At 43.5% G+C, this 67,648-nt stretch overlaps 1 protein-coding gene across 1 annotated transcript; it reads right to left on the bottom strand.

The window, feature by feature from the left end:
- Nucleotides 1-24,278: 24,278 nt before the first annotated feature.
- Nucleotides 24,279-40,809, bottom strand: LOC115151402 (claudin-34). The gene is made up of 2 exons (XM_029695307.1): nt 40,716-40,809; nt 24,279-25,947 (listed from the first exon to the last, which is right to left on the bottom strand). Exon 2 carries the CDS (start codon nt 25,619-25,621, stop codon nt 24,890-24,892), a length of 732 nt encoding a protein of 243 aa, XP_029551167.1. The 5' UTR covers nt 25,622-25,947; nt 40,716-40,809; the 3' UTR covers nt 24,279-24,889.
- Nucleotides 40,810-67,648: the final 26,839 nt, after the last annotated feature.

Raw genomic sequence — 67,648 nt, 5'->3', positions numbered from 1 at the left:
ACCTGCCATGTAGATGGGTTAGGGTTAGTTCCAACCAGCCATGTAGATGGATTAGGGTTAGTTCCAACCTGCCATGTAGATGGGTTAGGGTTAGTACCAACCAGCCATATAGATGGGTTAGTTCCAACCAGCCATGTAGATGGGTTAGGGTTAGTTCCAACCAGCCATGTAGATGGGTTAGGGTTAGTTCCAACCTGCCATGTAGATGGGTTAGTTCCAACCAGCCATGTAGATGGGTTAGGGTTAGTACCAACCAGCCATGTAGATGGGTTAGTTCCAACTAGCCATGTAGATGGGTTAGTTCCAACCAGCCATGTAGATGGGTTAGTTCCAACTAGCCATATAGATGGGTTAGTTCCAAACAGCCATGTAGATGGGTTAGGGTTAGTTCCAACCAGCCATGTAGATGGTTTAGTTCCAACCAGCCATGTAGATGGGTTAGTTCCAACCAGCCATGTAGATGGGTTAGTTCCAACCAGCCATGTAGATGGGTTAGTTCCAAACAGCCATGTAGATGGGTTAGGGTTAGTTCCAACCAGCCATGTAGATGGTTTAGTTCCAACCAGCCATGTAGATGGGTTAGTTCCAACCAGCCATGTAGATGGGTTAGTACCAAACAGCCATGTAGATGGGTTAGTACAAACCAGCCATGTAGATGGGTGAGTTCCAACCAGCCACGTAGATGGGTTAGGGGTAGTTCCAACCAGCCACGTAGATGGGTTAGGGGTAGTTCCAACCAGCCATGTAGATGGGGTTAGTACCAACCAGCCATGTAGATGGGTTAGTTCCAACCAGCCATGTAGATGGGTTAGTACCAACCAGCCATGTAGATGGGTTAGTTCCAACCAGCAATGTAGATGGGTTAGTACCAACCACTCATGTAGATGGGTTAGTTCCAACCAGTCATGTAGATGGGTTAGTTCCAACCAGCCATGTAGATGGGTTAGTTCCAACCAGCCATGTAGATGGGTTAGGATTAGTACCAACCAGCCATGTAGATGGGTTAGTACCAACCAGCCATGTAGATGGTTAGTTCCAACCAGCCATGTAGATGGGTTAGGGTTAGTTCCAACCAGCCCAGCCAGATGGGGTTAGTTCCAACCAGCCATGTAGATGGGTTAGTCCCAACCAGCCATGTAGATGGGTTAGGGTTAGTACCAACCAGCCATGTAGATGGTTAGGGTTAGTTCCAACCAGCCATGTAGATGGGTTAGGGTAGTTCCAACCAGCCATGTGTGGTGGTTAGTTCCAACCAGCTATGTAGATGGGTTAGTACCAACCAGCCCAGATAGGGTTGTACCAACCAGCCATGTAGATGGGTTAGTACCACCAGCCAATGTAGATGGGTTAGGTTTAGTTCCAACCAGACATAGTGGGTTAGTACCAACCAGCCATGTAGATGGGTTAGTACCAACCAGCCATAGAGATGGGTTAGTACCAACCCAGCCATGTAGATGAGTTAGTCCCAACCAGCCATGTAGATGGGTTAGGGTTAGTACCAACCAGCCATGTAGATGGGTTAGGGTAGTTCCAACCAGCCATGTAGATGGGTTAGTTCCAACCAGCCATGTAGATGGGTTAGTTCCAACCAGCCATGTAGATGGGTTAGGGTTAGTTCCAACCAGCCATGTAGATGGGTTAGGGTTAGTTCCAACCAGCCATGTAGATGGATTAGGGTTAGTTCCAACCTGCCATGTAGATGGGTTAGGGTTAGTACCAACCAGCCATGTAGATGGGTTAGTTCCAACCAGCCATGTAGATGGGTTAGTACCAACCAGCCATGTAGATGGGTTAGGGTTAGTACCAACCAGCCATGTAGATGGGTTAGTTCCAACCAGCCATGTAGATGGGTTAGTTCCAACCAGCCATGTAGATGGGTTAGTTCCAACCAGCCATGTAGATGGGTTAGTACCAACCAGCCATGTAGATGGGTTAGTTCCAACCAGCCACTGTAGATGGTAGTACCAACCAGCCATGTAGATGGGTTAGTTCCAACCAGCCATGTAGATGGGTTAGTTCCAACCAGCCGTAGATGGGTTAGTCCAACCAGCCATGTAGGGTTAGCTCCAACCAGCCATGTAGATGGGTTAGTTCCAACCAGCCATGTAGATGGGTTAGTACCAAACCAGCCATGTAGATGGGTTATTGTTAGTTCCAACCAGCCATGTAGATGGGTTAGTCCCAACCAGCCATGTAGATGGGTTAGGGTTAGTTCCAACCAGCCATGTAGATGGGTTAGGGTTAGTACCAACCAGCCATGTAGATGGGTTAGGGTAGTACCAACCAGCCATGTAGATGGGTTAGTACCAACCAGCCATGTAGATGGGTTAGTACCACCAGCCATGTAGATGGGGTAGTACCAACCAGCCATGTAGATGGGTTAGTACCAACATGCCATGTAGATGGGTTAGGGTTAGTTCCAACCAGCCATGTAGATGGGTTAGTACCAACCAGCCATGTAGATGGGTTAGTACCAACCAGCCATGTAGATGGGTTAGTTCCAACCAGCCATGTAGATGGGTTAGTTCCAACACAGCCTTGTAGATGGGTTAGTACCAACCAGCCACGTAGATGGGTTAGTACCAACCAGCCATGTAGATGGGTTAGTTCCAACCAGCCATGTAGATGGATTAGTTCCAACCAGCCATGTAGATGGGTTGGGGTTAGTACCAACCAGCCATGTAGATGGGTTGGGGTTAGTACCAACCAGCCATGTAGATGGGTTAGTACCAACCAGCCATGTAGATGGGTTAGTTCCAACCAGCCATGTAGATGGGTTAGTACCAACCAGCCATGTAGATGGGTTAGTACCAACCAGCCATGTAGATGGGTTAGTACCAACCAGCCACGTAGATGGGTTAGTACCAACCAGCCACGTAGATGGGTTAGTACCAACCAGCCATGTAGATGGGTTAGGATTAGTACCAACCAGCCATGTAGATGGGTTAGTACCAACCAGCCATGTAGATGGGTTAGTTCCAACCAGCCATGTAGATGGGTTAGGGTTAGTACCAACCAGCCATGTAGATGGGTTAGTTCCAACCAGCCATGTAGATGGGTTAGGGTTAGTACCAACCAGCCATGGTAGATGGATTAGTACCAACCAGCCATGTAGATGGGTTAGTTCCAACCAGCCATGTAGATGGGTTAGGGTTAGTTCCAACCAGCCATGTAGATGGGGTTAGTACCAACCAGCCATGTAGATGGGTAGTACCAACCAGCCCTGTAGATGGGTTAGTCCCAACCAGCCATGTAGATGGGTTAGGGTTAGTTCCAACCAGCCATGTAGATGGGTTATTTCCAACCAGCCATGTAGATGGGTTAGGGTTAGTTCCAACCAGCCATGTAGATGGGTTAGTACCAACCAGCCATGTAGATGGGTTAGTACCAACCAGCCATGTAGATGGGTTAGTACCAACCAGCCATGTAGATGGGTTACCCCTGTATGGTTACAACCAGCCTGTAGATGGGTTAGTCCCAACAGCCATGTAGATGGGTTAGTTCCAACCAGCCATGTAGATGGGTTAGTTCCAACCAGCCTGTAGATGGGTTAGTTCCAACCAGCCATGTAGATGGGTTAGTACCAACCAGCCATGTAGATGGGTTAGTACCAAACGCCATGTAGATGGGTTAGGGTTAGTACCAACCAGCCATGTAGATGGGTTAGTACCAACCAGCCATGTAGATGGGTTAGGGTTAGTACCAACCAGCCATGTAGATGGGTTAGTTCCAACCAGCCATGTAGATGGGTTAGTTCCAACCAACCATGTAGATGGTTTAGTTCCAACCAGCCATGTAGATGGGTTACAGTTAGTACCAACCAGCCATGTAGATGGGTTAGGGTTAGTACCAACCAGCCATGTAGATGGGTTAGGGTTAGTACCAACCAGCCATGTAGATGGGTTAGTTCCAACCAGCCATGTAGATGGGTTAGTTCCAACCTGCCATATAGATGGTTTAGTTCCAACCAGCCATGTAGATGGGTTACAGTTAGTACCAACCAGCCATGTAGATGGGTTAGTCCCAACCAGCCATGTAGATGGGTTAGTTCCAACTAGCCATGTAGATGGGTTAGTACCAACCAGCCATGTAGATGGGTTAGTACCAACCAGCCATGTAGATGGGTTAGTTCCAACCAGCCATGTAGATGGGTTTGTTCCAACCAGCCATGTAGATGGGTTAGGGTTAGTTCCAACCAGCCATGTAGATGGGTTAGTACCAACCAGCCATGTAGATGGGTTAGTACCAACCAGCCATGTAGATGGGTTAGTTCCAACCAGCCATGTAGATGGGTTAGGGTTAGTTCCAACCAGCCATGTAGATGGGTTAGTTCCAACCAGCCATGTAGATGGGTTAGGGTTAGTTCCAACCAGCCATGTAAATGGGTTAGTACCAACCAGCCATGTAGATGGGTTAGTACCAACCAGCCATGTAGATGGGTTAGTTCCAACCAGCAATGTAGATGGGTTAGTACCAACCACTCATGTAGATGGGTTAGTTCCAACCAGTCATGTAGATGGGTTAGTTCCAACCAGCCATGTAGATGGGTTAGTTCCAACCAGCCATGTAGATGGGTTAGGATTAGTACCAACCAGCCATGTAGATGGGTTAGTACCAACCAGCCATGTAGATGGGTTAGGGTTAGTTCCAACCAGCCATGTAGATGGGTTAGTTCCAACCAGCCATGTAGATGGGTTAGTCCCAACCAGCCATGTAGATGGGTTAGGGTTAGTACCAACCAGCCATGTAGATGGGTTAGGGTTAGTTCCAACCAGCCATGTAGATGGGTTAGGGTTAGTTCCAACCAGCCATGTAGATGGGTTAGTACCAACCAGCCATGTAGATGGGTTAGTTCCAACCAGCCATGTAGATGGGTTTGTTCCAACCAGCCATGTAGATGGGTTAGGGTTAGTTCCAACCAGCCATGTAGATGGGTTAGTACCAACCAGCCATGTAGATGGGTTAGTACCAACCAGCCATGTAGATGGGTTAGTTCCAACCAGCCATGTAGATGGGTTAGGGTTAGTTCCAACCAGCCATGTAGATGGGTTAGTTCCAACCAGCCATGTAGATGGGTTAGGGTTAGTTCCAACCAGCCATGTAAATGGGTTAGTACCAACCAGCCATGTAGATGGGTTAGTACCAACCAGCCATGTAGATGGGTTAGTTCCAACCAGCAATGTAGATGGGTTAGTACCAACCACTCATGTAGATGGGTTAGTTCCAACCAGTCATGTAGATGGGTTAGTTCCAACCAGCCATGTAGATGGGTTAGTTCCAACCAGCCATGTAGATGGGTTAGGATTAGTACCAACCAGCCATGTAGATGGGTTAGTACCAACCAGCCATGTAGATGGGTTAGTTCCAACCAGCCATGTAGATGGGTTAGGGTTAGTTCCAACCAGCCATGTAGATGGGTTAGTTCCAACCAGCCATGTAGATGGGTTAGTCCCAACCAGCCATGTAGATGGGTTAGGGTTAGTACCAACCAGCCATGTAGATGGGTTAGGGTTAGTTCCAACCAGCCATGTAGATGGGTTAGGGTTAGTTCCAACCAGCCATGTAGATGGGTTAGTTCCAACCAGCTATGTAGATGGGTTAGTACCAACCAGCCATGTAGATGGGTTAGTACCAACCAGCCATGTAGATGGGTTAGTACCAACCAGCCATGTAGATGGGTTAGGTTTAGTTCCAACCAGACATGTAGATGGGTTAGTACCAACCAGCCATGTAGATGGGTTAGTACCAACCAGCCATGTAGATGGGTTAGTACCAACCAGCCATGTAGATGAGTTAGTCCCAACCAGCCATGTAGATGGGTTAGGGTTAGTACCAACCAGCCATGTAGATGGGTTAGGGTTAGTTCCAACCAGCCATGTAGATGGGTTAGTTCCAACCAGCCATGTAGATGGGTTAGTTCCAAACAGCCATGTAGATGGGTTAGGGTTAGTTCCAACCAGCCATGTAGATGGTTTAGTTCCAACCAGCCATGTAGATGGGTTAGTTCCAACCAGCCATGTAGATGGGTTAGGGTTAGTACCAACCAGCCATGTAGATGGGTTAGTTCCAACCAGCCATGTAGATGGGTTAGTACCAACCAGCCATGTAGATGGGTTAGTACCAACCAGCCATGTAGATGGGTTAGTTCCAACCAGCCATGTAGATGGGTTAGTTCCAACCAGCCATGTAGATGGGTTAGTTCCAACCAGCCATGTAGATGGGTTAGTACCAACCAGCCATGTAGATGGGTTAGTACCAACCAGCCATGTAGATGGGTTAGTACCAACCAGCCATGTAGATGGGTTAGTTCCAACCAGCCATGTAGATGGGTTAGTTCCAACCAGCCATGTAGATGGGTTAGTTCCAACCAGCCATGTAGATGGGTTAGCTCCAACCAGCCATGTAGATGGGTTAGTTCCAACCAGCCATGTAGATGGGTTAGTACCAACCAGCCATGTAGATGGGTTATTGTTAGTTCCAACCAGCCATGTAGATGGGTTAGTCCCAACCAGCCATGTAGATGGGTTAGGGTTAGTTCCAACCAGCCATGTAGATGGGTTAGGGTTAGTACCAACCAGCCATGTAGATGGGTTAGGGTTAGTACCAACCAGCCATGTAGATGGGTTAGTACCAACCAGCCATGTAGATGGGTTAGTACCAACCAGCCATGTAGATGGGGTAGTACCAACCAGCCATGTAGATGGGTTAGTACCAACATGCCATGTAGATGTGTTAGGGTTAGTTCCAACCAGCCATGTAGATGGGTTAGTACCAACCAGCCATGTAGATGGGTTAGTACCAACCAGCCATGTAGATGGGTTAGTTCCAACCAGCCATGTAGATGGGTTAGTCCCAACCAGCCTTGTAGATGGGTTAGTACCAACCAGCCACGTAGATGGGTTAGTACCAACCAGCCATGTAGATGGGTTAGTTCCAACCAGCCATGTAGATGGATTAGTTCCAACCAGCCATGTAGATGGGTTGGGGTTAGTACCAACCAGCCATGTAGATGGGTTGGGGTTAGTACCAACCAGCCATGTAGATGGGTTAGTACCAACCAGCCATGTAGATGGGTTAGTTCCAACCAGCCATGTAGATGGGTTAGTACCAACCAGCCATGTAGATGGGTTAGTACCAACCAGCCATGTAGATGGGTTAGTACCAACCAGCCACGTAGATGGGTTAGTACCAACCAGCCACGTAGATGGGTTAGTACCAACCAGCCATGTAGATGGGTTAGGATTAGTACCAACCAGCCATGTAGATGGGTTAGTACCAACCAGCCATGTAGATGGGTTAGTTCCAACCAGCCATGTAGATGGGTTAGGGTTAGTACCAACCAGCCATGTAGATGGGTTAGTTCCAACCAGCCATGTAGATGGGTTAGGGTTAGTACCAACCAGCCATGTAGATGGATTAGTACCAACCAGCCATGTAGATGGGTTAGTTCCAACCAGCCATGTAGATGGGTTAGGGTTAGTTCCAACCAGCCATGTAGATGGGTTAGTACCAACCAGCCATGTAGATGGGTTAGTACCAACCAGCCATGTAGATGGGTTAGTTCCAACCAGCCATGTAGATGGGTTAGGGTTAGTTCCAACCAGCCATGTAGATGGGTTAGTTCCAACCAGCCATGTAGATGGGTTAGGGTTAGTTCCAACCAGCCATGTAAATGGGTTAGTACCAACCAGCCATGTAGATGGGTTAGTACCAACCAGCCATGTAGATGGGTTAGTACCAACCAGCCATGTAGATGGGTTAGTACCAACCAGCCATGTAGATGGGTTAGTACCAAACAGCCATGTAGATGGGTTAGTTCCAACCAGCCATGTAGATGGGTTAGTTCCAACCAGCCATGTAGATGGGTTAGTTCCAACCAGCCATGTAGATGGGTTAGTACCAACCAGCCATGTAGATGGGTTAGTACCAAACAGCCATGTAGATGGGTTAGGGTTAGTACCAACCAGCCATGTAGATGGGTTAGTACCAACCAGCCATGTAGATGGGTTAGGGTTAGTACCAACCAGCCATGTAGATGGGTTAGTTCCAACCAGCCATGTAGATGGGTTAGTTCCAACCAACCATGTAGATGGTTTAGTTCCAACCAGCCATGTAGATGGGTTACAGTTAGTACCAACCAGCCATGTAGATGGGTTAGGGTTAGTACCAACCAGCCATGTAGATGGGTTAGGGTTAGTACCAACCAGCCATGTAGATGGTTAGTTCCAACCAGCCATGTAGATGGGTTAGTTTCCAACCTGCCATATAGATGGTTTAGTTCCAACCAGCCATGTAGATGGGTTACAGTTAGTACCAACCAGCCATGTAGATGGGTTAGTCCCAACCAGCCATGTAGATGGGTTAGTACCAACTAGCCATGTAGATGGGTTAGTACCAACCAGCCATGTAGATGGGTTAGTTCCAACCAGCCATGTAGATGGGTTTGTTCCAACCAGCCATGTAGATGGGTTAGGGTTAGTTCCAACCAGCCATGTAGATGGGTTAGTACCAACCAGCCATGTAGATGGGTTAGTACCAACCAGCCATGTAGATGGGTTAGTTCCAACCAGCCATGTAGATGGGTTAGGGTTAGTTCCAACCAGCCATGTAGATGGGTTAGTTCCAACCAGCCATGTAGATGGGTTAGGGTTAGTTCCAACCAGCCATGTAAATGGGTTAGTACCAACCAGCCATGTAGATGGGTTAGTACCAACCAGCCATGTAGATGGGTTAGTACCAACCAGCCATGTAGATGGGTTAGTACCAACCAGCCATGTAGATGGGTTAGTACCAAACAGCCATGTAGATGGGTTAGTTCCAACCAGCCATGTAGATGGGTTAGTTCCAACCAGCCATGTAGATGGGTTAGTTCCAACCAGCCATGTAGATGGGTTAGTACCAACCATCCATGTAGATGGGTTAGTACCAAACAGCCATGTAGATGGGTTAGGGTTAGTACCAACCAGCCATGTAGATGGGTTAGTACCAACCAGCCATGTAGATGGGTTAGGGTTAGTACCAACCAGCCATGTAGATGGGTTAGTTCCAACCAGCCATGTAGATGGGTTAGTTCCAACCAACCATGTAGATGGTTTAGTTCCAACCAGCCATGTAGATGGGTTACAGTTAGTACCAACCAGCCATGTAGATGGGTTAGGGTTAGTACCAACCAGCCATGTAGATGGGTTAGGGTTAGTACCAACCAGCCATGTAGATGGGTTAGTTCCAACCAGCCATGTAGATGGGTTAGTTCCAACCTGCCATATAGATGGTTTAGTTCCAACCAGCCATGTAGATGGGTTACAGTTAGTACCAACCAGCCATGTAGATGGGTTAGTCCCAACCAGCCATGTAGATGGGTTAGTTCCAACTAGCCATGTAGATGGGTTAGTACCAACCAGCCATGTAGATGGGTTAGTACCAACCAGCCATGTAGATGGGTTAGTTCCAACCAGCCATGTAGATGGGTTAGTTCCAACCAGCCATGTAGATGGGTTAGGGTTAGTTCCAACCAGCCATGTAGATGGGTTAGGGTTAGTCCCAACCAGCCATGTAGATGGGTTAGTTCCAACCAGCCATGTAGATGGGTTAGTACCAACCAGCCATGTAGATGGGTTAGTACCAACCAGCCATGTAGATGGGTTAGTACCAACCAGCTATGTAGATGGGTTAGTACCAACCTGCCATGTAGATGGGTTAGGGTTAATTCCAACCAGCCATGTAGATGGGTTAGTACCAACCAGCCATGTAGATGGGTTAGTTCCAACCAGCCATGTAGATGGGTTAGTTCCAACCAGCCATGTAGATGGGTTAGTTCCAACCAGCCATGTAGATGGGTTAGTACCAACCAGCCATGTAGATGGGTTAGGGTTAGTTCCAACCAGCCATGTAGATGGGTTAGTTCCAACCAGCCATGTAGATGGGTTAGTTCCAACCAGCCATGTAGATGGGTTAGGGTTAGTTCCAACCAGCCATGTAGATGGGTTAGTGCCAACCAGCCATGTAGATGGGTTAGTTCCAACCAGCCATGTAGATGGGTTAGTTCCAACCAGCCATGTAGATGGGTTAGTACCAACCAGCCATGTAGATGGGTTAGTTCCAACCAGCCATGTAGATGGGTTAGTTCCAACCAGCCATGTAGATGGGTTAGTACCAACCAGCCATGTAGATGGGTTAGTACCAACCAGCCATGTAGCTGGGTTAGGATTAGTACCAACCAGCCATGTAGATGGGTTAGTACCAACCAGCCATGTAGATGGGTTAGTTCCAACCAGCCATGTAGATGGGTTAGGATTAGTACCAACCAGCCATGTAGATGGGTTAGTTCCAACCAGCCATGTAGATGGGTTAGGATTAGTACCAACCAGCCATGTAGATGGGTTAGGATTAGTACCAACCAGCCATGTAGATGGGTTAGGGTTAGTTCCAACCAGCCATGTAGATGGGTTAGGATTAGTACCAACCAGCCATGTAGATGGGTTAGTACCAACCAGCCATGTAGATGGGTTAGTTCCAACCAGCCATGTAGATGGGTTAGGGTTAGTTCCAACCAGCCATGTAGATGGGTTAGGATTAGTACCAACCAACCATGGAGATGGGTTAGTACCAAACAGCCATGTAGATGGGTTAGGGTTAGTTCCAACCAGCCATGTAGAAGGGTTAGGATTAGTTCCAACCAGCCATGTAGATGGGTTAGTTCCTACCAGCCATGTAGATGGGTTAGTTCCAACCAGCCATGTAGATGGGTTAGTTCCAACCAGCCATGTAGATGGGTTAGTACCAACCAGCCATGTAGATGGGTTAGGGTTAGTTCCAACCAGCCATGTAGATGGGTTAGTACCAACCAGCCATGTAGATGGGTTAGTTCCAACCAGCCATGTAGATGGGTTAGTACCAACCACTCATGTAGATGTGTTAGTTCCAACTAGCCATGTAGATCTGGTCATTGCCAACATTCTTCAGCATGTACAGAGATATGGGGGTTTGGTACTGTAGTCTATTACACAATGCTATGATACTGTAGTCTATTACACAATGCTATGATACTGTAGTCTATTACACAATGCTATGATATTGTAGTCTATTACACAATGCTATGATACTGTAGTCTATTACACAATGCTATGATACTGTAGTCTATTACACTGTAATCTATTATACAATGCTATGATACTGTAATCTATTACACTGTAGGCTATTACACAATGCTATGATACTGTAGTCTTTTACACAATGCTATGATTCTGTAGTCTACCCTACACAATGCTTTGATACTGTAGTCTATTACACAATGCTATGATACTGTAGTCTACCTTACACAGTGGTATGATGAGGTAGTCTACCCTACACAATGCTATGATACTCTAGTCTACCCTACACAATGCTATGATACTGTAGTCTATTACACAATGCTATGATACTGTAGTCTATTACACAATACTATGACACTGTAGTCTATTACACAGTGGTATGATACTGTAGTGTACCCTACACAATGCTATGATACTGTAGTCTATTACACAATGCTATGATACTGTAGTCTACCCTACACAATGCTATGATACTGTAGTCTACCCTACACAATGCTATGATACTGTAGTCTATTACACAATGCTATGATACTGTAGTCTATTACACAATGCTATGATACTTTAGTCTTTTACACAATGCTATGATTCTGTAGTCTACCCTACACAGTGGTATAATACTGTAGTCTACCCAACACAATGCTATGATACTGTAGTCTACCCTACACAATGCTATGATACTGTAGTCTACCCTACACAGTGGTATAATACTGTAGTCTATCCTTCACAATGCTATGATACTGTAGTCTATTACACAATGCTATGATACTGTAGTCTATTACACAATGCTATGATACTGTAGTCTACCCTACACAGTGGTATGATACTGTAGTCTACCCTACACAATGCTATGATACTGTAGTCTATTACACATTGCTATGATACTGTAGTCTATTACACAATGCTATGATACTGTAGTCTAACCTACACAATGCTATGATACTGTAGTCTATTACACAATGCTATGATACTGTAGTCTACCCTACACAATGCTATGATACTGTAGTCTATTACACAATGGTATGATACTGTAGTCTATTACACAATGCTATGGTACTGTAGTCTACCCTACACAATGCTATGATACTGTAGTCTACCCTACACAATGCTATGATACTTTAGTCTACTAGACAATTATATGATTGTAACATATGATAATCGTCCACATGTGGAGATTATTACTTGAGCACAACACTCCTGAGAAGGCTTGGTTGGGGTTAGGTTAGTTTAGGGTTAGGTTTAGGTTTAGGATTAGGGTTAGGTTAGGTTTAGGTTAGGGTTAGGTTAGGGTTAGTTTAGGGTTAGTTTAGGGTTATTTTAGGGAGTCTGTCTGCATGATTATGGTTATAATGAGCTGTACTGTAGCGTAAAAATATTAAGATGTAGATATACAGTCGTTTGGTTGTCTTTTTGTTCTTATTCCATAATACTCCTGTATCTATAGTATATTCATAAATTAGCATGCGTGTACTGTCACTACAGTATTGGTTAACATTATTTTACTGCAACTTTCACTCGGTAGTTGTACCGTTTTGATATATGTTTAGGAGTAGAGGTTTCTCCTCTGTGTGTTGCGTTACTTTCCCTGTGTGTGGCGACTTCGTTTGAACGTGTTTCCCCCCATGTTGTTGTTGAGTTGGGACTCCTTTAATAAACGATTGTGCCACTGGGACTTCCTTGCTCTCCTGCTCCTGATTCCTGCACCTCCTTCCTACTAGGAGGCACGTAACAATTATTGACTCTGCTGGTTCCTGTCTGACAGAGTGGAGAGTGCTACTACCGGAAAGGACCTGTAGAGATCAAGCTGATTCTAACTGTTATAGGACTATTTCTATTTTGCCCTGTTTATCAAAAGTGTTGGAAAAACTTGTCAATCAACTGACTGGCTTTCTTGATGTCTGTAGTATTCTCTTGGGTATGCAATCTGGTTTCCGCTCAGGTTATGGATGTGGCACTGCAACCTTGAAAGGTCCTCAATGATGTCCCCATTGCCCTTGATTCTAAGCAATATTGTGCTGCTATTTTTATTGACTTGGCCAAAGCATTTGATATGGTAGACCATTTCATTCTTGTGGGCCGGCTAAGGTTTGCTAACTACCTCTCTCAAAGAGTGTAGTGTATAAAGTCAGAAAATCTGCTGTGGGGGTATCGTCGGATGGGGCCACAGTGTCTCCTGACCCCTCCTGTCTCAGCCTCCAGTATTTATGCTGCAGTAGTTTATGTGTCGGGGGGGGGGGGGGCTAGGATCAGTCTGTTATATCTGTATTTCTCCTGTCTATCTGGTGTCCTGTGTGAATTTAAGTATGATCTCTCTAATTCTCTCTCTTTTTCTCTCTCTCTTTTTCTCTTTCTTTCTTTCTTTCTCTCTCTCGGAGGACCTGAGCCCTAGGACCATGCCTCAGGACTACCTGGCCTGATGACTCCTTGCTGTCCCCAGTCCACCTGGCCATGCTGCTGCTCCAGTTTCAACTGTTCTGCCTGTGGCTATGGAACCCTGACCTGTTCACCGGACGTGCTACCTGTCCCAGACCTGCTGGAACCCTGACCTGTTCACTGGACTTGCTACCTGTCCCAGACCTGCTGGAACCCTGACCTGTTCACCGGACGTGCTACCTGTCCCAGACCTGCTAGAACCCTGACCTGTTCACCGGACGTGCTACCTGTCCCAGACCTGCTGGAACCCTGACCTGTTCACCGGACGTGCTACTTGTCCCAGACCTGCTGTTTTCAACTCTCTAGAGACAGCAGGAGTGGTAGAGATACACTGAATGATCGGCTATGAAAGGCCAACTGATATTTACTCCTGAGGTGCTGACCTGTTGCACCCTCTACAACCACTGTGATTATTATTATTTGACCCTGCTGGTCATCTATGAACATTTGAACATCTTGGCCATGTACTGTTATGATCTCCACCCGGCACAGCCAGAAGAGGACTGGCCACCCCTCATAGCCTGGTTCCTCTCTAAGTTTCTTCCTAGGTTTTGGCCTTTCTTCAGAGTTTTTCCTAGCCACCGTGCTTCTACACCTGCATTGCTTGCTGTTTGGGGTTTTAGGCTGGGTTTCTGTACAGCACTTTGTGACATCAACTGATGTAAGAAGGGCTTTATAAATACATTTGATTGATTGATGAAAGAGAGAGACATAGGAAACGGATTGCTGATGCTAGATAGACAAGGAACTGATGATGGAGAGACAGGGAACTGATGATAGAGAAATATAGGGAACTGATGATAGAGAGATATAGGGTACTGATGATAGAGAGATATAGGGTACTGATGATAGAGAGATATAGGGTACTGATGATAGAGAGATATAGGGTACTGATGATAGAAAGATATAGGGAACTGATGATAGAGAGATATAGGGTTCTGATGATAGAGAGACAGGGAACTGATGATATAAAGATATAGGGTACTGATGATAGAGAGACAGGGAACTGATGATAGAGGAATATAGGGAACTGATGATAGAGAGATATAGGGTTCTGATGATAGAGAGATATAGGGAACTGATGATAGAGAGATATAGGGTTCTGATGATAGAGAGATATAGGGAACTGATGATAGAGAGAGAGGGAACTGATGATAGAGAGATATAGGGAACTGATGATAGAGAGATATAGGGTTCTGATGATAGAGAGATATAGGGAACTGATGATAGAAAGATATAGGGAACTGATGATAGAGAGACATAGAGAACTGATCGGTGAGTATGTTAGTCACCACCCAACCCATTGGCATTAGGGAGGGTCTGTGGTGCCTCAGCTAGGGCTCACAGTGCTCCCTGATAGCAGCAGAGAGGTTTTGGAGAACAGGGAGGCATTGCAGTGAAAATTACCTTCCTAATGATTCTGAGATGTTCTCTGTGATTACTGCGTAATAACTGCTGGGAGACTGAGTACTGTGTATCTTCAAAGTCTTAATGACCTGGACTGTAAACAAGTTAAATCACCTCAATTATGAAGATTACAGATAGTGTAGAAAATATTGTTTAGACATATCCAAATATTTTCACTGTTTGGTATTGTTTGTGGAAAATGATTCCATACGTGTAAATGTAACTAGTTTAGCTACTCCATCTCTCAGCATTTGAATTCAGTAATGGTTTTGTCAGACCTGAATGAAAGTCTTTCGGGTGTTTTGAGTTGCCTTTTTCCTGAATTGCCGTTAGCTCAGATCTGAGAAACATTGTTGTACAGCTTGACCTTAAATCTCCTTCCACTGGTCATGGAGCCCTTCTTAAAGGTCCAATGCAGCTGTTTTTATCTCAATATCAAATAATTTCTGGGTAATAATGACGAAATGTAACGTACTTTACTGTGATTGTTTTTAAGTAAAATGGTCAAAAAGAAACAAAAATAGCTTCTTAGCAAAGAGCAATTCACAAGCTTGGACTCTCTGGAGGTCGTCTGATTGGGGAGGGAACAACTGAAAACTAGCTGTTATTGGCAGATAGTTCCAAACCTATCTTTCTTATTGGTCTATTAACAAATTCACCAGGCAGACCAAAACTCAATCCCACCAAAAACTGCCAGAAATGTCAGGCAGACTTTACAAAACAGCTCTTACACTAAAAGGGAATTATCATAATTTTCACAATTTCCCAGTATTACATTTCAACCTGATAGTGTGGAAATATATATAGGTTTTAGGATTTATTTATTTACACCAAAGAAAAGAAGTGAAAGACAAAAGAGTAGAGATAAAAACTGTTAAAACGGTGTGCAGGTGAGGTAGGAATCCCAAAAGGGCTGATATGAAAACCACAGCACTAATATAAGTACAAACAAACAAAGTTAGTTCAACCAGTTAAGCAAAGCATGTTAATTATAATTGTACATGATATACTCAGTAAACAAGAAAAAACATATTTGATTATATGTGTGTGTGTGCATGTGTGTGCGTGTTTGTGAGTACATTTTACATTTACATTTTAGTCATTTAGCAGATGCTCTTATCCAGAGAGACTTACAGTAGTGAATGCATACATTTCATACAATTTCATACATTTTTTTTTTTTCTGTGCTGGCCTCCCGTGGGAATCGAACCCACAACCCTGGTGTTGCAAACACCATGCTCTACCAACTGAGCTACAGGTAAGGCTGAGTACGTGTGTGTGCGTGCGTGTGTGTGCATGTGTGTGTGTGTGTGTGTGTGTGTCCGAGAGTTAGGCTAAATGGAGGGGATTAGTTTGGTTCATCAAGCTGACTCCGAGTCTTTGCTTAAAGTTTAGATGGATTAAGAGATTTTGGCAATGTGAAGATAATAATTCCAGAGTATTGTACCTCTGTATCTGTTGGAGGATTGACTATGTGAGGTGTGGCTTAGGGGAGGGTGAAGGTTACCACAATGTCTTGTGTTATATAGATGGATTTCAGAATCAACCTGGAAGAATCCACTGAAGGGTTTAGGTAAACTGTCTGGGAGGTATGAGTATTGATGAAAGTGCATAATTGGCGTACATTGTTGTAAATAGACAAGATATTGAGTTTCTTAAACAAAGGTATCATCAGAAAGATTAATGGTTTGTTTCATCAAGCTTGCTTCCTAACTGTATACTGTAGCTTCATTTACCCATATCTCATTTACTGTAATATTGTCTGGGCCAATACCTACTCATCATACAAAATACATTAGCAAGACTAGCAACCTCCTCTAATTTCCTGGCTCCATCTGCACCAAAAGATTTCGTCACTTTGCTACAGCCAAATTGAATATGATCTTTCCAGGATAAATTTTCATCAATTAGATTCTAGGCCCTCATCTTCTCTCTATAGACCAAGTCACTCAGCTCTGTCATATCCTCATATGGTCTCTCCTATCACTGCTATGAGGATGGACCTTTCCTCTTCTCTCTATAGACGAAGTCACTCAGCTCTGTCATATCCTCACATGGTCTCTCCTATCATTGCTATGAGGATGGACCTCTCATCTTCTCTCTATATGCCAAATAATTCGGCTCTGTCATATCCTCACATGGTCTCTCCTATCATTGCTATGCGGATGACGCTGTAGTACTTTTCTCCTTCTTCCCTTCTGACACCCAGGTGGCGACACGCATCTTTGCGTGCCTGGTAGGTATCTCAACTTGGATGTCAGCTCACCACTTCAAGCTCAACCTGGACAAGATGGAGCTGCTCTTCCTCCCGGAGAAGGCCTGCCCGCTCAAAGACCTCTCCATCACGGTTGACAACACAACAGTGTCGCCTTCCCAGAGTGCAACGAATCTTGGCATGAGCCTGGACAACACCCTGTTGTTCTCTGCAAACATCAAAGCAGTGACTCGCTCCTGCAGGTTCATGCTCTACAACATCCGTAGAGTACGACCCTACGTCACACAGGAAGCGGCGCAGGTCCTAATCCAGGCACTTCTCCTCTCCCGTCTGGACTACTGCAACTTGCTGTTGGAAAAAGCCAGCAACCTTCCCACTAGCCATGATTGGCTGAGATAATAGGGGACTGGACATGCCGAGAGAGGAGTTCGGATTTGTCTGCCATATACAGTGGGGGAAAAAAGTATTTGATCCCCTGCTGATTTTGTACGTTTGCCCACTTACAAAGAAATGATCCGTCTATAATTTTAATGGTAGGTTTATATGAACAGTGAGAGACAGAATAACAACAAAAAAATCCAGAAAAAGGCATGTAAAAAATGTTATAAATTGATTTACATTTTAATGAAGGAAATAAGTATTTGACCCCTCTGCAAAACATGACTTAGTACTTGGTGGCAAAACCCTTGTTGGCAATCACAGAGGTCCGACGTTTCTTGTAGTTGGCCACCAGGTTTGCACACATCTCAGGAGGGATTTTGTCCCACTCCTCTTTGCAGATCTTCTCCAAGTCATTAAGGTTTCGAGGCTGACGTTTGGCAAGTCGAACCTTCAGCTGCCTCCACAAATTTTCTATGGGATTAAGGTCTGGAGACTGGCTAGGCCACTCCTTTGTTGCCTTAGCCGTGTGTTTTGGGTCATTGTCATGGTGGAATACCCATCCACGACCCATTTTCAATGCCCTGGCTGAGGGAAGGAGGTTCTCATCAAATGATGCGGTGAAGTTGTCCTGTCCCCTTAGCAGAAAAACACCCCCAATGTTTCCACCTCCATGTTTGACGGTGGAGATGGTGTTCTTGGGGTCATAGGCAGCATTTCTCCTCCTCCAAACACGGCGAGTTGATTTGATGCCAAAGAGCTCCATTTTGGTCTCATCTGACCACAACACTTTCACCAGTTGTCCTCTGAATCATTCAGATGTTCATTGGCAAACTTCAGACAGGCATGTATATGTATTCTTGAGTGTAGTTCTGGGCTGATTCCTCACCATTCTCATGATCATTGCAACTTCACGAGGTGAGATCTTGCATGGAGCCCCAGGCTGAGGGATATTGACAGTTCTTTTGTGTTTCTTCCATTTGCAAATAATCGCACCAAATGTTGTCACCTTCTCACCAAGCTGCTTGGCGATGGTCTCGTAGCCCATTCCAGCCTTGTGTAGGTCTACAATCTTGTCCCTGACATCCTTGGAGAGCGCTTTGGTCTTGGCCATGGTGGAGAGTTTGGAATCTGATTGATTGATTGATTGATTGCATCTGTGGACAGGTGTCTTTTATACAGGTAACACGCTGCAGTTAGGAGCACTCATTTTACATTTACATTTGAGTCATTTAGCAGACGCTCTTATCCAGAGCGACTTACAGTAGTGAATGCATACATTTCATTTCATGCATTTTTTTTGTACTGGCCCCCCGTGGGAATTGAACCCACAACCCTGGCATTGCACATACCATGCTGGCGTTGCAAACACCATGCTCTACCAACTGAGCCACAGGGAAGGCTCCCTTTAAGAGTGTGCTCCTAATCTCAGCTCGTTACCTGTATAAAAGACACCTGGCAGCCAGAAATCTTTCTGATTGAGAGGGGGTCAAATACTTATTTCCCTCTTTAAAATGCAAATCAATTTATAATATTTTTGACATGCGTTTTTCTCAATATTTTGTTGTTATTCTGTCTCTCACTGTTCAAATAAACTAACATTAAAATTATAGACTGATCATTTCTTTGTCAGTGGGCAAATGTACAAAATCAGCAGGGGATCAAATACTTTTTTCCCCCACTGTCTGTCTATTTGAGCTGGTCAGTCTGTGTTTTTTAAATATATTGTGTATTTGAGCTGCATAAGTGTTGCTCTCCACTTTCTGGAGGATCAAGTTTTGAAATCAGTGTAATTAGAGTATGATAGCTAAAGAGATGGAGAAAACACCTGTCTCAGGATTACATCTTCAAACTAAGGGCAACCGTGGCACGGCATCCGTGACAGGGAGACGCGTCCATCATGCATGATGATGTATACGGGTAAGATAGTCTAGCAAGCTACATTTTCAGATATTACACGTTTCTAATTTTGACAGAAAGTGGTTTCATTTCAAGCTAAAGTGTACTGTTAGCTAGCTAGCTAACGTTATCTGGCTGGCTCCCTAGCTAACGTTACGTGTATGACGTTATTATTCGTATCCCAGAGCGGTTTGCTTTGCTAGTTAAAGCCTAATGTTAGCTAGCTAACGTTGAACCTGGTTGGTTAGTTCCCAGCATATTCATGCAGGGTAGAGAAAGACAAAGTGTAATGAAATTGTTGGTTAGGCTGTTTTCATGTTATCCAGAGGTAAACAAATCATCGGCCAGAGCATCAAGTGTGTGCTCTGAGAGCGAAACGAGATGGGTGGGGTTAAAGCTTAAGAGGATGTGAACGATGCTGAATGGGTGTAGACAAAGAAGAGATCTTCACTAGAAACCAAAACATTCAAAGGCCATTTTCTCAAAAGTGAGTACAAGTTTATCAACTTTCAAAGCACAATTACTTTCCCATTGTTCCTCAAAAATGCAGTGTATGATATACCATTTTGTAGCTCTGAGTTACTTTTATTCAATGTAAAAAACACCATTTCAAATTTTTCTGCATGAAACCAAATCCAGGTGTTGAGTCACAAATATACTTTCTATGCCTGTGATATGTGGTTCTCCCACCAAGCTATCTTAAGATGAATGCACTAACGGTAAGGGTCTCTGGATAAGAATGTCTTCTAAATTACTAAAATGTTATAATGTAGAACTCCGAGGTATCTAGTGGATGTGACTTGTTCCATTTCATTCCCACCAATTGAGATTCTGTCTCTTTTAAAAAATTTTTTTTACAATATTTCTTATTCTTACAGTGAATACAAAAAGTTGCATTTTTGTACATTTAAAGATCATTTGGTTATCTGGACCCATTAAGAAAATGTGGCCATACCTGAGTTGGTTTCATTAATTAGTGAATCAAAATTATTGTGTGATAAAATCAACAGCAAAGCGAATAGGAAGTACGGTAGAAGACCCAGCAGCAAGGTCATTGATACAGATGAGGAATAACAAAGGTCCAATTATCCAACCTCGTGGCACGCCAGGATATCTTGGTAGATGCACACCCATTTGCATAAACACATTGTTCTCTATCGTAAACATAACTATAAAAACTAGACTGGTAAAACCCTCACCACTAACCCTTACCCTCCACTGTAAAAACTAGACTGGTAAAACCCTACCCACTAACCCTCCACTATAAAAACTAGACTGGTAAAACCCAATCTACTAACCATTACCCTCCACTGTAAAAACTAGACTGGTAAAACCCTACCCACTAACCTTTACCCTCCACTGTAAAAACTAGACTGGTGAAACCCAATCTACTAACCATAACCCTGCACTGTAAAAACTAGACTCGTAAAACCCAATCTACTAACCCTCCACTATAAAAACTAGACTGGTAAAACCCTCACTACTATCCCTTACCCTCCACTATAAAAACTAGACTGGTAAAACCCTTACCACTAACCCTTACCCTCCACTATAAAAACTAGACTGGTAAAACCCTACCCACTAACCTTTACCCTCCACTTCAAAACTAGACTGGTAAAACCCTACCCACTAACCCTCCATTATAAAAACTAGACTGGTAAAACCCTACCCACTAACCCTCCACTATAAAAACTAGACTGGTTAAACCCTCACTACTAACCCTTACCCTCCACTATAAAAACTAGACTGGTAAAACCCTACCCACTAACCCTTACCCTCCACTATAAAAACTAGACTGGTTAAACCCTCACTACTAACCCTTACCCTCCACTGTAAAAACTAGACTGGTAAAACCCTACCCACCTACCCACTTTAATTGTTGTTAAGGGCTGTAAAGATTTAATCCACAAGTTGCAAAAGAGACATATCTGTGGAGTAGTTTTTACGAAAACCATATTGGTGCTCATATAGAATACAGTGTGATTTAAATACTTCAACATTCTTTTATACACCAATTTTTCGAGGATTTTAGTAAAACATGGTAGTACAGCTACTGCTCGGCCTCCGACCGCAAGGCACTACAGAGGGTAGTGCGTACGGCCCAGTACATCACCGGGGCCAAGCTTCCTGCCATCCAGGACCTCTATACCAGGTGGTGTCAGAGGAAGGCCCTAAAAATTGTTAAAGACTCCAGCCATCCTAGTCATAGACTGTTCTCTCTGCTACCGCATGGCAAGCGGTACCGGAGTGCCAAGTCTAGGTCCAAGAGGCTTCTAAACAGCTTCTACCCCCAAGCCATAAGACTCCTGAACAGCTAATCAAATGGCTACACAGACTCTTTGACAGAGAGGAACCCACACTCACACACAAAGGTATTAAATTCACATGAAATAACATCAAGATCATTATAGGAATTATTTCCAACAATAACTTGAGATGGAATAGTTGTAGATGTCTTTTTATTATTCAACAGTTGATTGATGAATTTCCAAGGTTAACTTTATATTAGTTAAGGATTCTGGGAAGTTGTTTGTAAAATATATTTTTGGGGATATCCAAAGTAGGTGAGTAAATGTGTGAGGGGAGAGGAATTTGTCAGGAACTTTTTATAGTTTATGTTTCCAGAACCCTTCTGCTGCTCTCTTACTTGGTTTAACTAAGGGAAAGCAGTGGTGAAATACAGAGTTGAAAGACGTGAGTAAAGTCTGGTAAGCAGACTCCTCATCAGCCTGAATATAAACATTTACCATGAAATATCAACAATCAATATCTTAAAGAGCTCCCAATTACTTTAGTTCAATATTCTACATTTAATGCTACTAATCCTTCCCATCATTTAATGCTACTAATCCTTCCCATCTGTTCATGTCCAGCTGCCAAAGAGAAGTGGAAAATTGGAAAGTGGTCAGAAATGTCAGTTTAAAGTATACCTGTATTAGCCACATTACTCAAAATGTTATCAATAAGGATGGTAGATGCACAGGTCAGTCTGTGGGCTTATAGATGAGGGGACACAGATAGATGGAGTATAAAGTATTCCGTCTGTGGGCTTATAGATGAGGCGATACAGATAGATGGAGTATAAAGTATTCACTCTGTGGGCATATAGATGAGGGGATACAGATAGCTGGAGTATAACGTATTCAGTCTGTGGGCTTATAGATGAGGGGATACAGATAGCTGGAGTATAAAGTATTCAAAAAAAGTCCAGTTGCCAGGACCACCAATACAAATTCTGTCTAGACACCGTTGCCCTACAGGACACTAAACATCAGCAGCACAGGTAACTTCCACAAAGCTGTGAAAGATCTGAGACACAAGGCAAGAAGGGCCTTCTCCTCCATCAAAAGGAACATCAAATTCGACATACTAATTAGGATCTGGCTAAAAATACTTGAATCAGTTATAGAACCCATTGACCTTTATCATTTTGAGGTCTGGGGTCCGCTCACAAACCAAGAACTCACAAAATGGGCCAAACACCAAATTGACACTCTGCATACAGAATTCTGCAAAAATATCCTCAGTGTAGAACGTAAATAGCCAAATAATGCGTGCAAAACAAGATTAGGCCAATACCCGCTAATTATCTAAATCCAGAAAAGAGACGATAAATTCTATAGCCACCGATTCACAAACCTTCCATAACAAAGCCATCACCTACAGAGAGATGAACCCGGAGAAGAGTCCCCTAAGAAAGCTGGTCCTGGGGCTTTGTTCACAAACAGACCCCACAGAGCCCCAGGACAGCAACACAATTAGACCCAACCAAATCATGAGAAAACAAAAAGATAATGACTTGACACATTGGAAAAAATGTACAAAAAAAACTGAGAAAACTAGAATGCTATTTGGCCCTAAACAGTGAGTACACAGAGGCAGAATACCTGACCACTGTAACTGACCCAAACTTTAGGAAAGCTTTGACTCTGTATAGACTCAGTGAGCATAGCCTTGCTATTGAGAGAGGCTGCCGTTGGTAGACCTGGCTCTCAAGAGAAGACAGGCTATGTGCACACTGCCCACAAAATGAGGTGGAAACTGAGCTGCACTTCCTAAACTCCTGCCAAATGTATGACCATATTAGAGACACATATTTCCCTCAGATTACACAAATACCATTTTGATAAACTCCCATATCTATTGAGTGAAAAACCACAGTGTGCCATCACAGCAGCAAGGGTTAGGGTTAGGGTTAAGCCCCTAACCAACAGGTGTAGACCTTACAGTGAAATGCTGACTGACAAGCCCTTAACCAACAGGTGTAGACCTCACAGTGAAATGCTGACTGACAAGCCCTTAACCAACAACGCAGTTCTAAGAGAAATACCTAAAAAAAAACAATAAGACAAAAAAGTATGTTTCCCATGCCAATAAAGCCCATTAAATTGAAATTGAAATTGAGAGAGAGAGAGAGAGCCCTACTTGGACTAAGTTCATTCAGAATACCAAAACTCCAGCTGAGAAATAAAATCTAATCTAATTAAAAAATTAATTTCCCTGGATTAACTCATTTTTTAAGAAGAATCACATAACTAACTCCCACTGAGATTTGTCACAAACAGTATTCCATTCTCAACAGATTACAATTTGACTGCTGCAGTATAAAGGAGTATCAATGTGTGTCTCACATTCCACACTAATCACTTTATAGTGCACTACTTTTTACATAGAGCTCTGGTCAAATGTTGTGCTATATTGGGAATAGGGTGCTATAGGGAATAGAGACGCAGCCCCAGAGAGCTGGGTATGAAGTGTTGGCACCACACTGAGAGGTGCTGTAAAGTTAATTTCATTCACGGCAGGGGTCCAACAACAGGAGCAACATAGCAGGAAGTGATTTCAATATAAAAATCTATTTATTATGAAATTATATGCAGTAACAATACAGTACAGCTGCCCCATTCTTTTCACTTACATTTTTTAAAAGTTATTTTACACATGATGACATTCCAAGGATTTCATTAACTTTGTCCTGTTCATTTTATTTTATTATTAGCCTTTGTTTAACTGCGGAATCCATTGAGATCAGGGTCTCATTTGTAATGGTGCCCCGAGAACAACAGTTCCAGCAATGTGACCAACAATTCAAGCATGATCACTACAAAATTACAGTTACAACATTTCAAATAAATTAGGTTGCAAATATATATAATCAATCAAAACAATTCCAGTTTTCATTAGTCACATTTATCAGAGACCAAAATGTAGATCACTGCGTCTATGCACTTGTCAAAGCTGTACTCTAAACTTCAACGATCATGCTAAAATTATAATATCACAGAGAGAAGGGGTTCTAGGGTTCTGTTTTCCCGTGTTTTATGGTTGAATTCTGATTCCCCACCCTTCACCCAAAGTGTGTACTTGCACACTTTCTTGCATGTATTTAACAATGGCAGAAACTCTCTCCAGCCAATGCTTAAACCAATTCTATGCTTTTAAATCCATGACGGGGAGTTTAGAAGTAACCCTAAAAGTCTTCCTCAGCCTGGAAGGCAGGGTTGTCTCTGGTCTCCTTGTCTCCATTCTCTAATATAGACTTTAGTCTTATGGGGGGCTCATGTAGAGGGTCCTTGTCATTCTCTCCACTAGCCCTGATAACATACCTGTAGCAGAGGAATAGGAGACCGCCGAAGATAAGGAAGATCGAAGCACCAACCCCCATCCAGATAGCTCCGCCCACTTCCTGTCTGAGGGGAGCGGGAGGGAGGTGGAACTCTGGGGGGAATGCTACGGTCTGATTAGTCAGGACAGATTTCACATTCCAGGCTAGAGGGACCAGAAAGCTGACCCCTGTCAGGACATACAGCCCCCCGGCCCCTGAGAACATCAGTCTGATAAAGTCATGAGTCTTCTGACCAAAATAGATGTTCCTCACTGCGTACGCACCAAGGATGTTTCCCAAGAGTCCAGTGATCACTGCTACCATGATGACCACCTGTGCCACGGAGATCTCCACGGGAACAAACGGGTCGGCAATGCCGATTGGCTGGCAGGACTCTGAGTCGGGTAGAGTGTGGCTGTAGAAACACACCCGCCACACGCCCACCCAGGCCACGCCAGAGGTTACCACGGAGACGTCCTCTATGTACCACAGCCTCCACTCGTTGTAGCCCGCGGTGGCCATGGTCAGGATCCAACCTACACAGCCAATCACTAGGCCCAGGAACTGCCAGTGAACCGTGTGGGCCAGGTACACCATGACCCTGTCAGAGGGTTGGTTACGTCAATGATCTGGGTTTAAGATGGACTCCTGTCTCAGTCCTCCTGCCCACAGCCGGTCAACTCAAATAGATGGACTCCTGTCTCAGTCCTCCTGCCCACAGCCGGTCAACTCAAATAGATGGACTCCTGTCTCAGTCCTCCTGCCTACAGCCGGTCAACTCAAATAGATGGACTCCTGTCTCAGTCCTCCTGCCCACAGCCGGTCAACTCAAATAGATGGACTCCTGTCTCAGTCCTCCTGCCCACAGCCGGTCAACTCAAATACCACTGCAGAGTTCTGCAGCTTCTCTGGTCCCATGAAACCTGATGAGAGAAACATATTAGATCGACATGTAGTGTACAGCATTTTCCACAGTATATTGCCAAAGGGGCCGATTCAGACTTAGGAAATGTGTCCTACACACTTCTCAGTAGTTGGTATTCAGACTTAACTTATGCAGGCATGTAACACGCTCTGCAGGTGGTGCTTCCTTGCACACAATGAATACATTTCATTCAACCTCTGAAAACTCTCCTATTTGCTGGCCAACATATTTTCTTGTGAAGTTTTCATTCAATAGGTTTTCAGTACATTTATCTTAAGCCATCCCTTTAAATACGCTGTACCTTTAATTATAATTTTGTCTACAGACTCACTAGAATATATTGACATCTGGTTTTGAACATTAGGAATCAAAGAAAGAAAGCAATCTATTGTAAATATATGAATATTTGTCTTAGTTTCCGCACCAACTAGTAGATTTAAAATAGATTGCAAATTATTTAGAGTTAGGAAAGTATTTATGAACCCTAAACAGATTTCTAGATTTACATATTTCTAGAATTATATTTATAAGCCTTTATGCACAAAATATATTGCTGAATAAAAAAATACAGTGGTGTGATTCATCCTGAAAGTTATTCAAGTTCAATCTATTAAATATTTGAAGGTGAAAAAAGTGTACAATAGGGGTTGAACAATAGTCCTATAAATCTACCCTGATCCTCACTAATGGAACTGTATGACAACGGTCCAGTCGTCATGAACTGTGTGCCAGGATCCAAACAGCCAAGTGTGGTCTGAGTTCCATAATGATTCAAATAGGCTACATGTCCCAAATTATTACACAACTTTAGCCTAATATGATTCACTATTGCTAGCGACCCTCAGGAACAACTTACACTGACGTGCCTGGGCATATAATTAAAACATTCTAGAGACCATACCTCCGATGTCAACAACTACAGACCAGTATCCCTTCTTTCTTTTCTCTCCAAAACTCTTGAACGTGCCGTCCTTGGCCAGCTCTCCTGCTATCTCTCTCAGAATGACCTTCTTGATCCTAATCAGTCAGGTTTCAAGACTGGGCATTCAACTGAGACTGCTCTTCTCTGTGTCACGGAGGCTCTCCGCACTGCTAAAGCTAACTCTCTCTCCTCTGCTCTCATCCTTCTAGACCTATCTGCTGCCTTTGATACTGTGAACCATCAGATCCTCCTCTCCACCCTCTCCGAGCTGGGCATCTCCGGCGCGGCCCACGCTTGGATTGCGTCCTACCTGACAGGTCGCTCCTACCAGGTGGCGTGGCGAGAATCTGTCTCCGCACCACGTGCTCTCACCACTGGTGTCCCCCAGGGCTCTGTTCTAGGCCCTCTCCTATTCTCGCTATACACCAAGTCACTTGGCTCTGTCATATGCTCACATGGTCTCTCCTATCATTGCTATGCAGACGACACACAATTAATCTTCTCCTTTCCCCCTTCTGATAACCAGGTGGCGAATCGCATCTCTGCATGTCTGGCAGACATATCAGTGTGGATGACGGATCACCACCTCAAGCTGAACCTCGGCAAGACGGAGCTGCTCTTCCTCCCGGGGAAAGACTGCCCGTTCCATGATCTCGCCATCACGGTTGACAACTCCCTTGTGTCGTCCTCCCAGAGTGCTAAGAACCTTGGCGTGACCCTGGACAACACCCTGTCGTTCTCCACTAACATCAAGGCGGTGACCCGATCCTGTAGGTTCATGCTCTACAACATTCGCAGAGTACGACCCTGCCTCACACAGGAAGCGGCGCAGGTCCTAATCCAGGCACTTGTCATCTCCCGTCTGGATTACTGCAACTCGCTGTTGGCTGGGCTCCCTGCCTGTGCCATTAAACCCCTACAACTCATCCAGAACGCCGCAGCCTGTCTGGTGTTCAACCTTCCCAAGTTCTCTCACGTCACCCCGCTCCTCCGCTCTCTCCACTGGCTTCCAGTTGAAGCTCGCATCCGCTACAAGACCATGGTGCTTGCCTACGGAGCTGTGAGGGGAACGGCACCTCCGTACCTTCAGGCTCTGATCAGGCCCTACACCCAAACAAGGGCACTGCATTCATCCACCTCTGGCCTGCTCGCCTCCCTACCTCTGAGGAAGCACAGTTCCCGCTCAGCCCAGTCAAAACTGTTCGCTGCTCTGGCACCCCAATGGTGGAACAAGCTCCCTCACGACGCCAGGACAGCGGAGTCAATCACCACCTTCCGGAGACACCTGAAACCCCACCTCTTTAAGGAATACCTGGGATAGGATAAAGTAATCCTTCTAACCCCCCCCCTTAAAAGATTTAGATGCACTATTGTAAAGTGGTTGTTCCACTGGATATCATAAGGTGAATGCACCAATTTGTAAGTCGCTCTGGATAAGAGCGTCTGCTAAATGACTTAAATGTAATGTAAATGTAACTCGGTGGGTTCAGCGCTAGAGAAGCCTATAGCTAGGGTCATCAGATTTAATCCCCGCAAATTATGAGGGCATAAAATTACAATTCTGAAAAACAGCACAGCTATTTATAGCCTACTGTACTTCACTGTGGAGGAAATGTATGTCATATAGATATGATTTTCAGTTTCCTTCCACATGACTGGTTTGACATTCTTCTTCAGTAATCATAAGGAAAAATCATCTATAACAATGGCTATATTTGTATTTACAAATCCTTTTTCCAAACGGATGACTAATTTACCTAACTCTTATCAATTTATACATTACAGTGTATGAAGAATGGTGTTATTTCAATTGGGAATTGTAGATTTGTAAGAGTAAATACTGCCACCTAGTGGAGAGAAATAGCTAATGGAGTAAGACAGGAAATGTAGAAAAACTGAACTTCCAAATTCAAGTGTTGTAGTTATCGGTCTGGCTAGCTGTTAGCTGTTAGCTGTTAGCTGTTAGCTGTTAGCTGTTAGCTGTTAGCTGTTAGCTGCTAGCTGTTAGCTGCTAGCTGTTAGCTGCTAGCTGTTAGCTGCTAGCTGTTAGCTGCTAGCTGTTAGCTGTTAGCTGCTAGCTGTTAGCTGTTAGCTTCTGCACTCAACATGGAATATCATTTTTGTGATTGAAGTTGTATTTAAGAACATTGTGAGCACAGGTCATCAAGAGACTACTGCTGATTATTCATGTAACACACAAAATCCCTATCTGCATGGGATTATTTTTACTGGGGGAGATAGGGTTGTGTAATTATGTGCACAAACCCAAATTTAAGTCCCATCTGAATCTACCATGTCATTCATTTTTGCATAGCAGTAGAGTAATAATTCCAGCCAGAATAACCTACTGTTTTTCCACTAAGATCCTCTGATAATACTAGAAGCGCGAATCGACATCCCTGTGTTTTGAATTTGACAGGTGCTGGTCAAATTTGAGCAAAAAAACAATAACTGACTTCATAAACTAATGCTTTAAAAAAGTGCTGGGTTTAGCCTATATATGAAGGGCCTACACGTATCAACTTCCACAGTGAATGCTTTTGCTTATACTGTACGTTTTGTGCCAAAGATATGAACATTGCCAGATGTATCAGTAAAAAAATAGTGTGCCTATTTAATGTAATCCTTAGATCGCAAAGCAGTATTCCAGCTGAGCTACATTTTTGGAAATGAGAAGTTCACTTTCTCATCCATAGCCTCAAAACACATCTGAAGTGCAAGTGCACTGTTTAGCTCACATTTGCAGGCTCAGGGGCATTTAGGACATCTACTGCGGACCACTAAAATAATGATTATGATCACACTTGCTCAATAAAAATATAATGGGACACTATACCAAAAATGGTTTGGTCTAGGAACTTGGGAACCAAGTTTGAGTGTAGCGTGTTATCACCTGGACATGTTGAAATATCTTCACGCCGAGAATAAAGGCATCGTCATAACGGTCAATCTATTTAAAGAAATAAAACATGTTTTACCTTTAATTAACTAGGCAAGTCAATTAAGAACAACATTCGTATTTACAATGACGGCCAATAACGGCCGGTTGTGATACAGCCTGGAATCAAACCAGTGAAATGCTGGTTTGAAATCAAACCAGTGAAATACAAACCAGTGAAGTACAAACCAGTGAAATACAACAGTGAAATGCTTACTTACAGGCTCTAACCAATAGTGCAAAAAATGTATTAGGTGAACAATAGGTAAGTAAAGAAATAAAAACAGTAAAAAGACAGTGAAAAACATTAGCGAGGCTATATACAGTAGCGAGGCTATAAAAGTAGCGAGGCTACATACAGATACCGGTTAGTCAGGCTGATTGAGGTAGTATGTATATGTAGATATGGTTAAAGTGACTATGCATATATGATGAACAGAGAGTAGCAGTAGCGTAAAAGAGGGGTTGGCGAGTGGTGGGTGGCGGGACACAATGCAGATAGCCCTGTTAGCCTACCCTCTGTAGTGCCTTGCGGTCGGAGGCTGAGCAATTGCCATACCAGGCAGTGATGCAACCAGTCAGGATGCTCTCGATGTTGCAGCTGTAGAATCTTCTAGAATGTTGGTGATGTGGACACCAAGGAACTTGAAGCTCTCAACCTGCCCCACTACAGCCCCGTCGATGAGAATGGGGGCGTGCTCAGTCCTCCTTTTCCTGTAGTCCACAATCATCTCCTTAGTCTTGGTTACGTTGAGGGATAGGTTGTTATTCTGGCACCACCCAGCCAGGTCTCTGACCTCCTCCCTATAGGCTGTCTCGTCGTTGTCGGTGATCAGGCCTACCACTGTTGTGTCGTCTGCAAACTTAATGATGGTGTTGGAGTCGTGCCTGGCCATGCAGTCGTGGGTGAACAGGGAGTACAGGAGGGGACTGAGCATGCACCCCTGGGGGGCTCCAGTATTGAGGATCAGCGTGGCAGATGTGTTGCTACCTGCCCCCACCACCTGGGGGCGGCCTGTCAGGAAGTCCAGGATCCAGTTGCAGAGGGAGGTGTTTAGTCCCAGGGTCCTTAGCTTAGTGATGAGCTTTGATGAGCTTTGAGTGATCGCTGAGCTGTAGTCAATGAATAGCATTCTCACATAAGTGTTCCTTTTGTCCAGGTGGGAAAGGGCAGTGTGGAGTGCAATAGAGATTGCATCATCTGTGAATCTGTTTGGGCGGTATGCAAATTGGAGTGGGTCTAGGGTTTCTGGGATAATGGTGTTGATGTGAGCCATTACCACCCTTTCAAAGCACTTCATGGCTACGGACGTGAGTGCTACGGGTCGACACAGGGACTCTGGTGGTCTGCTTGAAACATGTTGGTATTACAGACTCAATCAAGGACATGTTGAAAATGTCAGTGAAGACACCTGCCAGTTGGTCAGCACATGCCCGGAGCACACGCCCTGGTAATCCATCTGGCCCCGCAGCCTTGTGTATGTTGACCTGTGGGCTAGGCGTGCCTCAAGCGACCCACCGACAACATCCGGTGAAATTGCAGAGCGCCAAATTCAAATGACAGAAATCGTAATACTAAACTTTCATGAAAATACAAGTGTCATATATCATTTAACTTCTTGGTGACAGGGGGCAGTATTTGAAAATTCAGATGAATAACGTGCCCAAATTAAACTGCCTGCTACTCGGGCCCAGAAGGTAGGATATGCATATTATTAGTAGATTTGGATAGAAAACTCTGAAGTCTCTAAAACTGTTTGAATGATGTCTGTGAGTATAACAGAACTCATATGGCAGGCAAAAACCTGAGAAAAAATCCAACCAGGAAGTGGTTTGTAGTTTTTCAATTGATTGCCTTTCCAAACTATAGTGTCTGTGGAGTCATTTTGCACTTCCTAAGGCTTCCACTAGATGTCAACAGTCTTTAGAACCTTTTTTCATGCTTCTACTGTTACTGGGGAGAGAATAAGAGTTGTCTCAAGCCTGAGACCAAGGAGTTGTTTACTGCGCAGGTACGCAGGCACGCAGGCACGCCGTTCCTTCTTTTTCCTCTGTAATGAATACGCTATTGTCCGGTTGGAATATTATCGAAGATTTATGTTAAAAAGACCCTAAGGATTGATTGTAAACATTGTTTGACATGTTTCTACGAACGGTAATGGAACTTTTTGACGTTGTCTCGGGTTTTGCGCTCGTGCATTATGCCTTTGGATTAGTGATCTGAACGCGCGAACAAAACTGAGGTATTTGGACATAAATATGGAGTTTATCGAACAAAACTAACATTTTTTGTGGGAGTCCTGGGAGTGCATTCCAACGAAGATCAGCAAAGGTAAGTGAAGATTTATAATACTATTTCTGAGTTTTGTTGACTCCAGAACTTGGCGGGTAACTGGATAGCTTGCTTTGATGGCTGAGCTCTGTACTCAGAATATTGAACAATGTGCTTTCGCCGTAAAGCTATTTTGAAATCTGACACAGCGGTTGCATTAAGGAGAAGTGTATCTATAATTCTTTCAATAACTTGTAAATTTTATCAACGTTTATGATGAGTAATTTTGTAAATTGGTGTGCTCATTCACTGGAAGTTTTGGAGGCAATATAAAGGCAATATAATGTTTGTTGTGTAGTAAATATTTCAGTTTTTATTTTAATTTTGTATTCGTTTTTTCCTGTGACGCACGTTGTGTTACATTCCATGTCTGAAATGTGTTGTACGAATAAATCTTCATTTTCTCACCTGGATTGTACAATATTTGAAAATTATTTAAAAAATGATTTAGAAACTCTGTCAAGTTGGTTGTTCATCATTGCTGGACAGCCATTTTCAAATCTTTCCATACATTTTCATGCCAATTTAAGTCAAAACTATAACTAGGCCACTCAGTAACAGTCAATGTTGACATGGTAAGCAACTCCAGAGTATATTTGGCCTTGTCTTTTAGCTTATTGTCCTGCTGAAAGGTGAATTTGTGTCCCAGCGTCTGTTGGAATGCAAACTTAAACAGGTTTTCATCTAGGATTGTGCCTGTGCTTCGCTCTATTCCGTTTCACTCTAATCCCTAGTCATTGCCGATGACAAGCATAACCATAACATGACGCAGCCACCACCATGCTTGAAAATATAAAGAGTGGTACTCAGTGATGTGTTGTGTTGGATTTGCCCCAAACATAACACTTTGTATTCAGGACATAAAGTGAATTTCTTTGCCACATTTTTTAAAGTTTTACTTTAGTGCCTTGTTGCAAACAGGATGCATGTTTTGGAATATTTTTATTCTGTACAGGCTTTCTTCTTTTCACTCTGTCAACTAGGTTAGTATTGTGGAGTAACTACAATGTTGTTGATCCATCCTCAGTTTTCTCCTATCACAGCCATGAAACTCAAAAATGTTTAAAGTCACCAATGGCCCCATGGTGAAATCCCTGAGCGATTTCCTTCCTCGCCGGTAACTGAGTTAGGAATGATGCCTGTATCTTTGTAATGACTATTGATACACCATCCAAAGTGTAATTATTAACTACACCATGCTCAAAGGGATATTCAATGTCATTTTTTTTACCCATCTACCAGTAAGTGTCCTTCTTTGTGTGGCATTGTGAAATCTCCCGGGTCTTTGTGGTTGAATCTGTGTTTGAAATTCACTGTTTGACTCATAATTGTATGTGTGAGGTCAGAGATGAGGTATTCATTCAAAATTCACCTTAAACACTATTATTGCACACATAATGAGTCCATGCAACTTGTGAGGCTTATTAAGCAATTTTTTACTCCTGAACTTATTTAGGCTTGCCATAAAAAAGGGATTGAAATCTTATTGACTCAAGACAATTTAGCTTTTCATTTTTAAATCATTTTGTAAAATGTTCTACAAACATAATTCCACTATGACATTATGGGGTATTGTGTATAGGCAGTGAGACAAAATATAAATGTAATCAATTTTAAATTCAGGCTGTAACCCAACAAAATGTGCAAAATGTCTAGGGGTGTAATTTGTACTGTATTTCTATTTATTATGGATCCCTATTAGCATCTACCAAAGCAGCAGCTACTCTTCCTGTTGTCCAGCAAAATTAAGGCAGTTTATACAATTGTAAACATATTACAATACATTCACAGATTTCACAACACATTGTGTGCCCTCAGGCCCCTACTCCACCACATATCTACAGTACTAAATCCATGAGTATGTTATCATTTGTGTGTGTATGCATGTGTCTGTGCCTGTGTTTGTGTTGCTTCACAGTCCCCGCTGTTCCATAAGGTGTTTTTTTAATCTGTTTTTTAAATCTAATTTTACAGCTTGCGTAAATTACTTGATGTGGAATAGAGTTCCATGTAGTCATGGCTCTATGTAGTACTGTGCGCCTCCCATAGTCTGTTCTGGACTTGGGGACTGTGAAGAGGCCTCTTGTGGCATGTCTTGTGGGGTATGCATGGGTGTCCGAGCTGTGTGCCAGTAGTTTAAACAGACAGCTCAGTGCATTCAACATGTCAATACCTCTCAGAAATAAAAGTAGTGATGAAGTCAATCTCTCCTCCACTTTCAGCCAGGAGAGATTGACATGCATATAATTAATATTAGCTCTCTGTGTACATCCAAGGGTCAGCCGTGCTGCCCTGTTCTGAGCCAACTGCAATTTTCCTAAGTCCTTTTTTGTGGCACCTGACCACACGACTGAATAGTAGTCAAGGTGCGACAAAACTAGGGCCTGTAGGACCTGCCTTGTTGATAGTTGGATTATGTTTGAGAGGCTTCCATTAAAGAACACCCTTTGTGTTCTGTTAGATAAGTAACTATATCCACAGCATAGCATAGCAGCATCAACGCCATAACACAATCATTTTATCATCAATTTCTCTCAGCCAATCATCAGTCATCTGTGTAAGTGCTGTGCTTGTTGAGTGTCCTTCACTATAAGCATGCTGAAATTCTGTTGTCAATTTGTTTATTGTGAAATAGCATTGTATCTAGTCAAACACCATTTTTTCCAGAAGTTTATTAATGGTTGGTAACAGGCTGATTGGTCGGCTATTTGAGCCAGTAAAGGGGGCTTTACTATTCTTGAGTTGCAGAATGACTTTAGCTTCCCTCCAGGCCTGAGGGCACACGCTCTCTAGTAGGCTTAAATTGAAGATGTGGCAAATAGGAGTGGCAATACCGTCTGCTATTATCCTCAGTACTTTTCCATCCAGATTGTCAGACCCCGGTGGCTTGTCATTGTTTATAGACAACAATCATTTTTTCACCTCTTTCACACTGACTTTACGGAATTCAAATGTACTATTCTTGTCTTTCATAATTTGGTCCAAAATACTTGGATGTGTAGTGTCAGCATTTGTTGCTGGCATGTCATCCCTAAGTTTGCTTATCTTGCCAATGAAAAAGTCATTAAAGTAGTTGGCAATATCAGTGGACTTTGATGAATGAACCATCTGATTCAATGAAAGATGGAGCCGACTTGGCTTTTTACTAGCATTCTTTATATAATTTCTTTGTTTCATAGCATAGTGTATTTTATTTTTATTTAGTTTATTCACATGATTTCTTAATTTGCAGTACGTTTGCCAATCAGTTGGGCAGCCAGACTTAATTGCCATACCTTTTGCCTCATCCCTCTCAATACTTTCTGAAGGCACTGTAGTTTTGATGAATGTATTTATGTTTTGAAAAGGCAACTACATTTTGAAAACACATTTACTGTTCTTTTTTCAAAAGGTCACAGAGTTCGGTTTCTTGTGAAGTCTGCTTAGAAAATTGACAACATGGTTAAAAAAATGCTTGTATGCGATTGAGAAAAAGTGAAGGTCAGAATGCACATCTGTAGACACACCTATGCCGCTCCTGTCACGTCCTGACGAGTAAAGGGGTTATTTGTTATTGTAGTTTGGTCAGGACGTGGCAGGGGGTGTTTGTTTAGAGTGTTTCAGGGTTTGTTGGGCTATGTTATTATGTAAGAGGGGTGTTTGTTTAGAGTGTTCCGGGGTTTTTGGTCTATGTTCTAGGTTAGTGTTTTTCTATGTTCAGTCTACTTCTATGTTTAGGGTTTGTTGATTGACCTTCAATTGGAGGCAGCTGTTCCTCGTTGCCTCTGATTGAAGGTCCTATGTATAGGGGTGTTTGTGCTATGGGGGTTTGTGGGTAGTTGTCTCCTGTTTATGTCTGTGCACCTGACAGGACTGTTTAGTGTCGTTTGTTGTTTTGTATACATGTTTCTTTTGTTTTTCCTTCTTTTAATAAAAATAAAGAAGATGAGTATACACATTCCCGCTGCACCTTGGTCCAATCCTTACGACACCCGTTACAGAACTACCCACCACCAACGGACCAAGCAGTGGAGGAAGGAGCAGCAGCAGAGTTATAAGGAGTCTTGGACGTGGGAGCATACTAGCGGGTGAAGGACCATGGAGGAAGGCTGAAGAGGACCGTGGACGCTATGTTGGTACACGGCTAGCAAGGAAGCCTGAAAGGCAGCCCCAATAAACGTTTTGGGGGGGCACACGGGAAGATTGGCTGGGCCAACGGTGAGCCCTAAGCCAACTCCCCATGCTTATTATGGGGAGCAGCGGATCAAGAAAGCACCGTGCTATGCGGAAGTGCGCACGATCTCACCCATGCGCACGCACAGTCCGGTGCAAATGATTCCAGCCCCTCGTAAGTGCCGTGCTCGAGTGAGCACTCAGCCAGAAGGGGTTGTGTGCTCCAGACCTCCAGTGCCTATTCAGAGTCCAGTACGTCCTGTTCCCGCTCCTCGCACTAGCATTGAGGTGCGTGTCTCCAGTCTGGTACCTCCACTACCAGCCCCACGCACCAGGCCTCCAGTGTGTCAGCCCAGTCTAGTACATCCTGTTCCCGCTCCTCGCACTAGCCTTGAGGTGCGCGTCCCTAGTCTGGCGCCTCCAAAGCCAGCACCACGCACTAGGCTTCCAGTGCGTCAGCCCAGTCCAGTACGTCCTGTTCCCGCTCCTCGCACTAGCCTTGGGGTGCGTGTCTCCAGTCTGGTACATCCAGTACCAGCCCCACGCACTAGGCTTCCAGTGCGTCAGCCCAGTCCGGTATGTCCTGTTCCCGCTCCTCGCACTAGCCCTGAGGTGCGTGTTTCCAGTCTGGCGCCTCCAAAGCCAGCACCACGCATCAGGCTTCCAGTGCGCATTCCCTATCCAGGACTTGAGGCAACAGTGCCCCATCCAGAGTGTCCGGCCACAGTACCCCATCCAGAGTGTCCGGCAAAAGTGCCTCGTCCTGAGTGTCCGGCAACAGTGCCTCGTCCAGAGTGTCCGGCAACAGTGCCTCGTCCAGAGTGTCCGGCAACAGTGCTCGTCCAGAGTGTCCGGCAACAGTGCTCGTCCAGAGTGTCCGGCAACAGTGCCTCGTCCAGAGTGTCCGGCAACAGTGCCTCGTCCAGAGTGTCCGGCGACAGTGCCTCGTCCAGAGTGTCCAATGACAGTGCCCTGTCCAGAGTGTCCGGCGACAGTGCCCCGTCCAGAGCTTCCGGCGACAGTGCCCCGTAGAGAGATGGCCCACAGTCCGGAGCCAGCAGAGACAGCCCACAGTCCGGAACCAAGAGAGACGGCCCACAGTCCGGAGCCGAGAGAGACGGCCCACAGTCCGGAACCGAGAGAGACGGCCCACAGTCCGGAGCCGAGAGAGACGGCCCATAGTCTGGAGCCGAGAGAGACGGCCCACAGTCTGGAGCCGAGAGAGACGGCCCACAGTCCGGAACCGAGAGAGACGGCCTACAGTCCGGAATCGGCGCAGTGAGAGTCGCCCTACAGTCTGGAATCGGCGCAGCCAGTGACGCCCTTCAGCCCGAGGTCTCCAGCGACGCGCATCAGCCCGAGGTCTCCAGCGACGCACATCAGCCCGAGGTCTTCAGCGATGCGCCATAGCCCAGAGACTTCGGGAGGGGTAAAATGTAATAAGTACTTAGCGGGGGTGGACAGGTTAGGTTGGGGAGTAAGGCCGGAGCCTGAGCCACCTCCATAGTAGGTGGGTTGGGGAGGGGGGAGTGTAGCACAAGAACCGTCGGTGACGGTGGCCACCCTCTCTTCCCTCCCTTTAGTTGGGGATTATTTTTTGTTTGTGTTTAGAGTTATTGGATCCAGTTTTGTTTTGTTGTTTTAGGTGCATCCAGGGTCTGCATCTTTGGGGGGGGGGGGGGGGGGGGGGGGTACTGTCACGTCCTGACCAGTAAAGGGGTTATTTGTTATTGTAGTTTGGTCAGGACGTGGCAGGGGGTGTTTGTTTAGAGTGTTTCAGGGTTTGTTGGGCTATGTTATTATGTAAGAGGGGTGTTTGTTTAGAGTTTTCTGGGGTTTTTGGTCTATGTTCTAGGTTAGTGTTTTTCTATGTTCAGTCTACTTCTATGTTTAGGGTTTGTTGATTGACCTTCAATTGGAGGCAGCTGTTCCTCGTTGCCTCTGATTGAAGGTCCTATGTATAGGGGTGTTTGTGCTATGGGGGTTTGTGGGTAGTTGTCTCCTGTTTTGTGTCTGTGCACCTGACAGGAATGTTTAGTGTCGTTTGTTGTTTTGTATACGTGTTTCTTTTGTTTTTCCTTCTTTTAATAAAAATAAAGAAGATGAGTATACACATTCCCGCTGCACCTTAGTCCAATCCTTACGACACCCGTTACAGCACCTCAATTTCTGTGATATCCACCCCAAACTGTTAGCTGGCTAGCACATGCATTGCCCCATGCTTCAGTTCAAGGTCAGAATAGAGAAAAGGGGATAAAAAGGGAATTAAGTTCCATTTATGCATCTGAATTCCCCCATAGAAGGATGGTACAACAGACATACAATAATATACATTAAGATGAGTTTTACATTGAATACTGTTGCCTTTCCAAATATGAATAATGTTGCCTTTCCACATATGAATGTCTTCCTATGATAAACAGAGACCACTTAAAAGACTGCTTAAAAACTAGAGGCTCCGTGAGATACTAGAGATTACACAGTACTGCCTGCCAAGCAGAAACCCTCTGCACTTTAACAGGTCCCTGCTCTTTGAGCTCTGCAGGAAAACATTTATCTGTCAACATCAACAGTAGTCATCTGATTCAACTACTCATTATATAATGAACAAAGATAAACGCAACATGAGCTGGAATCAAAAATCCCAGAAATGTTCCATATGCACAAAAAGCTTCTTTCTTTTGATTTGTGAACAAATTTGTTTACCTCCCTGTTAGTGAATATTTCTCCTTTATTAAGATAATCCATCCACCTGACAGGTGTTGCATATCAAGAAGCTGATTAAACAGCATTTTTTTAAATTTATTTTACTAGGCAAGTCAGTTAAGAACAAATTCTTATTTTCAATGACAGCCTAGGAACAGTGGGTAAACTGCCTTGTTCAGGGGCAGATTGACAGATGTGTACCTAGTCAGCTCGAGGATTCAATCTTGCACCCTTTTGGTTACTAGTCCAATGCTCTAACCACTAGGCTACGCTGCTGCCCGAACATGATCACTACACAGGTGCACCTTGTCATGGGGACAATAAAAGGCCACTAAAATGTGCAGTTTTGTTACACAGCACAATGCCACAGATGTCTAAAGTTGAGCGAGAGTGCAAATGGCATTCTGACTACAGAAATGTCCACCAGAGCTGTTGCCAGAAAATTGAATGTTCATTTATTTACCATAAGCTGCTTCCAACATCGTTTTAGAGAACTTGGCAGTACGTCCAACCAACCTCACAACATTTTTATTTATTTAACCTTTAACCAGGCAAGTCGGTTAAGAACACATTTTTATTTACAATGACGGCCTAGGAACAGTGCCTTGTTCAGAGGCAGAACGACAGATTTTTACCTTGTCAGCTCGGGGATTCAATCTAGCAACCTTTCGGTCACTGGCCCAACACTAACTTCTAGGCTACCTGCCGCCCCAGCCGACCACATGTAACCACGCCAGCTCAGGTCCTCCACATCCGGCTTCTTCATCTGCGGGATCGCCTGAGACTAGCCACCCGGACAGCTGATAAAATTGTGGGTTTGCACAACTGAGGAATTTCTGCACAAACGTAAGAAAGCGTCTCAGGGAACCTCATCTGCGTGCTCGTCGACCTCACCAGGATCTTGACTTGACTGCAGTTCAGCATCATCGAGCGGTTTGCTGATGTCAATGTTGTGAACAGAGTGCCCCATGGTGGGGTTATGGTATGGGCGATATCCTAAGGCCTATTGTCATGCCATTCATCTGCCTCCGTCACCTCATGTTTCAGCATGATAATGCATGGCCCCATGTCGCAAGGATCTGTACATATTTCTTGGAAGCTGAAAATGTCCCAGTTATTCCATGGCTTGCATACTTACCAGACATGTCACCCATTGAGCATGTTTGGAACGCTCTGGATCGATGTGTACGACAGCGTATTTCAGTTCCTGCCAATATCCAGCAATTTCACACAGCCATTGAAGAGGAGTGGGACAACATTCCACAGGTCACAATCAACAGCCTGATCAACTCTATGTGAAGGAGATGTGTCACGCTGCATGAGGCAAATGGTTGTCACACCAGATACTGACTGGTTTTCTGATCCACGCCCCTAACTTTTTTTTTTTACGGTATCTGTGACCAACAGATGCATGTCTGTATTCCCAGTCATGTGAAATCCATAGATTTGGTCCTAATGAATATTTTTAAATTGACTGATTTCCTTATATAAAGTGTAACTCAGTAAAATCCTTGAAATTGTTGCATTTATATTTTTGTTCAGTTCAGTGTATAATTAAGAGTGGAAAACATTCACTAAACTACAACTGACAACAATTGCTGCCAGAATCATTTTCTCAGTCTGCCTTTAATGACTTTGAGTTAAACATTGATATGGTAGCTATTTACTGTATTGTATGTCAAATGTAAATACAAACTAAAACTCATCAAAACTCACACAGGTGGTATAAGTCTGCAGTAAGAAACGCTAGGCCTCCTGCAGCTCCTGGATCAAATGACCACAGATGAGACGCTTCGCTGCTGATGTTCAATCACTGTCAACCCCAGTCAGACTAAATACCTGTTCAACTATAGTCCTAGTGAATGATTGACTAGATATAATCTTTCACCTCACCTGGGAGGGGCAGAGCCATCAATAAAGTCAATCTTTGGTACTTACCTGCTGTAGTCTTCCTGTAGTTCTCCTCATGCACTCTCTAGAAATTGATATGTGTCATAGTGGCAGGGCTATTCTTCAAAATGGTGTCCTGTTAGTAATGTGAGATTGAGGCCTTACTGTCTGTCAGACATGTCTTTAAGTGCATGATATCAGTCATTCATATCTTCCCTCTGGCATTAACCATATCAGTGGTTGGTTGAATATTACACTGGAATGTGTTGTGCATTGGTCACAGATGCACACGCAGGCGTGCACGTACACACACGTGCGCCCACACATATGTAACCGATGTGAAATGGCTAGTTAGTTAGCGGTGGTGCGCGCTAATAGCGTTTCAATCGGTGACGTCACTCGCTCTGAGATATGAAGTGGTTGTTCCCCTTGCGTTGCAAGGGCCGCAGCTTTTGTGGCACGATGCTTCGTGGGTGTCAGTTGTTGATGTGTGCAAGGGTCCCTGGTTCAAGCCCAGGTTGGGGCGAAGAGAGGGACGGAACCTACACTGTTACACATACGTTCTGTTCTATTCATTTGATATAAAGCAACAGACAGACAGAGAGACAGAGTAGCAGTGTATAGGGCGATGCAACACTCCTTCAAACTTTTGGGAAATTACCTGAACCTTGATAGTGGCTATGCTGTCCTTAATGTTTTTGGGCAATAAAGTCTATTCCTCTAAATGTATCAAACCATAAATGGTTAGGGTGAGAATCTCGCTTGGGTTGTATCATATTATATTTCAAAGCAAAAGTAACACGATTTATGTTAATCTCATGAGATAATGTTCAACAACACCAGGATAGCAGCATGTTAATCTCATGAGATAATGTTCAACAGCACCAGGATAGCAGCATGTTAATCTCATGAGATAATGTTCAACAGCACCAGGATAGCAGCATGTTAATCTCATGAGATAATGTTCAACAGCACCAGGATAGCAACATGTTAATCTCATGAGATAATGTTCAACAAACCAGGATAGCAGCATGTTAATCTCATGAGAATGTTCAACAGCACCAGGATAGCAACATGTTAATCTCATGACATACTGTAATGTTCAAAAGCACCAGGATAGCAGCATGTTAATCTCATGAGATAATGTTCAACAACACCAGGATAGCAGCATGTTAACCTCATGAGATAATGTTCAACAACACCAGGATAGCAGCATGTTAATCTCATGAGATAATGTTCAACAGCACCAGGATAGCAGCATGTTAATCTCATGAGATAATGTTCAACAGCACCAGGATAGCAGCATGTTAGTCTCATGAGATAATGTTCAACAGCACCAGGATTGTTACGCACGCCTCTTAGAGGAGTGAACGCAACACCCTGCTACACTCAACTCCCCGTGGAGTGAAAGAGGTATGTAATTGTAGGTGCGGGTAAGGATGACAGAGGCAGAGAATATTACCTTTAACAGAGAATTGATTTCCTTCACACGGTAATGTGGGGAAAAGGGGATGGACGGAACCAAACAAAGTAAAGGTTAAAGAGCCCCCTCTCCTACCTTACCAACCCACTACTTACCTAACCTTAACACCACCTGGCGCGCTAACCAAAATACAGGGGGTGGTCCACCCAGGTCTTACCTAGTGTGCATAGACAGAGCACATACTATGGGTATATGTATGCCCGCAGGTCTCTTGCCTAAGCACTCCAAGAAGCCCTCACTCCTAACAAAGGAACACTGGCTTTTATCCAGCTGAAGGAGTGTGTAATTGCTGACAGCTGTATCCCCTAACAAGAGGGCGGGATCAGAGCACCAATCTGCAATGGGGCCGACCAATCAGCTGCTTGGGGGAATCCAGGAAACCATTTCCTGAAATACACACATATATATACACAAACCCACAACACAGAAACAGGGGAACGTAACAAGGATAGTAACATGTTTTTAGGTATTTTTCTAAAAACTGCATTGTTGGTTAAGGGCTTGTAAATAAGTATTTCACTGTAAGGTCTACACCTGTTGTATTCGGCACAAGTGACAAATACAATTTGATTTGATTTGATGTTATTCTCATGAGATAATGTTCAACTGCACCAGCATAGTAAAATGTTGATCTTATGAGAAAATTGTATAACCCCTGTTATATTAAATGAAGTTCTCTTTATTATAGACCATGTGGAAAATTCAATAAATTACATTTTTATATGGACAGTCAGTGTAGTCAGCTCAGCTATCCCCATTGAGACCACGTCAGCCAGGATGTCAGCTTAGTGGAGTCTGCCTCTAGCACAGTCAGTGTAGTCAGCTCAGCTATCCCCATTGAGACCGTGTCTGTGCCTCGACCTAGGTTGGGCAAAACTAAACATGGCAGTGTTCGCCTTAGCAGTCTCACTAGAATAAAGACCTCCTCCATTCCTGTCATTATTGAAAGAGATCGTGATTCCTCACATCTCAAAATGTGGCTACTTAATGTTAGTCTGCCTCTAGCACAGTCAGTGTAGTCAGATCAGCTATCCCCATTGAGACCGTGTTAGCCAACCTGCCAGTTTAGTGGTCTGCCACGAGCACAGTCAGTGTAGTCAGCTCAAATCAAATCAAATTTTATTGGTCACGTACACATGGTTAGCAGATGTTATTGCGAGTGTAGCGAAATACTTGTGGTTCTAGTTCTGACAGTGCAGAAATATCTAACAAGTAATTGAACAATTCCACAACAACTACCTTTTACACACAAATCTAAGCAAAGGGATGGGATAAGAATATGTACATGTAAACATACTGCTCAAAAAAATAAAGGGAACACTTAAACAACACATCCTAGATCTGAATGAAATAAATAATTTTATTAAATACTTTTTTCTTTACATAGTTGAATGTGCTGACAACAAAATCACACAAAAATAATCAATGGAAATTCAATTTATCAACCCATGGAGGTCTGGATTTGGAGTCACACTCAAAATTAAAGTGGAAAACCACACTACAGGCTGATCCAACTTTGATGTAATGTCCTTAAAACAAGTCAAAATGAGGCTCAGTAGTGTGTGTGGCCTCCACGTGCCTGTATGACCTCCCTACAACGCCTGGGCATGCTCCTGATGAGGTGGTGGATGGTCTCCTGAGGGATCTCCTCCCAGACCTGGACTAAAGCATCCACCAACTCCTGGACAGTCTGTGGTGCAACGTGGCAATGGTGGATGGAGCGAGACATGATGTCCCAGATGTGCTCAATTGGATTCAGGTCTGGGGAACGGGCGGGCCAGTCCATAGCATCAATGCCTTCCTCTTGCAGGAACTGATGACACACTCCAGCCACATGAGGTCTAGCATTGTCTTGCATTAGGAGGAACCCAGGGCCAACCGCACCAGCATATGGTCTCACAAGGGTCTGAGGATCTCATCTCGGTACCTAATGGCAGTCAGGCTACCTCTGGCGAGCACATGGAGGGCTGTGCGGACCCCCAGAGAAATGCCACCCCACACCATGACTAACCCACCGCCAAACCGGTCATGCTGGAGGATGTTGCAGGCAGCAGAACGTTCTCCACGGCGTCTCCAGACTCTGTCACGTTTGTCACATGTGCTCAGTGTGAACCTGCTTTCATCTGTAAAGAGCACAGGGCGCCAGTGGCGAATTTACCAATCTTGGTGTTCTCTGGCAAATGCCAAACGTCCTGCACAGTGTTGGGCTGTAAGCACAACCCCCACCTGTGTACGTCGGGCCCTCATACCACCCTCATGGAGTCTGTTTCTGACCGTTTGAACAGACACATGCACATTTGTGGCCTGCTGGAGGTCATTTTGCAGGGCTCTGGCAGTGCTCCTCCTGCTCCTCCTTGCACAAAGGCGGAGGTAGCGGTCCTGCTGCTGGGTTGTTGCCCTCCTACGACCTCCTCCACGTCTCCTGATGTACTGGCCTGTCTCCTGGTAGCGCCTCCATGCTCTGGACACTACGCTGACAGACACAGCAAACCTTCTTGCCACAGCTCGCATTGATGTGCCATCCTGGATGAGCTGCACTACCTGAGTGGGTTGTAGACTCCGTCTCATGCTACCACTAGAGTGAAAGCACCGCCAGCATTCAAAAGTGACCAAAACATCAGCCAGGAAGCATAGGAACTGAGAAGTGGTCTGTGGTCCCCACCTGCAGAACCACTCCTTTATTGGGGGTGTCTTGCTAATTGCCTATAATTTCCACCTATTGTCTATTCCATTTGCACAACAGCATGTGACATTTATTGTCAATCAGTGTTACTTCCTAAGTGGACAGTTTGATTTCACAGAAGTGTGATTGACTTTGAGTTACATTGTGTTGTTTAAGTGTTCCCTTTATTTTTTTGAGCAGTGTATATGGATGAGCAATGACCAAGCGGCATAGGCAAGATGCAATAGATGGTATAAAATACAGTATATACATGGGATGAGTAATGCAAGATATGTAAACATCATTATTAAAGTAGCATTAATAAAATGACGAGTGATCCATTTGTTAGTGGCCATTGATTTCATTTCTGTATATAGGCAGCTTCCTCTCTGTGTTAGTAATGGATGTATAACAGTCTGATGGCCTTCAGATAGAAGCTATTTTTCAGTCTCTCGGTCCCAGCTTTGATGCACCTGTACTGCCCTCAACTTCTGGAGGGTAGCGGGGTGAACAGGCAGTGGCTCGGGTGGTTGTTGTCCTTGATGATTTTTTTGGCCTTCCTGTGACATCAGGTGCTGTAGGTGTCCTGGAGGGCAGGTAGTTTTCCCCCGGTGATGCATTGTGCAGACCGCACCACCCTCTGGAGAGCCCTGCGGTTGTGGGCAGTGCAGTTGCCGTACCAGGCGGTGATACAGCCCGACAGGATGCTCTCAATTGTGCATCTGTAAAGGTTTGTGAGGGTTTTAGGTGACAAGTCAAACTTCTACAGCCTCCTGAGGTTGAAGAGGGGCTGTTGCGCCTTCTTCACCACATTGTCTGTGTGGACCATTTCAGTTTGTCCATGATATGTATGCCGAGGAACTTAAAACTATCGACCTTTGCCACTGATGTCCCGTCAATCTGGATAGGGGAGTGCTCCCTCTGCTGTTTCCTGAAGTCCACGACCATCTCCTTTGTTTTGTTGATGTTGAGTGAGAGGTTGTTTTGCTGACACAACACTCCGAGTGCCCTCACCTCGTCCCTATAGGCCGTCTCATCATCGTTGGTGATCAAGCCTACCACTGTTGTTGTCTGCAAACTTGATGATCGAGTTGGAGGCGTGCATGGCCACGCAGTCATGGGTGAACAAGGAGTACAGGAGGGGGCTGAGCACGCACCCTTGTGGGGCCCCAGTGTTGAGGATCAGCGAAGTGGAGATATTGTTTCCTACCTTCATCACCTGGTCCAAGACCCAAATGCACAGGGCGGGGTTGATTCTGGGTAGCCATTTTATTAGGTGTTCAGGAGTCTTATGTCTTGGGGGTAGAAGCTGTTTAGAAGCCTCTTGGACCTAGCCTTGGCACTCTGGTACCACTTGCCATGCAGTAGCAGAGAGAACAGTCCTATGACTAGGGTGGCTGGAGTCTTTGACCATTTTTAGGGCCTTCCTCTGACACCGCCTGGTATTGAGGTCCTGGATAGCAGGAAGCTTGATCCCAGTGATGTTCTGGGCCATTCGCACAACCCTCTGTAGTGCCTTTGCGGTCGGAAGCCGAGCAGTTGCCATACCAGGCAGTGATGCCAGTCAGGATGCTGATTGATGGTGCAGCTTTAGAACCTTTTGAGGATCTGAGGACCCATTCCAAATCTTTTCAGTCTCCTGAGGGGGAATAGGTTTTGTCTTGTCCTCTTCACAACTGTCTTGATGTGCTTGGACCATGTTAGTTTGTTGGTGATGTAGACACCAAGGAACTTGAAGCTCTCAACCTGCTCCAATGCAGCCCCGTCGATGAGAATGGGGGCGTGCTCAGTCCTCTTTTTCCTGTAGTCCGCAATCATTTCCTTTGTCTTGATCATGTTGAGGGAGAGGTTGTTGTCCTTGCATCACATGGCCAGGTCTCTGACCTCCTCCCTATAGGCTGTCTCGTCATTGTTGGTGATCAGGCCTACCACTGCTGTGTCATCTGCAAACTTAATAATGGTGTTGGAGTCGTGCCTGGCCATGCAGTCATGAGTGAACAGGGAGTACAGGAGTGGACTGAGCACGGACCCCTGCATTGAGGATCAGCGTGGCAGATGTGTTGTTACCTACCCTTACCACCTGGGGGCGGCACATCAGGAAGTCCAGGATCCAGTTGCAGAGGGAGGGGTTTAGTCCCAGGGTCCTTAGCTTATTGATGAGCTTTGAGGGCACTATGGTGTTGAACACTGAGCTGTAGTCAATTAATAGCATTCTCACATAGGTGTTCCTTTTGTCAAGGTGGAAAAGGGCAGTGTGGAGTGCAATTGGAGTGGGTCTAGGGTTTCTGGAATAATGGTGTTGATGTGAGCCATGACCAGCCTTTCGAAGCACTTCATGGCTGCAGATGTGAGGGCAGGTTACCTTAGTGTTCTTGGGCACAGGCGCTATGGTGGTCTGCTTAAAACATGTTGGTATTACAGACTCGGACATGGAGAGGTTGGAAATGTCAGTGAAGACACTTTCCAGTTGGTCAGTGCATGCTCGCAGTATACGTCCTGGTAATCCGTCTGGCCCTGCAGCCTTGTGAATATTGACCTGTTTAAAGGTCTTACTCACATCGGCTGAGGAGAGCGTGATCACACAGTCTTCCAGAACAGCTGGTGCTCTTATGCATGTTTCAGTGTTATTTGCCTCGAAAGCGAGCATAGAAGTAGTTTAGCTCGTGTGGTAGGCTCGTGTCACTGGGCAGTTCTCGGCTGTGCTTCCCTTTGTAGTCTGTAATGGTTTACAAGCACTGCCACATCCGACGAGTGTCAGAGCCGGTGTATAACGATTCGATCTTAGTCCTTTATTGATGCTTTGCCTGTTTGATGGTTTGTCGGAGGGCATAGCGGGATTTCTTATAAGCTTCCCGGTTAGAGTCCCACTCCTTGAAAGCGGCCTGATAATCCATGGCTTCTGGTTGGGGTATGTATGTATGTATGTATGTATGTATGTATGTATGTGTGTGTGTGTGTGTGTGTGTGTGTGTGTGTGTGTGTGTGTGTGTGTGTGTGTGTGTGTGTGTGTGTGTGTGTGTGTGTGTGTGTGTGTGTGTGTGTGTGTGTGTGTGTGTGTGTGTGTGTGTGTATGTATGTCACTGTGGGGATGACATCATCAATGAACTTATTGATGAAGCCAGTGACTGATGTGGTGTACTCCTCAATGCCATCGGAAGAATTCCAGAACATATTCCAGTCTGGTGTAGTACGATTCGATCTTAGTCCTGTATTGACACTTTGCCTGTTTGATGGTTCGTCGGAGGGCAAAAGCTTCCGGGGTAGAGTCCCGCTCCTTGAAAGCTGCATCTCTAGCCTTTAGCTCAGTGCGGATGTTGCCTGTAATCCATGGCTTCTGGTTGGGGTATGTACTGTACGTAGGGTTACTGTGGGGATGATGTCATTGATGCACTTATTGATGAAGCCAATGACTGATGTGATGTACTACTCAATGCCATCGGAGGAATCCCGGAACATATTCCAGTCTGTGCTAGCAAAACAGTCCTGTAGCTTAGCATCTGCTTCATCTGACCACTTTTTTATTGATCGAGTCACTGGTGCTTCCTGCTTAAATTTTTGCTTGTAAGCATGAATCAGGAGGATAGAATTATGGTCAACTTTGCCAATGGAGGGCGAGGGAAAGCTTTGTATGGGTCTCTGTGTGTGGAGTAAAGGTGGTCCAGAGTTTATTTTCCTCTGGTTGCACATTTAACATGCTGATAGAAATTTGGTAAAACGAATATAAGTTTCCCTACATTAAAGTCCCCGGCTACTAGGATCTGGGTGAGCGTTTTCTTGTTTGCTTATGGCGGAATACAGCTCATTCAATGCTGTCTTAGTGCCAACCTCAGACTGTATGTAAGCAGCTACGAAAAATACAGATGAAAACTCTCTAGGTAGGTAGTGTGGTCTACAGTTTATCATGAGATACTCTACCTCAGGCAAGCAATAGCTTGAGACTTCCTTAACCTGTTGAGGACAGACATTCCGCTAGCGGAACCCCGTTCCGCCTGCGGAACCCCTAGCCAACAGCCAATGGCATCGCACGGCGCAAAATACAAAACCAACTAAAATACCACAATTCAATTTTCTCAAACAATCAACTATTTTATATCATTTTAAAGATAAGACTCTTGTTAATCTAACCACATTCTCCGATTTCAAAAAGGCTTTACAGCGAAAGCAAAACATTAGATTATGTTAGGAGAGTACATAGACACAAATAATCACACAGCCATTTTCCATTCAAGCACATATGTCAAATAAACCCAAACCACAGCTAAATGCAGCACTAACCTTTGATGATCTTCATCAGATGACACTCCTAGGACATTATGTTATACAATACATGCATGTTTTGTTCAATCAAGTTCATATTTATATCAAAAACCAGCTTTTTACATTAGCATGTGATGTTCAGAACTAGCATACCCACCGCAAACTTCCGGTGAATTTACTAAATTACTCATGATAAACGTTCACAAAATACATAACAATTATTTTAAGAATTATAGATACAGAACTCCTTTATGCAATCTCGGTGTCAGATTTTAAAATAGCTTTTCGGCGAAAGCACATTTTGCAATATTCTGAGTACATAGCTCGGCCATCACGGCTAGCTATTTTGACACCCACCAAGTTTGGGACAACCTAAACTCAGAATAACTATTAGAAAAATGTAATAATCCATAGTTATATTCAAATAGCTCCGTTTTGTTCGTGCGTTCAGGTCACTATCCAAAGGGTGACGCGCGAGCGCATTTCGTGACAAAAAAAATACAAATATTCCATTACCGTACTTCGAAGCATGTCAAACGCGGTTCAAAATCAATTTTTATGCTATTTTTCTCATAAAATAGCGATAATATTCCAACCGGGCAACGTTGTATTCATTCAAAGGCTGAAAGAAAAAAATGAAAAAAATGGAGTAGTCTCATGACCGCGCATCTCCAGTGTCACTGTCCCCAGGCTGACCACTTACAAATTCTCCTGTTGTTCTTCGCCCAGAGACAGCAGACACCCCATTCCACTTTCTGGCGGCTTTAGAGAGCCAATGAAAGCCTTAGAAAGTGTCACATTACAGCAGAGATGCTGTATTTTCGATAGAAACTTTAGAGTGTTTTCTATCCAAATCTACTAATTATATGCATATTCTAGTTTCTGGGCAGGAGTAGTAACCAGATTAAATTGGGTACATTTTTATCCGGCCGTGAAAATACTGCCACCTATCCCAAAGAAGTTAAGCTGTTATTTACAAAAATACATAGTCTGCCGCCCCTTGTCTTACCAGATGCCGCTTTATTATCCTGCCGGTGCAGCGTATAACCAGCCAGCTGTATGTGGATAGTGTCATCGTTCAGCCACGTCTCCGTGAAACATAAGATATTACAGTTTTGAATATCCCATTGGTAGTTTAATCTTCCGCGTAGGTCATGTTTTTTATTGTCAGAAGATTGCACGTTTGCTCGAAGAATGGAAGGAAGTGGGGGTTTATTTGATCGCCTACAAATTCTCAGAAGGCAGCCCACCCCCCGGCCCCTTTTTCTCCGCCTCCTCTTCACGCAAATAACAGGGATCTGGGCCTGTTCCTGAGAAAGCAGTATATCGTTCGCGTCGGCCTCGTCAGACTTGTTAAAGGAAAAAAATGATTTTGCCAGTCCGTTGTGAGTAATCACAGTCCTGGTGTTATTTTTGGTCATAAGAGACAGTAGCGGCAACATTATGTACAAAATAAGTTTAAAAAACTAGTTACAAACAACGCAAATAAACAAACAAAAAAACACAATCGGTTGGTTTTAGATCAATGTTCTGCATTTTCAGCCATTCCTGAACTACCAAAATAAACGGTCTATTGATTCTGTACAAAATCTGCAGAGTTTGGTGATAGAATCCCCCAAATATTCAACATTTTGTTGGTGGCAAGAATTCTATATAATAATTTTAGCTGAAAATCATGAAGTCTTGAATCTTTCGTCATTTTATATATCAACTCATGCACCCTGTACCATGGAATCGGTACATCAGAAATCTCTTCCCAACTATTTTGCAATCTGTATGGCACAGCTCACAGCACATTTGAGTTCAGCTATAATATTTGCTGTAATATTTGTTCTATCTTTTCAGGGGGATGAAATTGAAATGTAGCCAGCTCTGCAATGCTTGTTTGAAAAAGAGAGATACTTTGAAAAATTATCATTTTCAATTAATCAAAAAGACATGGCAATCTGCACAAAGGCAAAAAGGCCATTTTGAAACAATGTATGAGCTTTTTTTAGTAATCTACTTGAGTCCCATTTAGGGTTCAAGTAAAACTTTTGAATAAGTGAAGCTTTTAGAGAGAAGTTTAGTGCTTTTATATTTAGTTATTTCAACCCACCCAATTCATATTCATTATATAGATAGGCACACTTTATTCTGTCTGGTTTAGCGTCCCAGATAAAGCAAAATATTTTTTGCTCATATGATTTGAAAAATGAATCATCAGGAGTAGGTAGCACCATAAGTAAGTGAGTAAACTGAGATATGACAAAAGAGTTTATCAGGGCAATTTTTCCACAAATAGACGGGTATTTACCTTTCCGTGGTTGTAATATCTTGTCTATTTTTACAAGTTTTCTATTGAAATTCATTGTGGAGAGCTCATTTATATATTTTGTGATATGAATACCAAGTATGTCTACTTCACCATTTTATAGGTAAACTGCAGGGTAATGTAAACGTTGTATTTGTTAAAGATCCAATATGTAATATTGTACACTTATCATACTTAGGTTTTAGTCCAGAGAGTCCAGAAAAGATCTAGATCTTCAATGAGAATTGCAGGGATCTAGCTTGCGGACTTAATATAAAACTTGAGTCATCGGCATACATGGACACCTTTGTTTTTAAGCCTTGGATTTCTAATCATCTAATGTTGTTATTTGATCTGATTTTAATAGCTAGCATTTCGATGGCCATAACAAATAGATATGGTGACAGCGGACACCCTTGTTTAACTCCTCTTGATAATTCAAAACTCTCAGAAGTAGCTGCTATTGACTATTTTACACCTGGGGTTGTTATACATTACTTTTACCCATTTTTTAAGAGAATCACAGAAATTGAAAAAACCCAGGCATTTATAAATAAAATCCAGTCTTACATACATGAAGGGCACATTTTGGCATTTGCTGTATGATTGATGAGAAACTCCATATTGTAAATGTACGGTCCCTTACTAGACGTTCGCAAATGTTTGTAAAATTCACGGACGGCGGCGGGCCGTGCACCGGGGCCAGATCTTCCGGGAAGTCATCGAATGAAGTCTCTCGGACATTCGGTTTCTGTTTAATGAAATTTTCTAATTTTGGTCATTTTTCCACTGTCCCGGAAAATACCACCAGAGGGCGAATATAATCATATTGCAAATGTACAAAACATCACCAATCACGACGTGGCCTTTTCTCCTAAATGGAAAAGACTTCGAAGATGAAACTTGGTGAGCATAGGTTTGGCATAATGAGCAGTTGGCCCCGAACACGATGGAGTCAAGGCTTTTTGAGTTAACCTGTTGGGGATAGGGGGCAGTATTTGCACGGCCGGATAAAAAACATACCCGATGTAATCTGGTTACTACTCCTGCCCAGTAACTAGAATATGCATATAATTATTGGCTTTGGATAGAAAACACCCTAAAGTTTCTAAAACTGTTTGAATGGTGTCTTTGAGTATAACAGAACTCCTATGGCAGGCAAAAACCTGAGAAGATTTCATGCAGGAAGTGGCCTGTCTGACAAGGTGTTGTTGTTCTTGCTTCTGTTTATTGAAGAGTCAGGATCTTAGCTGTAACGTGACACTTCCTACGGCTCCCATAGGCTCTCAGAGCCCGGGAAAAACCTGAACGATGTCGAGGCAGCCTCAGGCTGAAACACATAATCGCCTTTGCCAAGTGGCCGATCAGAGGACAAAGGGCTTAGGCGCGTGCCCGATTCGACCCCGTGCTGTATTTTCTTTCGGCTGTTTACCTAATTGCAGATTCCCGGTCGGAATATTATCGCTTTTTTACGAGTAAAATGGCATAAAAATTGATTTTAAACAGCGGTTGACATGCTTCGAAGTAAGGTAATGAAATATTTAGAAATCTTTTGTCACGAAATGCGCCGTGCGCGTGACCGTTATTTACCATTGGGATAGTGTCTAGAACGCACAAACAAAACGTCGCTGTTGGAACATAACAATGGATTATTTGGGACCAAACCAACATTTGTTATTGAAGTAGAAGTCCTGGGAGTGCATTCTGACGAAGAACAGGAAAGGTAATCAAACTTTTCTAATAGTAAATCTGACTTTGGTGAAGGCTAAACTTGGTGGGTGTCTAAATAGCTAGCCCTGTGATGCCGGGCTATCTACTTAGAATATTGCAAAATGTGCTTTCACCGAAAAGCTATTTTAAAATCGGACATATCGAGTGCATAGAGGAGTAATGTATCTATAATTCTTAAAATAATTGTTATGCTTTTTGTGAACGTTTATCGTGAGTAATTTAGTAAATTGTTAGTAAATTCGCCGGAAGTTTGCGGGGGGTATGCTAGTTCTGAACGTCACATGCTAATGTAAAAAGCTGGTTTTTGATATAAATATGAACTTGATTGAACAAAACATGCATGTATTGTATAACATAATGTCCTAGGTGTGTCATCTGATGAAGATCATCAAAGGTTAGTGCTGCATTTAGCTGTCTTCTGGGTTTTTGTGACATTATATGCTAGCTTGAAAAATGGGTGTCTGATTATTTCTGGCTGGGTACTCTGCTGACATAATCTAATGTTTTGCTTTCGTTGTAAAGCCTTTTTGAAATCGGACAGTGTGGTTAGATTAACGAGAGTCTTGTCTTTAAATACCTGTAAAATAGTCATATGTTTGAGAAATTGAAGTAATAGCATTTCAAAGGTATTTGAAAATCGCGCCACAGGATTCAACTGGCTGTTACGTAGGTGGGACGAATTCGTCCCGCCAGTCCTAGAGAAGTTAAGGCCATTTTTCTGGGATTAAAGGTCAAAAATGAAAATAGAGCGCTGATTTGACCGCTTAACGTCAAAGTACATGAACATACGGTGTCAGGAAAAAAGAACCAGACATTTATCTATTGTAATTTAAGAGAAATCGTACAATGTACAATTGGTGATGTTCAAAAAAAGTAGTTTTTTTCCCCAAAAAAGTTACAGATCCAGTTGAAGAGTGTTCTGATGAATCCGTTAAGGCGGGTTTCGGAGCTCTGCGAGATTTCTGTGATTTTCTGTGATTTTCTGAAATAACACAAACTCATTCAACCCTCTGTAAATAAGTCAGTTCTTAACGTAAAGACTTAAAACTCAATATTCTATAAGAGCCCAAACCAAGGAGGATATGTATTCACTTTCAGCTTCCTGTGTCAACCAGAAGTGCCTTAACATCTTGGGGCTATGTGGGACGTTAGCGTGCCACCCGTGGCGCACCCTATCAACAGCAGGTGCATTTCAAGAGCGGCAAATTTGAAACCTAATAAATGTCAAAATTCAAGTTTTTCAAACATACAACTATCTGACACCCTTTGAAAGATAAACATCTCCTTAACCTCTTATGGCTAGGGGGCAGTATTTTCACGGCTGGATAAAAAACGTACCCGATTTAATCTGATTATTAGTCCTGCCCAGAAACTAGAATATGCATATAATTATTAGCTTTGGAGAGAAAACACTCCACAGTTTCTGAAACTGTTTGAATGGTGTCTGTGAGTATAACAGAACTCCTATGGCAGGCAAAAACCTGAGATGCTTCTGTTCAGGAAGTACCCTGTCAGACCTTTTATTTTCTTTGTTTGACATCTCTTCCAAAAACTCAGGATCTCTGCTGTTACGTGACACTTCGCACGTCTCCAATGGAGTCTCAGAGCCCGGGAAAAACAGGAATGACGTAATTCAAAGCCCTAGCTGAAACAAAGGAGAGCAAAAGCTAAGTGGTCACTCAGTGGACTAAGCATTACGCTCGCGACCCGCCCCGCCCCCGGCTTTCGGTTTTTCCCTCAGTATACAGACAGGCAGATTCCCGGTCGGAATATTATCGCTTTTCTACGAGATAAATTGCATAAAAATTGGTTTTAAACAGCGGTTGACATGCTTCGAAGTACGGTAATGGAATATTTAGAATTTTTTGTCAAATTCTGCGTCATGCTCGTGGCCGAGATTTAGCGTTGGGATAGTGTCTAGAACGCACGAACAAAACGTCTTGATGGAACATAACGATGGATTATTTGGGACCAAACCTACATTTGTTATTGAAGTAGAAGTCCTGGCAGTGTATTCTGACGAAGAACAAGCAAGGTAAGAACATTTTTCTTATAGGAAATGTGATTTTGGTGAAGGCTAAACTGGTTGGGTGTCTAAATAGCTAGCCCTGTGATGCCAGGCTATGTACTTAGATTATTGCAAAATGTGCTTCATCCGAAAAGCTATTTTAAAATCGGACATATCGAGTGCATAGAGGAGTTCTGTATCTATAATTCTTAAAATAATTGTTATGCTTTTTGTGAACGTTTATCGTGAGTAATTTAGTAAAATCACCGGAAGTGTTCGGTGGGAATGCTAGTTCTGAACGTCACATGCTAATGTAAAAAGCTGGTTTTTGATATAAATATGAACTTGATTGAACAGACATGCATGTATTGTATAACATAATGTCCTAGGTGTGTCATCTGATGAAGATCATAAAAGGTTAGTGCTGCATTTAGCTATGGTTTGGGTTTATGTGACATGATATGCTAGCTTGAAAAATGGGTGTCTGATTATTTCTGGCTGGGTACTCTGCTGACATAATCTAATGTTTTGCTTTCGCTGTAAAGCCTTTTTGAAATCGGACAGTGTGGTTAGATAAAGGAGAGTCTTGTCTTTAAATAGCTGTAAAATAGTCATATGTTTGAAAAATTGAAGTTTTCGGATTTTAGAGGAGTTTGTATTTCGCGCCCCGCCCATCATTGGATATTGGAGCAGACGTTCCGCTAGCGGAACGTGTAGATGTAAGAGGTTTTAATCTAACCACGTTGTCCAATTTCAAAAAGGTTTTACGGCGAAAGCATAAAGTTAGGTTATGTTAGGAGAGTACATTGACAATAGCTGTGTGTACTGTATTGTCAATTCAAAGACAGGCGTCACCAAAACCATAAAATCAGCTAAAATTATTCACTAACCTTTTACAATCTCCATCAGATGACACTCCTAGGACATTATGTTAGACAATGCATGCATTTTTAGTTCTATCAAGTTCATATTTATATCCAAAAACAGCGTTTTACTATGGCGTTGATGTTCAGGAAATCGTTTCCCTCCAATAACCGGCAGTCAAGTCATCGCAACAAAATAATGAATTAATATTAGAAAACATTGGTAAAATATTATATTGTCATTCAAAGAATTATAGATTTACATCTCTTGAACGCAATGGACTTGCCAGATTTAAAATTAACCTTACTGGGAAATCACACTTTGCAATAATCTGAGCACTGCGCCCAGAAAAATACGCATTGCGATACAGACTAACCGCCATGTTGGAGAGATCTAAAATCGAAAATACTATGTAAATAATCCATTACCTTTGATTCTCTTCATCAGATGTCACTTCCAAAGAATCCCAGGTCCATAACGAATGTAGTTTTGTTCAAAAAAGCTCATCATTTATGTCCAAAAACCTCCGTGGTGTTAGCACATGATCTAAGCCAGCCGGACTTCACTTCACTTCACGAACGGAAAAAATATATTTACGTTCGTTCAAACATGTCAAACGTTGTATCGCATAAATCATTAGGGCCTTTTTTAACCAGAACATGAATCAAATTCAAGGCGGACCATTGGGTTCTCTTTTAAAACGTTTCGGAATGAGAGTACCCAACATGAACTTGCGCGCCAGGTGTCTAATGGGCCATCACCGTTCCAAGGCTCTTCTTCGGTCAGATCTCACTGTAGAAGACTCAAAACACTTTGTAACGGCTGGGGACATCTTGTGGAAGCAATAGGAAGTGCCAAAACATCCCTCAGCCCCTTTGTTTTTCAATGGTATAGGCTTAAAGTCAATTCAACACATCAGGTATCCACTTCCTGTCAGAATCTGTCTCAGGGTTTTGCCTGCCAAATGAGTTCTGTTATACTCACAGACACCATTCAAACAGTTTTAGAAACTTTAGGGTGTTTTCTATCCATATATAATAAGTATATGCATATTGTAGTTACTGGGTAGGATTAGTAACCAGATTAAATCGGGTACATTTTTTTATCCAGCCGTGAAAATACTGCCCCCTATACCCTAACAGGTTAAAATGGTGTCATAGGGGCTGTTTTGAAGGGTTAAAAAGGTCAGACCTTTCCACAACTTCATATGTGTGATTAGGCAACCCTCATGAACTGTCAATCCGTCATTTCTCCCAACAGATGTCAAAGAAAAAACTCTCACACACACACACAAAGGATGGAGTGACACAGTGCGGGGCTTAACCCTCTGTTCCCCCTTGTCCTTGTCCGGAATTGTTATTGTAAGTGCTTGTGCACGTATGCTGGTGTGTGACGGGTTTTGTTACCCATTGATTGTTTGTCCTATTTTACAGTGGTTTTTATTATTAAACTGCTCCGTTGGAACACAGTTTTTGCTCTCTTGCGCCTGACTTCTCTGCCGCCAGTACGCACCCTTTACAGAATTGCGGACCAACTAAATGGAGTCAGCAGGAGCAGGTACCCTGGGTATAGGGGAGGAGGAGCGCGTCCAGGAGCACGCAGCAATGCTCCACCATCTTGGCACCGCCATGGACCGCGTTGTCCAGACAATGGACTGCTGGGAGAGACAGGGAGTTCTACCAGCGCCTTCACCAGCACAACCGGGGTCTCCATTATGCGCCCCTCCTTCTCCTGGTCCCAGTGGAATTCGTCTTTCCCTTCCCCATGAATACGATGGGACGGCTTCGAACTGCCAGGGGTTCCTGTTGCAGCTAGACCTATACCTGGCAACCGTCCACCCGGCTCCTTCAGGCCATGAGAGGGTGTCCGCCCTCATCTCGTGCCTCCCCCAGAAAGCCGTGGAGTGGGCCAACGCCATGTGGAGAGAGGGAGATGCGGCGTTGGACCAGTTTGAGGAGTTCACCCGCCGCTTCTGGGCAGTCTTCGACCACCCGCCCGAGGGTAAAGCAGTGGGTGAGCGCCTCTTCCATCTAAGGCGCGGGACGCGGAGCGCCCAGCAGTTCGCCCTGGAGTTTCGGACCCTGGCTGCTGGCGCGGGATGGAACGACCATTATCGCTGCAGTCTGCGCGAGGACGTCCATCGGGAGTTGGCCTGCAGAGACACCACCCTCACATTCGACCAGCTGGTGGACCTGTCCATCTGGCTGGATAACCTGCTGGCTACCCGTGGATGTTCAGATCGGGGTCTGTTGGTTCCATCCCCCCGCACCCCCTCTCCAATAACCATGGAGCTGGGAGGGGAGGTGCGCAGGGAGACCGGAGGGGGTTCCAGCTCATGCACCATCTGTGGCCGCAGAGGTCACACTGCCGGTCGGTGCCGGGTTGGTTCCTCTGGGTATCGATGCAGCAGGCAGGGCGCTCTGGCGTCACCCCAGGTGAGCTGGCACCATTCTCACCCAGAGCCCTCTGTTGCACATATGTTTTTGTATGTCACCTTTCCTGAGTTTTCCCCGCATTTCCAGCATAAGGCGCTCGTTGATTCAGGCGCAGCTGGGAATTTTATAGATAGATCGCTCGCTTATAGTTTAGGGATCCCCATTGTTCCTGTGGCTGTGCCCTTCCCCGTTCACGCCTTAGATAGTCGACCATTAGGGTCAGGGTTGATTAGGGAGGTCACCGCTCCGCTGGGCATGGTGACGCAGGGGGGTCACAAGGAGACAATTAGTATCTTCCTTATTGACTCTCCTGCGTTTCCCATCGTGCTAGGCCTACCCTGGTTAGCTTGTCATGACCCCACTATTTCTTGGCAACAGAGGGCTCTCACGGGTGGTCGCGAGAGTGCTCGGGGAGGTGTTTAGGGGTTTCCGTTGGTGCTACTATGGTGGAAAGTCCAGACCAGGTCTCCACCGTGCGCATTCCCCCTGAATATGCCGATTTGGCTCTCACCTTCTCCAAAAAGAAGGCGACTCAATTACCACCCCATCGACGGGGCGATTGTGCGATAAATCTCCTGGTAGACGCTATACTTCCCAGGAGTCACGTCTATCCCCTCTCACAGGTGGAGACGGAGGCTATGGAAACATGTCTCTGAATCCCTGCGTCAGGGGGACATTCGGTCCTCCACTTCACCCGCCTCCTCAAGTTTCTTTTTTGTGAAGAAAAAGGAGGGAGGTCTGAACCATCTTTGACCATTTTACTCACCCTAGCAGAGCTGGTTAGGCTGTTTACATGTTATCAAGAGCGTTGGTGACAGTAACTGTGCTGCTGGCAACAATTGAATTACGCTTTGTTGCCGACATTTACTGACATTAGACATATTCAACGGGTGTTGAGCATTCAAAAATTGATCAGTTATTCTGCACTGTGGCACGCTAAGACGAGAGTCATTTGTTAAGAAATTTGGCTAGATAGCTAGCTAGGTAAACAATGAATCCCAACGCATAACGTAATGTTAGTTAGCGAGCCAGACAGCTAACATTAGCTAGCTAGCTAACAGTACACTTTAACTTGAAATGAAAATACTTTGTCAAAATTAGAAACGCGTAATATCTGAAAATGTAGTTAGCTAGACTATCTTACCCATGGTCTGAAATTGGAGTAGATAGCCAGAGCGAATTTACCAACTAGTACGTCTATCAACAGTTGCAGTAACATTCTATTAAAATGGATATTTGCATAGTGGAGTCTTTTGTTTAGCTAGCTAAACAATAGACAATAATCACAATTCATGACATTACTACCCTGCATGAATCTGCAGGTAGCTAACCAACCAGGTTCCATGGCTATAACTAGTCAAGCAAATGTGTCTGAGATACGAACAACAAGATCATACACATAACGTTAGCTAGCAACCCAGCCAGCTAACGTTAGCTAGCTAACAGTACACTTGAAATGAAACCACTTTCTGTCAAAATTAGAAACGTGTAATATCTTAAAATGTAGCTAGCTAGACTATCTTACCCATATACATCATGCAGTATACATCTCATGTCTGATGCCATGCATGGTTGCCCTTAGTTTGAAGATGTAATCCAGACTGTTGTTTTCTCCATCTCCTTAGCTATCATACTGAAATTCCATTGATTTCAAAAACTCAGTCCTCCAGAAAGTGGAGAGCATACACATAATGTTAGCTAGCGAGGCAATCAGCTAACGTTAGCTAGCTAACAGTACACTTTAACGTGACATTAGTTTTATGCAGTTTTACTACGAAATACATGTTTTTTTAAAAGCTGTGTTTGACACGATTACCTAAACATACTGACCAGCTCCAATAGACAGACACGTGCTATATGGCAGACCAATCCAAACTCATCTCTTGGCATGTCCAGCCCACTCATTATCTCAGCCAATCATGGCTAGCGGGAAGGTTGCTCACTTTTTCTGTGGCTAAACCAACTAGGCTTGTAATTTAACAATTGTATCGTATTTACAGATGGCATACAAGTTTGATATTAAGGCACATGAACGTTCGCATGTTCAAGAAGTGTCACGGCTCCTCCTCTGCAGTGCAGGGGCGGTTCCTCCTGCAGGCAGAGGAGGGTCATTAGTGATTGGAGCCACTTGGGCTCAGGGTATAAAACTGCTTCACTAACCACTCTCTCTCTCTCTCTCTCTCCCTGCTCCTCCAGGTATGATCCTGTTTTGTTTGTTCCTTTGTAGTTTTACGTAGTTTCCACTCAGTCATGTTCACACACACATATTCGCGCATCCATGCACTTTACATACACCCTACATTATGACATTTCCACACCTCATTCCTTTTTCTTTGTTTAGAGTTAATAGTTTTCTTTACAATAAAGAACCTTTTGAATTGGCCTATACCTGTTGTTGATGTCCCCTCATTTTTGCCACAGGCTATGAGCCGGCCTGTGACAGAAGGCACTTCTGCCCCAAAAAACGTTTTACATTCAAACGGCTCTACTGTGAAGTGGTGACTTGAGACATACGCCTAGTTTCCTGAATTGGGTCACATATTATAAGTGCCATGGGCCCTGTCCAGGGGCCTTATTAGGAATCATAAGTGCTGTTGTCCCTAAGGTAAGAGCATTCAAACAAACCAACCTCAAGGTTGTAAAAAATAAAAAGTCATGCATTTCAAGATTAAGATTATTTAGACATTCTTAAATTATTATTTATTTTTTCAACTATTTCAACTACTGGATGGTTTATGTGGTCTTATCCTTGTTTTTTAATTAATATACAACAGTATAAAACGTTTTACTGCGGTCCCCCATTACACCACAAGATGGGAGCTGGTTCCCCAGTGAGTATGTATACACTTAATTTCTGTTTTCTGTTCAAATTAAATCAAATTTATTTATAAAGCCCTAACATCAACTGATATCTCAAAGTGCTATACAAAAATCCAGCCTAAAACCCCAAACAGCAAGCAATGCAGGTGTAGAAGCACGGTGGCTAGGAAAAACTCCCTAGAATGCCAGAACCTAGGAAAAAACCTAGAGAGGAACCAGGCTATGAGGGGTGGCCAGTCCTCTTCTGGCTGTGCCGGGTAAAGATTATAACAGAACATGGCCAAGATGTACAAATGCTCATAGATGACCAGCAGGGTCAAATAATAATAATCACAGTGGTTGTCGAGGGTGCAACAGGTCAGCACCTCAGGAGTAAATGTCAGTTGGCTTTTCATAGCCGATCATTCAGAGTATCTCTACCACTCCTGCTGTCTCTAGAGAGTTGAAAACAGCAGGTCTGGGACAGGATGCATGTCCGGTGATCAGGTCATTGTTCTATAGCCGCAGGCAGAACAGTTGAAACCGGAGCAGCAGCACGGCCAGGTGGACTGGGGACAGCAAGGAGTCTTCAGGCCAGGTAGACCTGAGGCATGGTCCTAGGGTTCAGGTCCTCCGAGAGAATTAGAGAGAGCATACTTAAATTCACACAGGACACCAGATAAGACAGGAGAAATACTCCAGATATAACAGACTGACCCTAGCCCCCCGACACATAAACTACTGCAGCATAAATACTGGAGGCTGAGACAGGAGGGGTCGGGAGACACTGTGGCCCCATCCGACGATACCCCCGGACAGGGTCAAACAGGCAGGATATAACCCCACCCACTTTGCCAAAGCACAGCCCCCACACCACTAGAGGGATTTCTTCAATCACCAACGTACCATCCTGTGACAAGGCCGAGTATAGCCCACAAAGATCTCCGCCGTGGCACAACCCAAAGGGGGGCGCCAACCCAGACAGGAAGATCACGTCAGTGACTCAACCCACTCAAGTGACGCACCCCTCCTAGGGACGGCATGGAAGGGCACCAGTAAGCCAGTGACTCAGCCCCTGTAATAGGGTTAGAGGCAGAGAATCCCAGTGGAGAGAGGGGAACCGGTCAGGCAGAGACAGCAAGGACTATTTAAATCACTCTTCCTTCTCAGATGTTCCCTTACAAGTGTTCCAATTAAATATGGTCTAAATATACTTATTATATTTCCAAGAAGGTGTTAATATTAGACTTTTACAGTCCGATGTAACTAATTGCATTAGGAAAATAACAATTATGAATCCTATCCAATATTTGGCAACAAATGGAGTCAATTTAAGTATTTTTTATTCAGTCCTACAGGGTCAATAGTATTCAATAGTCTAATCCATTGTCTTTCTGTTCTTTGCCGTTGGGCTTTCGACCTCTTTTTGTTAGACTCTAAGCCCAATATTTGTACATTTTCTACTGCATGGGCCCTAATAATTGGTATACAATACAGTAATTCCATCACCTTTACTGATATGATATATATGTTATTTAATCTAAGTTCAAATGCATTTTTTGTTTCACCAATATATAATTTTTGTCAGAGACTGCACTTAATTGCATATATCAAATTAACAGAATCTAATTACATTTGTTTCTATATTGGAACACCCAAACCTGAATGCTTATTCCTGAAATATTTGTATAGATGAGATGTCTATCTTGGACAGGATTCTTTACATTTTAGGTCATCCTGGAATGTACCAGGATATCCCAGAGGAACACGTTTCTTCTGTTTGCCAATATTACCTTGAAATTCTCCAAATCCGCACATTGTACCTGAGCCTTTTGGAAATGTAATTTAATATAGGAGCTGAAACCCACCAGTGCCCGAGAGTAAGTTGCCACAAAAGGTATAGTGTAGTGATCATCAATTTCTTTGCTATAATGGCCACTATTCTGAAAGTTAACCTCAGCTTTAATTTCCCTCAGGAAGCATTTTGAGTAGCCCCTAGGCCTTAAAGTTTGGAGCAGAATATGCGTGACCTGCTCTACATCCCCAGGAAAGGTACATATCCTATGAAACTGTATAACGTGCTATTTAATTAAACCCCTGTAGGTATATTTAGGGTGGAAGCTGGATTTATAAAGTAGGGCATGTCTATCAGTTTCCTTAAAGAACACCCTCATCGCTAAATGTTTTGTTTCCCCCTTCTCCTGTGTAAAGAATACACGTATGTCTAAAAACTCTATTTCTTCCCATTGTAGATTATGTGTAATTGTAATTGCTGAGTGATGAGAATTCAAAATGTCTAGAAATTCTTTGAAATCCCGAAATGGAGTGCTCCCAGAAACCAAATATATCATCCAAATATCTAAGGTACAGTGAGGGCAATGTTTTGCATTTAAGAAAAGCTGTTTCATCCCAAAGACTCATATAAAGATTTGCACATTTTTTACCCATGGCAGTACCCTGAATATGAAGGTAATATTTGCCATTGAATTCAAAGTCATTTCTAGTGAGACTCAACTCCAACAGGTCTAAAATAGCTCTATCTGGACGTTTGGAATCTGGATACTGCTGAAAAGCATCAGCAACTGCTTGTAATCCTAGTCTAGTCTATATATTAGTGTAAAGAGAAACAATATCAATAGAAAAGAGAAATGTATCCTTGGATATTTTAATTTCCTTCAGTTTGTTGACAAAGTCGTATCTTTAACATAACTGGAATGTTTCTGAGACAGAGGGTTAATGTAATAATCTATATACTTTGCTTTATTATAGGACTCTTAGCCACAATCACTCACTATCAGACGACCGCATGGAACCCGAAGAGGGACCGTCCAAGTCTTCGGGGCTTTGTGGATTTTAGGTAACAAGTAAAACTGTCTGGGTCTAGGGGAATCTGGCCCAGAAAGATAAGCCATTTGTTTGTCTAATATAATTTTGTTCATTAGGTGTTACTATTATCTCTCGGATTAGGTTTTGTGTTTCCAAATGTATTAAGTGAGGTAATGGGGAATAATATTTGTCATTAGTCAATTGTCTATTGGCCTCTAGGAGGTACTGTACTTTATCCATTACAACAATCTGAGATCCTTTATCTGCTGGTTTGAATACAATATTCTGATTACTGCCCAATTTTTTTAGGGCCTGAATTGCTGAATTGTAAAATGAGATTTGCCTGTATGTCTAGGCCTAAATTTGGAGAAAAATTAACCTCTCTGGGCTAGGTGGGACGCTTGCGTCCCACCTACTCAACAGCCAGTTGAATCCCGTGGCGCGTTATTCAAATACCTTAGAAATGCTATTACTTCAATTTCTCAAACATATGACTATTTTACAGCATTTTAAAAGACAAGACTCTCGTTAATCTAACCATACTGTCCGATTTCAAAAAGGCTTTACAACGAAAACAAAACATTAGATTATGTCAGCAGAGTACCCAGCCAGAAATAATCAGACACCCATTTTTCAAGCTAGCATATAATGTCACATAAACCCAAACCACAGCTAAATGCAGCACTAACCTTTGATGATCTTCAACAGATGACAATCTTAGGACATTATGTTATACAATACATGCATGTCTGTTCAATCAAGTTCATATTTATATCAAAAACCAGCTTTTTACATTAGCAGGTGACTAGCATTCCCACCGAACACTTCCGGTGAATTTACTAAATTACTCACGATAAACGTTCACAAAAAACATAACAATTATTTTAAGAATTATAGATACAGAACTCCTCTATGCACTCGATATGTCCGATTTTAAAATAGCTTTTCGGTGAAAGCACATTTTGCAATATTCTAAGTAGATAGCCCGGCATCACAGGGCTAGCTATTTAGACACCCAGCAAGTTTAGCACTCACCAAAGTCAGATTTACTATAAGAAAAATGTTATTACCTTTCCTGTTCTTCGTCAGAATGCACTCCCAGGACTTCTACTTCAATAATAAATGTTGGTTTGGTCCCAAATAATCCATTGTTATATCCAAATAGCGGCGTTTTGTTCGTGCGTTTAAGACACTATCCGAAAGGGTAAATAAGGGTGACGAGCACGACGCATTTCGTGACAAAAAAAATCTAAATATTCCATTACCGTACTTCGAAGCATGTCAACCGCTGTTTAAAATCAATTTTTATGCCATTTTTCTTGTAAAAAAGCGATAATATTCCGACCGGGAAATCGTTTTTTAATACAAAGAGAGTGAAAGTAAAAGCATGCTATCCCCTCATGCACGAGCTTCAGTCTGATGGCCCTCTGATAGAGCACTTGCCAAACGCGCTAATGTGTTTCAGCCTGGGGCTGGAATTACATCATTCAGCTTTTTCCCGGGTTCTGAGAGCCTATGGGAGCCGTAGGAAGTGTCACGTAACAGCAGAGATCCCCTGTTTTGGATAGAGATGATCAAGGAGGGCAAGAAATGGTCAGACAGGCCACTTCCTGTAAGGAATCTTCTCAGGTTTTTGCCTGCCATATGAGTTCTGTTATTCACAGACACCATTCAAACAGTTTAAGAAACTTTAGGGTGTGTTCTATCCAAAGCCAATAATTATATGTATATTCTAGTTACTGGGCAGGAGTTGTAACCAGATTAAATCGGGTACGTTTTTTATCCGGCCGTGCAAATACTGCCCCCTATCCCCAACAGGTTAAAAAATGTTTGTTGCAAAGTGTGCATGTAATGATATAAATGACATTATGTGTGTTCAATGAAAGGGATTATTGTACTGGGGCTGATGTATGGCTATGTGTGTTTGTAATGAACTTTATCTGTCGAAAATGGGAAATGTGGGATTTTGGGTGTTGTGGTGGCTTACTACTGAATTTTGCTTGGGTGAGGAGATTCTTTAAATTCTTGTTTTTTCTAAATGCTGAAATTATTCTATATGATTTGAGGGGTATGTAAATCTGTTGAGCTGTAGAAAAATGGTTTGATTGCTTGATGTAAGGGTCTGATTCTATGTGAAAATGTAGTTACAAGGGAAATCATAATAGTCTGCTGATTGAATGTTGAAGACAGACGAGAAGAGACGAAAGAAGAGTTGCAGTTTGGTAATTGGTGCAGAAAACCCGAGACGAAAAGTCAAAAAGTTCCATTACCGTTCGTAGAAACATGTCAAACGATGTTTACAATCAATCCTTAGGGTATTTTTAACATAAATCTTTGATAATATTCCAACCGGACAATAGCGTATTCATTACAGAGGAAAAAGAAGGAACGGCGCGCCTGTGTGACTGCGCAGTAAACAACTCATTGGTCTCAGGAAGTCCACAGCTCTTATTCTCTCCCCAGTCACAGTAGAAGCATGAAACAAGGTTCTAAAGACTGTTGACATCTAGTGGAAGCCTTAGGAAGTGCAAAATGACCCCACAGACACTGTAGTTTGGATAGGCAATCACTTGAAAAACTACAAACCACTTCCTGGTTGGATTTTTTCTCAGGTTTTTGCCTGCCATATGAGTTCTGTTATACTCCCAGACATCTTTCAAACAGTTTTAGAAACTTCAGAGTGTTTTCTATCCGAATCTACTAATAACATGCATATCCTACCTTCTGGGCCCGAGTAGCAAGCAGTTTAATTTGGGCATGTTATTCATCTGAATGTCCGAATACTGCCCCCGTCACTAAAAAGTTAAACATTTATGTCATTTAGCAGACGCTCTTATCCAGAGCGACTTACAGTAGTGAATGCATACATTTCACTTCATGCATTTTTTTTTTTTTTTTTTTTGTACTGGCCCCCCGTGGGAATCAAACCCACAACCTTGGCATTGCACACACCATGCTGGCGTTGCAAACACCATGCTCTACCAACTGAGCCACAGGGAACAAAGACATTTTACATTTTGCTGGATTAATATGCGGGTGTTTGGCATTTTTTAATGGCTCCTGTTGGGGACTGCTAATGTTTTTCAATGAAACAGAATTTAATGAAAGAACCACCTTCCAAATGAGTGTTTACCAACATAAAACAAACTTTGCATTTGGGGAATCGAGAATCGTCTTATCCCAAGAGGAACTAGCCTGGCTCACGCATTTTCTGAAAATCCATCCCTCGTTGAATAGTTATGGGAAGTTAGAGACCTTTTTTCCGGGTCAACAGGCAAACCCCTCACCACATTAGGACTTGCCTTGCAAAATCTATTTAGAGAATATAGCATAGGTACAACCGTGACATTTGGCACAATATGGCACATGATCGCCACTCTGAACTTTGAAATATTCAGTGA

Source organism: Salmo trutta, chromosome 17, assembly GCF_901001165.1.
Source record: "Salmo trutta chromosome 17, fSalTru1.1, whole genome shotgun sequence".
Lineage (NCBI taxonomy): Eukaryota > Metazoa > Chordata > Actinopteri > Salmoniformes > Salmonidae > Salmo > Salmo trutta.
The sequence above is the reverse complement of the archived record's forward strand: the minus strand, read 5'-3'. Positions and strand labels throughout refer to the sequence as shown.

Bases quoted from the DNA above. Each gene is read 5' to 3' on its own strand.
- LOC115151402 (XM_029695307.1), bottom strand. From the start codon at position 25,621: ATGGTGTACCTGGCCCACACGGTTCACTGGCAGTTCCTGGGCCTAGTG.